At 43.6% G+C, this 72,089-nt stretch overlaps 3 protein-coding genes, 1 non-coding gene and 1 pseudogene across 5 annotated transcripts; 3 read left to right on the forward strand and 2 right to left on the reverse strand.

The window, feature by feature from the left end:
• The first annotated feature begins 5,747 nt into the window (after positions 1-5,747).
• LOC124694333 lies at positions 5,748-6,300 on the forward strand (annotated as a pseudogene).
• Positions 6,301-8,155: 1,855 nt separating this feature from the next.
• On the forward strand, positions 8,156-9,332 carry LOC124703945 (peroxidase 57-like). The gene is made up of 2 exons (XM_047236177.1): positions 8,156-8,374; positions 8,571-9,332. Exons 1-2 carry the CDS (start codon positions 8,156-8,158, stop codon positions 9,330-9,332), a joined length of 981 nt encoding a protein of 326 aa, XP_047092133.1.
• A 6,024-nt stretch (positions 9,333-15,356) lies between these two features.
• Positions 15,357-17,521, reverse strand: LOC124694334 (GDSL esterase/lipase APG-like). Its single transcript, XM_047227330.1, has 4 exons — positions 17,299-17,521; positions 16,702-16,838; positions 15,880-16,113; positions 15,357-15,794 (listed from the first exon to the last, which is right to left on the reverse strand). The coding sequence occupies exons 1-4, from the start codon at positions 17,519-17,521 to the stop codon at positions 15,357-15,359; spliced, it is 1,032 nt and encodes a 343-aa protein (XP_047083286.1).
• Positions 17,522-26,884: 9,363 nt separating this feature from the next.
• Positions 26,885-39,860, reverse strand: LOC124694631 (probable cytokinin riboside 5'-monophosphate phosphoribohydrolase LOGL3). Of its 2 annotated transcripts, XM_047227597.1 has the most exons (8): positions 39,840-39,860; positions 30,296-30,394; positions 29,318-29,415; positions 29,067-29,097; positions 27,788-27,887; positions 27,592-27,662; positions 27,059-27,202; positions 26,885-26,953 (listed from the first exon to the last, which is right to left on the reverse strand). In XM_047227597.1, the coding sequence occupies exons 1-8, from the start codon at positions 39,858-39,860 to the stop codon at positions 26,885-26,887; spliced, it is 633 nt and encodes a 210-aa protein (XP_047083553.1). The 2 variants fall into 2 exon arrangements, with proteins under 2 accessions (XP_047083553.1, XP_047083552.1); XM_047227596.1 differs by lacking the exon at positions 39,840-39,860 and having other exon boundaries at positions 30,296-30,464.
• Positions 39,861-52,662: 12,802 nt separating this feature from the next.
• On the forward strand, positions 52,663-52,736 carry TRNAN-GUU. The gene has a single exon. It is a non-coding gene; the product is annotated as a tRNA-Asn (tRNA).
• The last annotated feature ends 19,353 nt before the right edge of the window (positions 52,737-72,089 follow it).

Here is a 72,089-nt window from a genome sequence, read left to right on the forward strand (position 1 = left end):
CTCAGGTTTTTTCGGTTTTTACTGGTTCTTTTTATTTTTGCTGCATTGGTTTGCTGATTTCGAAATTTGTTCAGATTTGTTTTTTCTCTGATTTAAAAATGTTTATATTATAAATTTGTTCAGATTCAAAATTTGTTTAAATTTGAAATTTGTTCAAATATGAAATTTGTTCAGATATGAAATTTGTTCAAATATAAATTTTGTTCCAATATGAAATTTGTTCAAATATGAATTTTGTTCGATTTAAAATTCTTTGTTTTTTTAACTAAACAATTGTCAAATTTGAACATTTTTCAATTTTAAACAATTTTTATGTTTGAACAATTTTTATGTTTGAACAATTTTCAAATTTTGAGCATTCTTAAATTTTGAAATTTTTGAGATTCGAACTTTTTTAGATTTTTAGTTCGAACTTTTTTTATTTTTAAACTTTTTTAGATTTGAACATTTTTTAAATTTAAACATCTTTAAAGATCTAAACTGAAAGGAAAGAAAAGGGAGAAGCAATACCTTTTGTTGGGCCCAGGTTTGGAGCGGCCCATGGGGAACCTCTTCAGGCGGAGCGAACGCTGCCTCCCGCTTAACGCGGAGAGTAGGCGCTCCCCAAATTGCTAGATGCCATCGTTATGGTTTTCTGGTGGTTTTTTTTTTGAAAAATATTCAAATTTGTGAGGGTTGTTGGGCCAGCCAACTTTTCCCTTGCACCATGGTTGGACATGAAGAAGATAAATCTCACCGCTGACGGGGACAAGGCGGCTGGCAGCGGCGTCGCCGGCTAAGCGAGGAATGTACCTCACCGGAGACGGGGACGATGCGGCTGGCCACGGCGTCGCCGGCGGAGGTGAGGAAATAAAATTTGGTTTAGGGTAGGGTAGGGTAGGGTGCAGGTGGAGATCTCGTACAAGTGTGGGGAGCTTGCCGGCGGTCTAATCTTAGGGTTTGGTTCGGGGTGGTGGGTGTGGAGAGTTGGCCGGAGATGAGGGAGTTTAGAGGGAGGGCGTGACATGGGTATGCCATATCGGATCCTCAACATTATTGTCCCTGGTACAAAGCCCAGGAAGGAGTAGAAGAAAGCCCATAAATAAAAATCAAGATGAAGCCGAAGATATCACGTTAGGAAAGTTAAGCCCATATCGGGTAAACCGACTTGTAATGTAACTCGACCTCGAGGTGGACTCTGAGACCTAGCTCGTTATATAAGGGCTGGGAGGAGCCACCGAGAGGGGACATATTCAATCAGACGAGACACAATGTAACCCTAGTTCGACATAATAAAATCTTGGCAATTCGCCCTTGTTTCTAATATTCGTCGGCTGCCTAGTTTGGCTTACCTGTTTGATTCGCTAGTGTCCTCCTTCCTAGAAACCCAAATCCATCATCATGAGCATTGACAAGGTTAACCCTTTGTTAGGGCGGTAGCAGACCGGTGGATGTCAAGGATCGAGAAGTGGGGCGCCATGACGACACGGTAGTGGCGCTGGGCACGGGCGGCGGAGGAAGGTGATTTTCGGTCGGTGGTGGTGACGGGGGTCGACGGTGAAGACCGAATGCAGAGGGGATTCAGAGGTAGAAGACGATGGTGCTAGGCAGGCCAACCCATCTGTCCTTTTCTCCAGGCGTCGCGTCGATGGGTATTTTACGCTTCACCCGTTCGCGAGATGCGCGCGTCTAAAAATCTTGGGTGGCAGAGCGCTCGCCTTCTTCATTTCTATGGTCTCCGCGTTCTTTCCCCCGATGTAGCTACCGACCAGGCCGCCTTCTACCTCCACGAGCGGTGGCCATCACTCCTGTGGTTCCATGCCGCCCCATCCTCTTCAACTGCCTCCCTTTAACCCCCACCCCCAGCCTAGCTCTGGCGAACCCCATCTACATCGCACCCCAAAACCTTTAGTTTCTTTCGTCACCTTCGCTGACGACTCTGGGGTCAGCCGCCCCTTCACCGGCTTCGAGGTGGGTGGCGCGTGGTCGTCGCCTCCCTCCATGATCGTCGTCTTCCACTCCGATCGACAAGCATCGCGTGATGGGTTGAAGCCCACATCGCTCCCGCACTATGCATTGGGAGGATAACCGACACATTAGGCGTCAAATAGGATTAGCCACGCACATGCTCCTCTATGGCAGAAGCTAGAGTCGCCGGTCACCTATTGGGCCAGTACGATTCATCCTTGCTCAATATAGACCCGTGTGCATATCCAGGCCGGCCCAAATTCCAGAATGGAATGGGCCCCTAAATTAGGGTCTAGGCCTCTAAGGTTTTGCCGGGTGGGTTTTCTCTTACAGTTCCGGCGATTCCCGACAGCCCCGTCGTCGCTCCCGCCTGCGCGACAACTTACGTCCGCCGCGCGGCTCTCGAAAAGCAGCCAGGCAAGTGAAATAACCCAAATAGACGAGACGATGGCCGCGGGGAGCAGAGTCGGCGGTAACGGAGACGGAGGCGAGCCAGCGGGAGGTTGTCGGGCGGAGGAGGCCGTCGCCGGGTACCGCATGGCCCTTCAAGCTCTCCGGGAGCTCGTCGTGTATCCTTCCCTCTACGCCCGCGAGGCCCGCCTGCTCGGGCTCAAGGTAATACAACTTGTCTGCGTGAAAGTTTGACCAATTTCAGCACCCATGTGGAAAAAACTATGTTATCGCATTATGGACACATTTGAATGGTAGTAATGATGTTTCAATGACGATTTTTCATGTGAACATGCTAAAACATGCTTAACATGGATTGAGTATATTATCATATAGGCCTTTAAGTTTTAACCGTGCTGCCAACACACATCTTATTCCTAAAGACCTAAACAACTGTCACTGTCCCACACTCTTGAACTGCTCCTGTTGCCATGCCACTGTGCTTCATGCACTATGACACTGTTATATTCCTGCACATATCATTCCACTATGTTGCTCCTGTGCTATTGCATTCACCCCCAGGTTCATGGTATCAATGGGGGCTGATTTGTCTCTTTTTTTTGCGAATCAGGAGCATTTAATTCAGTAGAAACAGTAGAGTTACAATTAAGCTGAAGGCAACTAGGAAGGAAACTTAAAATCATGTTCACCCTAGTACCTTTGCCTATCAGCTGAAGCATTTTTCGCACACAGATGAGCAGCAGCATTAACCGATCTATGAACAAAGTTGAAATGAAAACTAGAGAAACCTCTACACAGCTCCTTGACATCCTTGAAGATGGTGGCCACCTCCGACCTGTCCTCTCCATGTTTGGCCCAAAGATTGACAAACATCTGGGCATTGCTTTCTACTAGGATCTTGGTCTTCCGCATATGAGCACTTGAGCAGCCATCCTAACACCATCCCTTAGAGCATTAGCCTCCATGACAGAGCATTGGGAGCAGCATGGTAAAATCATGATATTGCCTGTAAGAGTGCACCAGTGCAGTCCCGCATTAGGCAGCCAGTCACCCCTTGCAAGCCATTTTGTTAGAACCCAGTATCAACATTGATCTTACCAAAATCCCCATCAAGCTGTTTCCATAACTCAACACTTTTCGGCTTATCACCCATTGCAAAGGTCACATCAACAGGCCATTGAACACATGTTTTCACTGGCTTCTCTTTGGCATCATGAGTGAGAGAATTCCTGGCATTCCAGACTGCTCAAAGGCCACACATGATCAAGCAAGATTCCAGATCAGAATTAGCTCTACAAGTGACGAGATCCCCCGCCCACAAATCAGGATGCAAGGAGGGCAGTTTGACCCCAGTGAGATTACGCAAGGTGTTCCAGAAAACCTTTGCCCAAGTGCATCTAATAAGAGCACAGAAAATTGTCTATTCTTCCGCACCACAGATCTCACAAGTAGGACGTTCCATGTGTCTTTTCTTCATGATAACACGACATGGGATGTATTCTTTGATGATTCTCCAGTAGAAACATTTAACTTTCGGGGGAAGAGATCCTCACCATTAGAGCCAGAAGCTTGCTGGTCATCCCTAGTACCAACCAGGAGCATGCAAGCAGACCTGACCCTAAAACAGCCATGCTTTTCATAAGCCCAAGCCTAGAAATCATTTGAAGATTTGCCCAAAGGAATACTGCAGATTGTTTTCAAATCAGAACCGCAGAAGTTGGCAGTAACCTTTTGCACATCCCGCTCAACATTGCCCTCTACCAACAGACCATTGACCACCATAGCCGTAGCAGAAGTAGGCTGATATAGTGATATGTAGGTTTATGGCCAAAGTTGCCTGGGATCCAGGGGTCATCGCACACATTGTCTAGGCACCATCTCCAATTCTTTTAATAAGACCTTTTTTTCAGAGCTTCTCTTCCATGAAAGATAGCACGTCAAACATGAGAGTTCTTTTTTTTTTTTCTGCTTGAAGGAAGCTTCTATTGCGGTAGTACTTGCCACTCGACACCTTCGCGCACAAATAGTCCAGGTTCATGATGTTGGCACAAATAGTCGAGTAGTTCATACTTAGCTTGTAACGATTTTGATCGATCTCAAGATAGTTTTAAGCTACCAAAAATAATAAGTTTTTAAATATTGTTTGCCTATAAAAGAAAAGGAAAATCGTTTAAACCGCTAGAAGGAATAGTTAACCCTGCATATTTTCTTAATTAAATGCGATCATAGTAGACTTAATCGGATCCACCCCATGTAAGGTACTACAATGGCTAGAAGGAATAATTAACCCTGCATATTTGCTTAATTAAATGCCATAACAGTGTAGGACTTAATCGTATCCACCCCATGTAAGGTAATTACATTAGTACTATCTTATTTCCATTAATATACAACGTAATTATTACACAACTTTACTTTGAGGAGCTATCGAGCCGGTATGCGTTGGCTCAAAATCAACTTATTTTTCAATCGAGCTATATGAGACACTCATAACTGGCTCGTTTATTTTCGAGTCCATCTCGATCCAAGTTTTCGTTTGAAGCTCTACAAACCTGACGAGTCCTAAATAATTTCTGTCCCCATGAATGTATCGTTTCAGAGGACGGGATCCACGTAGAACTTTCTTGTTTTTCTTTTAAAAATCGACATTTTGAAGTTTTAAAAAGTTAGTACGAAAAAGATCTTAGATACTCCCTCCATCCCAAAATATAAGGCGTCTAAGGACTGGTCAAAAGTCAAACTTTACTAACTTTGACCAAATATTTAGGAAAATATATTTACATCTACAATATTGAATGAACATATTAAGAAAATATATTTTATGGTGAATCTATTCACGTTGATTTAGTACTGTAAATGTTTATATTTTTGTGTATAAACTTGATCAAACTTAAAAAAAGTTGACTTTTGACTAATCCTTAGACACCTTATATTTTGGGACGGAGGGGGTACTAGATAATGATGGCTTATACCTGTGTGCACAAAATCAATACGAAATATTATGTGTTTTCGGCAGCGTAAAAATGACAAATTTCTAGATATGAGGTAGTGAACATTGCAAAATTCAAAATCCTCTTCAGATTTGTCGGTATTCAAATTATTTTTGTGTAGGCTACAATACAAGGAGTATTTGGCGTTGAGGTTGAGCTTTTGCACGACCGTAAAACGTATCGTTGTCAACATCTAGGACAATTTTCGGAATTTGTTGAAACCTCAAAATGTCAATTTCAAAATAAAATAAAAAGGGCTCTGGGGAGCCGGTCCTCCAAAATGACTTTTCGCTGCCTCCGTCCCATAAACATCACTCTAGAGACTACTATAATGCACTACAATAATTGCTTTAGTGACTTGGTTGCTGTATGTTTGACATGGATAGATGCACTCAGACGATGCTGGCGATGACTGAAGTGAGCAAGCAGATCCTGCTAGGCAACCCAGACTTCTTTCCGATCAAGCCGGCAGACTACGGCAAGTTCATGGTGTTGTCACTGGGCACTGGTTCCGCCAAAGTGGAAGAGAAATTCGACGCCGCCACGAGCGGCAACTGGGGCATCCTCGGCTGGCTCTACAACCAGGGTGCCACGCCGCTCATCGACAGCTTCAGCCAGGCCAGCTCCGATCTCGTCGACATCCAGGCGTCCGTGCTCTTCCAGGCGCTGCGCTGCGAGAAGCGGTACCTACGCATCCAGGATGACGAGCTCAAGGGCAACACCTCCTCTGTTGACGTGTCCACTCCAGTGAACCTCAATGGCCTCGTCGATGTCGGCAAGGCGCTGCTCAAGAGGACAGTGTGCAGGGTGGACGTCGAGACCGGCAAGAGCGCGCGTTCCTGATGTGAACAGAGGCACCAATGAGGAGGAACTCGTCCGTTTCGCCAGCATGCTCTCACAGGAGCGCAAGGCTAGGTTCCAGAAGAAAGGCATAACTACCGTCACACAGTAAATCAACATGGATGCATCGGATATATAGATGCTCATTGTCAAAGTCTCAACTGTTTGTAATAAGTGCGAGCCCAAAACATGTAACGCTCATCTGCAAGGGCTGCAAGCCTTCCTATGGCCACCACATATGTGTCTTTCCGTTTTCTCTTACTGCTGGGTTCCCTATCTCTTTTACACCATGTTCTGTTGTTTCATGTGGGTTTTCACATGTATAGATTCGTTGTGTTTTTTTGCCATGTTTCATATTTCAGATGAATTTCATTGTGATTTCAAAATATATGCTTTTGTACATATATTTTTATTGTGATTTCAAAATTATAAGACTTAAAGATGAAAATGATCTTGACAACAGAAAGACAACAATACAAACAATTCATAAATCCAAGCTTTGTGCTTTGGGTGGATGGAGAGACCGATAGGATACATGTCTTAAAATGCATGGTAAATGGGTGGACGGAGAGGGAACAACCAATAGGTTTCGCAAAAAAAAAAAAAAGAGCAGAACCAATAGGATGGCCAGTCTGTCTTTGTGTGACTTTGTTGTGTGCATGGATCTCAAATAACAAATCAATAATGGAATAGCGTTGTGCAGATGAGAGAGGTGCCAAATGATCTATTTTCCATTACTACCGCTTATTTTCTATGTATTCTTACCCTATTAGTTTCATAATTTTGGTACGTTTCTCCTTGCACTTTTCTAAGGAAAATGCATGAATCTTTTTTTGTATGTACATTAACATTTTCTGCTAAAATGAAGTTTGATCCAAAATACTTCATATGATAACTTTTTTCTAAAATAAGCAAGCAAATGTTTCATAGGATTAACATGACAACATTTATTTTGGTGTGAAAATTTTGTCTAAATTTCCCGAACATTGTTTTTGAAAAAGCAATCATGAATTTTTTATTACTTATTTATTTTTCAATTTAGTTGCTATGTTGCTTCTTATTGATTATATTATTATATTAATTTTCTATTTTAAGTTATCTAAGATAATTTGCTCTCTTATTGTATGTTGTAATTTTCAATGCAACTTGAATTGGTTGTTCACATATCTAAGTAGTACTAATAAATGTAACACTAGTTTATCCCATTTTTGTCATCCCATTTTTCTCTAGAATATTGTCTAAATCACAATGGAGGGAGTGAGTATTTTTAGATAAATGACATGAGTTGAGACCAAGTAAAAATATACGATATAAAAAATAGAACTTCTGATATTAAAAAACAAATCAAAAAAATTGTTCAAAGTTGTAATCATAATATGAAAATTGTTCAAAGTTGTACTCATAATAATTTCCATGATGTGGATTGACATGCATGCTGCATTTTATGAAAGACATGTATATTACTTCTAGTACATAACAGAATAGAAGTTAATTAGATGCAGAACCATTTTTGTTTTTTGCGGGGAATGCAGAAGAACCAATCTAGCAGAGAGACTGTACGGGGCGTACGGCCATAAAAAATGAAGGGGCATCATCTATCTGCTGGCTATACGGCCACAGAAAATTCAGAAATCGAAGCAACAAAGCCTGTTCGTAATTATTTGATTTTGCGAACTCTTGTGAGAGAACAAACTGTATACATCATGCCCACAGTATAGCGCTGGTCAAGAAAACGATTCGGCCCGACCGCATATGCCGATATACGTGCTCTCCATTACCAAAAAAGAAATCAACGGCGCGCAAGCAATATATTTCACAAGCTGGCCAGTGGCCAGCTAGCGTGAGTGCGCGGCCATGCATGCATGTCACCTCGTAACCCAGCTATAAGTACGCTAGGCACACGCCATGTGTCTCTCACCTCCATTTGCTCAAGCACAGCAGCCATTCCAAAATCTTGCTAGCGATCAATGGCGCACAGGAGGGCAGCGTTTCTTCTAGCAGTGGCGCTAACTGTGCTGGGCCTCGCCACCACTCAGGCGCAGCTACAGAATGGGTTCTACAAGGGCAAGTGTGGCGCCAACGACGTGGAGGCGATCGTGCAGGGCGTCGTCAAGGCTCGCTTCTCCCGCGAACCCGCCGTCGTCGCCCACCTGCTGCGCTTGCAGTTCCACGAGTGCGGCGTCAATGTATGTACTCCCTCCATCACATGTAAATCGTCTGAAAATTTTCAAATTTTTTGATGTGTCTACATACTCAATAGTGTATAGATATATCTAGATTTTGACAAATTTCATGAGACGGAGGAAGGATTTGTATACTCAGTAGAGTTCATGCATTGCTTGCATCCATGGATTGATCTGATTTTGATTCTCGTATCTGTAGGGCTGTGACGGCGGGCTTCTGATCGATGGTCCGGGGACGGAGAAGACGGCGCCGCCGAACCTGAGCGTGAAGGGGTACGACCTGATCGCGGACGTGAAGACGGAGCTCGAGAAGCGGTGCCCGGGCGTGGTCTCCTGCTCCGACATCGAGATCCTCGCCACCAGGGACGCGGTCCGTCTGGCCGGCGGGAACGCGTACGCGGTGCGCACCGGGCGGAGGGACAGGCGGCAGTCCAAGGCGGGCGACGTGAACCTGCCGGGGCCGGAGAGCACGGTGGCGCAGGCCACCGCCTTCTTCGGCAAGCTCGGGCTGGGCCAGATGGACATGGTGCTGCTGCTGGGAGCGCACACGGTGGGCGTGACGCACTGCAGCGCCATCAAGAGCAGCCGCCTCTACAGCTACGGTGGCAAGGCCGGCGCCACGGACCCGAACCTGGACCCCTACTATGCGTTCGTGTACAAGAACTACGTGTGCCCCAACAAGCCGTCAACCGACAACACCGTCGTGTTCCTGGACGACCAGTGGAGCGCGCTCAAGGTGGACAAGAGTTTCTACAAGATGCTGCAGAAACGCCGCGGCGTGCTCTCCGTCGACCAGAACCTCTACGGCCACGGCGCCCCCACCAGGTGGATGGTCGACATGCTCGCCAACACCGAAAACTTCAGCTGGCTCTTCCCCCAGGCGCTCGTTAAGCTCAGCGAGGTCAACGTCCTTACCGGCGCACAGGGAGAGATCCGCAGGGTCTGCAACAAGTTCAACTGATCCGCCATGCCCATCCTTCGTGCAGAGCTTAATGCATTTCGCGTTATTTTCTGGATAGGGTCATGGATCTGGTGGCAATTTTGACCCCATACGTGTTCCATTCATTCGATTTTGATTTGCTATACTCATTGCACATGTCATGCATTGGTACGGTTGGTTTCTGGTTCAATTGTCTAGGATATTTTCGTGTTGAATTCATATATAAGACAATCAGAGTGAACGTTTGAGCTTGTCAGATCTGTGTGGCTTCGTAAGTATACATCTTGTACTTGTCCATCCAGCCTTTCAAATTTGTCTCAAATTTGACATCTAAATAACAACGTCCCAACAATTACTTCAGTGGGAGCTTGGATTGATCTTCGGATACATTTTGTAGATGGTTATATCCAGAAAATGTTACATCACTACGGGAGAATTGCCGTACGCCGACGGCTAGGCGATGTGCCGACGGCCAAATGTCGGGGCCGTCGGCACAGGAGCCTCCGGAGCGCGGCGACAAGGATGGCCGTCGGCGTTAAATTGGCCGTCGGTACAGGCTGGAGGTGCCGACGGTCACCGTCGGTACAGTTCTGGCCGTCGGCACAAGACCAGTCTAGCCGTCGGCACAACATTTTTTTTATTTTTTTTCTACTACAGACCTGTGCCGACGGTTATACCGTCGGCATAGCTTTTTTCCTATTTCTCCACGCTAGTCTTCAAAAAAGCATAACTAAATCATTCTAACTGAGAAAAATAAGTATAATATATCAAATTTTGCAGAAAACCAAGATCTATCATAGAAAAATATCAAAAATGGAATATTTAAAATACTTAAATAATTTTCTTAGAAATGAGCTATAATGTTCGAGGTCTCATGGCTTTCACACACGCCAAAAATGAAAAAATGGTCGCTCGTGGGTCGGATTAGAAATCCGTGTCCGGGGTATTGCTTACCATCCTAGGGCCCACACACGTGCCAAATATGACCTCGTTTCGGCAAACTATGCCATGCCGAGACCGTTTCCCACCTCATTTCCCCTGAAATCCATAGAACTCCGGACGTGATAGCTCTTTTCGTGAAGGGTTTTTCAAAATAATTGCCATATCGTAGTTTTGACAAACGGAATAGTTACTATGACATAAAAAATGACGCCACGCGGCTCCGTGGGATTTTTTGACTTCGTTCATATTACCATCTGGCCAAAACAGCCCCCCCGGGACATGCGGTATCGCCGTATCGGGCGTGCGGGTGCACCCATTCGCGAACAAACTAAACGGACAAAAATTAGCACATATAATGATGTGTTGTAGAACTAAAAACATTTTTTCCGGAATTTCTGGAGCGACGGATAGTTGAGCCCTAGTTCAAATCCGGTCAGTTTCCAGCGGATTCGGCGGGACACCGCCGAAAGCCGCATGGTTTCCCAAAAGCTAACGCATGCACATGACATTTGATAGGTGGTGCATAGATGGTCTACTATCATCGCACGGAGGTTTCTCGTCATACTAAAATGCGCCCCATGTAGCTGCTTCACAAATAAAAACCGTTTGGGCACGCTAAAAATGAAAAGATGGTCGCCCGTGGGTCGGATTAGAAATCCGCACCCGTGGTCTTGCTTACCATCCTAGGGCCCACTCACGTGCCAAATATGACCTCGTTTCGGCAAACTATGCCATGCCGAGGCCGTTTCCCACCTCATTTCCCCTAAAATCCATAGAACTCCGGAGGTGATAGCCCTTTTCGTGAAGGGTTTTTCAAAATAATTGCCATATCCTAGTTTTGAAAAACGGAATAGTTACTATAACATATAAAATGACGCCACGTGGCTCGATGGGATTTTTTGACTTCGTTCAAACCGCCATCCGGCCAAAACAGGCCCCCGGGACATGCGGTATCGCCGTACTCGTGCGTGCGGGTGCACCCATTCGCGAACAAACTAAACGGACAAAAATTAGCACATATAATGATGCGTTGTAGAACTAAAAACATTTTTTCCGGAATTTCCGGAGCGACGGATAGTTGAGCCCTAGTTCAAATCCGGTCGGTTCCAGCGGATTCGGCGGGACACCGCCGTAAGCCGCATGGTTTCCCAAAAGCTAACGCATGCACATGACATTTGATAGGTGGTGCATAGGTGGTCTACTATCATCGCACGGAGGTTTCTCGTCATACTAAAATGCGCCCCATATAGCTGCTTCACAAATAAAAACCGTTTGGGCACGCTAAAAATGAAAAGATGGTCGCCCGTGGGTCGGATTAGAAATCCGCACCCGTGGTCTTGCTTCCCATCCTAGGGCTCACTCACGTGCCAAATATGACCTCGTTTCGGCAAACTATGCCATGCCGAGGCCGTTTCCCACCTCATTTCCCCTAAAATCCATAGAACTCCAGAGGTGATAGCCCTTTTCGTGAAGGGTTTTCAAAATAATTGCCATATCCTAGTTTTGACAAACGGAATAGTTACTATAACATATAAAATGACGCCACGTGGCTCGCTGGGATTTTTTGACTTCGTTCAAACCGCCATCTGGCCAAAACAGGCCCTCGGGACATGCGGTATCGCCGTACCGGGCGTGCAGGTGCACCCATTCACGAACAAATTGAACGGACAAAAACTAGCACATATAATGATGTGTTGTAGAGCTAAAAACATTTTTTCTGAAATTTCTGGAGCGACGGATAGTTGACCCCTACTTCAAATCCGGTCAGTTTCCACCGGATTCGGCGGGACACCGCCAGAAGCCGCATGGTTTCCCAAAAAGCTAACGCATGGACATGACATTTGATAGGTGGTGCATAGGTGGTCTACTATCATCGCACGAAGGTTTCTCGTCATACTAAAATGCGCCCCATGTAGCTGCTTCACAAATAAAAACCGTTTGGGCACGCTAAAAATGAAAAGATGGTCGCCCGTGGGTCGGATTAGAAATCCGCACCCGGGGTCTTGCTTCCCATCCTAGGGCCCACACACGTGCCAAATATGACCTCATTTCAGCAAACTATGCCATGCCGAGGCCGTTTCCCACCTCATTTTCAATGAAGTCAACTAGATTTAAACTAGAGGTACTTGATCAAATGCTTATGATTTTTGGGTAAATTAACTTTGTAGATTCAAAATATGACATGGATGTCATATTTGTATTCCTCTCATTTTTCTGATCAATTTAGACATATTATTTGCCAAATTCACATTTACCGATATTAATTATTTCATATTAAATAAAAAGACAAAAAAATTATTTAATTGTTTTTTCAAATTCTACATTATTATATATATATATATATTCATTGTTGTTTACTTAAGTAATTGATTAGAATTCAAAAATATAGAGGTGTGGCATCACGGCCAAAGGTTAATATGATTGATATGGTAGTATTAACAACAAGGTGTCATTTCTTTCATGGAAGCTCATCCGAAGAGAACCAAGAAGTTAAGCGTGCTAGGGTGGGAGTAGTGTGAGGATGGGTGACCAAGTGGGAAGTTTGACTACAAGTGTAATTTGACCTAAGGTTAGGTGTACTAAGTGTGATTGTGAAAGATTAACAAGTTAAAAATAATAAGAAGAAAATTGAAAAAAAAAATAAAAAAAATATTTTTTGTTCAAAAAACATAATTTGAATATTTTTTCATCAAATAATTTGAAAATTTTGAAATACTATGCCGACGGTTATACCGTCGGCACAATAATCTACGCCGACGGCCAGTCTGTGCCGACGGTGATCGGGCAGTCCCCGACCAGAACTATGCCGACGATGCTATGCCGACGGTCACCGTCGGCACAGCCTGTGCCGACGGCCATCTGTGCTGTGCCGACGGCTGGCAGCCGTCGGGACACTGGAGCTCTCCCGTAGTGCATCCCTACAACGTATACATATGCAAGTCGTTGACTTCATTCAGAGATCACATTCCACAAAACTTAACGTTTGTTCTAGTGGTGGCGACTTCATGCAGAGCATATTGCATTTCTCTTTTGTTTCTGTATAGGGTCATCGATCTGGTGCCAATTTGACCCCATACCAGTTCCATTCATTCGATTTTGATTTGCTATACTCATTACACATGTCATGCATTGGTACGGGTGGTTTCCGGTTTCTTGTTTACATATTTTCATATTGAATCCATATATCATATCAGAGTCAACATTGTTGAGCCTGTCAGATCTGTGTGTCTCAAATTTGACATCTAAATAACAACGGTCACAACAGTCACTTCAGTGGGAGATTGGATTGATCTTCGGATACATTTTGTAGATGGACATATCCAGAAAATGTTACATCCCTTCAACGTATACATATGCAAGTCATTGTCAAGCCTTGGCTCGGGCCTTGAACCTCATGGTCCGAGACAAACCGGTAGGGATGCAAACTCGGTGAAATTCCTACATTGCGGAAATCAGCATGCACTCAGCTGTGCGTGCATACGGCCGGAGTTGCTATACTCATTGCACACGTCATGCATTGGTACGCGTGGTTTCTGGTTCAACCGTTTAAGATTTTTTCGTGTTGAATTCATATATCAGACAATCAGAGTCAACATTGTTGAGCTTGTCAGATCTGTGTGGCTTCATAAGTATACATCTTGTCCTTGTCCATCCAGCCTTTCAAATTTGTCTCAAATTTGACATCTAAATAACAACATCACAACAGTCACTTAAGTGGGAATTTAGATTGATCTTCGGATACATTTTGTAGATGGATATATCCAGAAAATGTTACATCCCTACAACGTATATATATGCAAGTCGTTGACTTCATTCAGAGATCACATGCCACAAAACTTAAAGGACAAAACAATAGTCACCTACATGCTGCTCATCAGTCAACCTTTTAAATTTGAGATATGAGAGGAATATGGTAGATAAATAACGCCACAGCAGTCACTTATGTGGGCAATTGGATTACATGCAAATCTTTAGATGATTGCTGGGCAAGTTTGGTACGGAAAAAATGTCAAATGGAAAAAATAGGGGTAGTACACAATTTTTTCGATAAAGGATTTTTTTATCACACCAAGAACGTCGCTTAAAGGATATGCAGGAATATACGCCCGAGCTTCATATATTCGTAGACAGTCCTAGTTAGACATGTCATGCATTCGTATCCCTAGTTTCTGGTTTCTTGTTTAGATTTTTTTTCGTGTTGAATTCATCATATCAGACTATCAGAGTCAACATTGTTGAGCATGTGAGATCTGTGGCTTTGTAAGTAGACATCTTGTAATTGTCCATTCAGCCTATCAAATTTGTCACAAATCTGACATCTAAATAGCGCCAAAACAGTCACTTAAGTGCAAACTTGGATTATTACATGCAAATGTTTGGATGCATTTTGCAGATGGATATATCCAGAAAATGTTAGATCCCTACAACTTAGACGTATGGAAGTCCTTGACTTCAGAGATCACATGCCACGAAACTACAAGGACAAAACCAGTCACCTGCCTGTTGCTCATAACAGCCGTAAAGAGCGTCAAATAGAATTTATCAAATCTTTAAATACATTAAAATGATGCCCTCTCATTTGCTAGAGCTACCATTCTAGTTTTATAGAAAGATAATATATGTCCTCATATAAAACTTATTCCAGGGTGAAAACCCAAGGTCTGTCCTTAACTTGTTGTGCCTGGCAATGACCTTGTTGGAGGCATTGTTTTGAGAGTGAGGACTATTTTTAGGGTGAAAACCTAAGACCTTTGGTCGGGCGACAACGGCGCTGGTGCACTGTTCCTTTCTTGAAAGCGTTGCTTTTGAAGAGTCTGTATTTCAGGTGTTGTCACCGTGGTGGTTGTATTGTTGTTGCTAGGTCTAGAATGTTGTAGCGGAACTTTTATTTCTTAGTTTTCTTTACTCTTTTTTGGCTGTGTGCATCCGTGCTGCCACTAGGGTGAAACGTTGTTGCAGAGGCTGGGTGTAATTGATATCTTTTGATATTAATATATTCTCTTTACCGAAAAAATATAAAACTTATTCACGAAGCACGGAAGGAGGTTGACTACGAGCACAGTTGAGTGAATATCATGTCAAAAGGAGGACTTGCTACACGTTTCATGAAACCACTAGGTCGTTGATGCCGTGTGCGAGGAGATAGTCTGCGATCACTTGGTTGGCCGCCTCTGTTGGATGGGCACCATCCCAGAAGACGTACGTGGTGGCGTTCCGGCAGATCCCGACGCCACGGGCGTTGCAGAAAATTAATGAGCAGCATGCCCTCCTGGCCTCCGTGAAGCCATGCGACCAAGGAGAGGCGACAAGCCCGTATATGGGCGTGTAGATGTCCAGATGGGAGATCTTGAGATCATGATATCGCCCCGACATCGAGTTCACGGCAGCGCCAATCTTCCCGTTGAACCTCTGGGCAATGGTGTTGAGCCACGGCATGCACCGGTCGTTCCCGAGGCCGGCAACTGTGATCGCCACAGGGTAGCAGCCCATGGGCGGCAACGACATCACACCGATGCGACGCGCTCCAGCACCGTAGAGCTCCTGCGACAGTTAGATGCATATACATTAGGTCAAGGGTTTAGGAACCGTGAGCGTGCGTGCCATTTGAACTCAATGGTTATGGTACCGCGATGGTATTGCGGAAGATGGCGAGGAGGCGGTCGCAGTATTGGTCCAAGTTCAGGGTGCTCAAGAGCAAGGGATTGATGAAGTAGTTGAGGTGGAAGTCATTTGAACCGATGCAGATGATGTACAGTGCGTCAGAGATGATTGACTGAGCCTTACTGTTCCCGGCCACCACCGCCAGCTTAGATCGGTACTCTTGGAAGTACCCCAGTTGTTGGGACAATGTAATGTATTGCTGCATTCATGCATCACCATCACACAATCTAGAAAAGTATGTTATGTATAGAAGTTCTGTAATAACCGAGCAACTAGAGCATCCCCGGCCAGGATCCTGAATATGGACATTGGCCCGCTGCTCGTTCTCCTCCCTAAACCCTATCACACAATCTAGGATCTATCAATTTCTGTTCTATTATTACTACATATATAGTAACTAGTCTGACCTGCATAGACGAGTTAACAAGCATTGTATTAAAGTTCTCAATTGAAATCTATTTTTTCTTGCACAGCCAAATTTCTTTGATTTGTATTGAATTAATGAAGTTGCATCTTGCTCCTCTATGTGTCTTTTATATAGCTGAAAACAAACCAAATCGAAACTTTATTTTAGGTGTATGTATAAATCTCCTTTAAAATTGGCATTTCGTAAAAATCTTGCAAACCCTTTTAAGAAACCACTTATCAATTTCAAAATTAATCATGAGAAATGTTGCTAAAAATGACAAATCCATATTTTTATGTTTTTCTTTAGTTCTGTAAAAGTAGAACCTATTCAATAGAAACTACTTGAGGAAAAGTATCTGCAGTTCTCACTCATACTTACAGACTTGAATGGCGCATCATCGTAAAAGCCTGATCCACCAGATGCAAAGTTTGCACCGATCAGAAGGTTCTGCCCTGATGCCTGTGGGCTGAGATATGCAGCGGGGTAGCTAGTGAACCCCAACCTTTCAGCTGTAAGACAACATAATATACTTTGTAATCTGCTGCGCCTACCAGGCTAATGAGAGAGAAATCCGGCAAAGTAGGATCCAACCTTTTTTTTTTTCGAAATAGGGAAACTCCCCTGCCTCTGCATCAATTGATGCATGCGGCATTTTATTGCGAACGTCTCAAACGAGTAGCATTATTACAACCTTATTACAACTCAAGGATCACTCAAGGTCTCCACGTGGATAAGCCACCTAAAAAAACTCAGAAAACTACTGGAGAACATATCTATGTGAGACGCCGCTCAGAACGCCAACCGCACCGGCTGTAAAAATCTCGTGCTACCGTCGCCAAACGGTTGCACCCAGAATCCATGTCCGGACGGTCCATGGAAGGCTGGAGAAAGGACCACATATGGATCCAATGCGTAACCAGAGGGATAACCTGCAAAAATGTTGGAAAACTCTTTTGATTAAAGATAAAATCATGATGTCGATAGCCAGCTTGCCGTTGCAAAACCTCCCGGTGGCCACATGGTCCTTGAAGTCTCTGCCATAGGGAGGCATGTCTACCTTGCCGATGGTGTCCAAGTAGTCATTGTTACCTACATCGACCATCGAGTCACCGAATATCACCATCGCAGGCACCAGTGGCCGCGATTCACCGCTGGCATCCAAAAGCAGGATGGCAGCCAGGAGCAGCAACACTTCCATCATATTTGTTAAGCAATTGGAGCCGTCCGTCTCTAGAATGCAGTGGATCGTTTCTGAGCTAGCGAGATAAGCAACTGGAGTTGTCCGTCCTTAATGCAATGGATCGTTTGTGATATAGTATAAAATTTATACTAACACAAATGAATGGTCACTTGAGAACCAACCTGAGGTTGGGTGGTTAGGAGGATGGTTGTATCCCCAGCCCACCAGAGTTCAAACCCCAGGTTTGACATCTGTGTGTCTCATAAAAGGCGGTATATTCATTCAGTGGGAGGCGACGTTCCCGTCGACAGCGAGGCGCCTGTGGTGACTTCGTCAATTTCAAGATCCAATCCGCCGGCTCAGTCTTCCGGAGGTGCTCATAGGGGTAGGGTGTGCGGGTGTGCGTTCATAGGGGTGAGTGTATGCGCGTGTATGTGAGCGTCTACGTTTGTACTGTGTTTCTCAAAAAAAAAAAACAAATGAATGGTCACTTGTACTAGTCAAATTTATTATGACTGCTGGCATGCATAACTACATTCACGTACGCAGCAGGGGTGTACAGCCTGTCCAGAGTCCGGACCTCATGTTATTGTGCAAATAATCTAGGGCTGATAGTCAAATTTACCATGAATGTGGCTGGCGGAATAGTCGACTGATAGTGAGAGAAATTCTCCCGTGCTTGGGAGGTACTATCAGGTACCAGTACCTCACGGCCGAAAATTGGAACATACTACAAAGATTTTCCTGAGGTAAGTATGGTCATCTCTTCGGCTAGCCATCGTTACAAAGTAAAACCTCCCTCCAAGCTATCCAATAATGTGTTTTTTTATCAGTATAAGCCAACTCACAAATGTCACATTTCGTGGTAACCCGATGGTTTTGAAAATATAATTGTATCAAATACTCACAAGAGTTTAAATTTTTAAAGATGTTTCCGACACCTCTCGGTGTGTGACAAGATTTCCCAATTGATCAGAATTAATATGAAAGGAAATTAACTGTGCTTCATGAGTTTCTGTATCTTTCACAAGCGGAAATCTAACACACTTGATAACGGTCTATGGCAGTGAGAGTATAATTAAGACGACTAGATTGAAGAGTGACCGTTGGCGACTCTGGCGACGGGGCCGACGATCTCGCCTGTACCTCCCCGGAGTTGACCGGACTGGCCACCGATCCTTCATCGGAAATTAGGAGTAGGTTCTGGGGAGCCTCTGTCTCCTCTGATGATGGCTCTGACGTGGATCTCGACGAGGCAGCTCCGATGGAGTCTTTGTCCTCCTCGCGGTACCTATGTAGATCGCCCACTCCGGTAAGTGGCAGGGATCTTCAATGGAGCAGCGGGGAGTCGCAGCGGGCGGCACGAAGGCTTCATCCCCAGAGAATACAGAGGGAAGCGGCGTGGGTCCTGACCTCGCCGACGGAAGATCTGACGGAGGTATGTGATGATGTTTCTGTTGTTTTGATGAATCAGAAAAAGTGCAAACAAGTGGTTCATCCGGTTTTTGAACCGTCAGTGTTTCCGGATGACGGTAAGGGTGGATGGACGCTGGTGTGCCGGAGGCATCGAGCTCCGGTGATCACCGGACCTGAGGATGCTCAGGTGCCGTGTGGATCATGGAATTCAAACCAACGGGCTAGCGGGCCTGGTATGCACTCAAGTGGGCCGGTGATGGCTGGACCTGTGAAATAATTTTGTGATCGTATGCGTGTCCATCGAGGGGCAGCAAATCTTCAGCCACCGATTCCCAATCTCGTCGCTGGGCGAGCCTTTAGACACCTTTTGGGATACACTTGGCGACGCAAAACCCTAATAGACACCACAAAAATGACACGGCCATTGGCGGTGATGAATCGCGGAGGTAGTCGAGTGCCTGGCAGAGGCGGAGATGGAAGGGGTCGTCAAGCGCCGATGGGTGGCAATGGCAGGGCGGAGGACGGTACCAGGGTGCCAATCCTTTTGCCCAGCGGCGGCGCAACTTTGTCCAAGGTGAGTCCAGCGGATCAGATGCTTGGAAAGAATCTGGGAACGATCATTTTCACGAGGCTCATGGAGAAGGCGGTTTCGGTAATGGTGGCTTTGGCAACTTTAACCGTGGTTCTGGTTATGACAATCATGTTCGTCGTAATCATCCATCACAATATCCACGCACATGTGGGTATCAGAATCGGTTTTCAGGGGGAGGTGGATACGGCGGAGGGAATCGGACTTCCAATGTCCAAAGTACTAGCGGCGTACGTCGTGATAGAGGAGTGGACAAAGATTTTTTACAACAGACTGTGCAGGCTGTGGTTGCGGCGATCACTGCAGCGACACGGAAAACTAACCTACCTGCTGATGCTCCAGTGCCATCTACAGTGCAACCAACACCAGGTCCGACTGTGAACAGTGTCGTGGATGAGTTGGCTAATAATGTTAAGAAGAAGAAGACGGATAGCTGCTTTAGGTGCAAGCAACCGGGTCACTATATCGACGACTGTACGGTGGCTATGTGTGATATCTGTGAATCTGTAAATCATATCTCAACTGCATGTCACCTCTTACATGCTCCCAAACCCACGGTGGCAATGTATGGTTATGAAAATGAGGCGTTGATGTTTTTTGAAACTCCCCTGAGAGGCACATATAGGCCCAAGGTGGAAAATGCAAAGCTTGCCAAGTTGACTATACAGGGTAATGCAATGACTATACCCGAGATAGTGGAACAATTGAAGTGTATTGTGCCATCAGATAATTTCCTGGGAAGTGACTTACTTTCACAATAATGTGTTTAAGGTAAAATTTCCTAGCAAGAATGAGGTACAAAGAATTAAGAGGTTCAAGAATTTTCCAGTGCCTAACCGTGCAACAGACATGGAGTTTGATGAATGGTCAGCGATGGAAGAGCCTACCTTTATGTTGCCAGAGGTATGGGTGAGAGTATCTGGGATTCCATCTGATGTGAGAAATAATTATCTGGCACTATGGGCTTTAGGATCTCTTTTTGGAAAAACTATGGAGGTGGATATGGCATTTACAAGGAAGAATAAGATTCTAAGGATGAGAACTGGATGCATGGATGAAAGACTTATTCCGGAGACCTCTGATGTTTACATTTCTAGAGGATTTTTCGGTTGGCTTTTGAGGTAGAAAATAAGCAAGCAGATGAGGAGGTTCATATGGTTGATGGTGTGCATTTTAATGGAAACAATGATGAAGATGATGGTGGAGGGGATGAAAATAGAAAGAATGATGGTCATAGAGATGAAAACACGAATATGGAAATAGAGCACACCATTAATCCAGGGACCAACCAGGTTGTGATGGAGGATCAAAGAAACAATGCAAGTTTTAATCAAAATAATTTGATGCTTACTTTTGGTACTTTTCCTCCATCTCCCATTACGGACACAGTGAGGTTGCCATGTGTTTTTGATGGGAAGGCAGGGTCAGATGTAGATATGTTGATGTCTGAAAAAAATTGCTGCAAAAACAGTGCTCAAAATGATGCAACACTTGTTTTTCCAGTTTTGGCAGAAAAAGACAAAACAGCTGCGGTGGCCGAGGCGGATTTGGTCTTGGATCGGGTGCCAATCATTGGCAGAAGCTGCGATGGCAGCAGATCTGCCTTGGACAGTGAGCAGCAGCTCCTGGTCGCAGCAGACGCGGCGACAGCGCCTGCTCACCGGCAGACTGTCGAGCCACAGGAGGCATGCATCCACTGGGAGGATGCCACGCGGTGCACGCTGGCTGAGGTAGGGCAAGTGGAGGCCAGAGGCCAGTCACGGAGCTCCATACGACGACAGTGGACGGATCCCAGCGTAGATTCGCCTTGGTCCGAGACACAGCTGTTAGGATCTTCTGCATTACACAATGGTGTAGTGTCTGATGTGTCACATGTTGGTTTTAATACAAATTTAAATATAGCTTTTGATGATGAGCAAATCTTTGATTGAAATTCAAATTTTATGCACTTTCAGCCAGGGGGAGGGGCTTGATGAAGCTCTTTACCTCATACTGTTGAGGTGGCTCATAAGGGCAAGGTATTTTCGGATAATATTTTGAATAATGCATTTGCTTCTATTCAGAATGATGAAAATAGGTTGGGTGAATTAGTTCAAATTAATAACCAGGTGCTTAATGGAGTACTTAATGGTTCTCAGTCGGTGACACTTGAGGAGGTGCAAGTCCCTACAGAAGATGAAGTTATAGCCTTTTGTGGTATTGCTCCCACACTGGCTCGCTCGAGTGTGCGTCTGCAGCAAAAGGAGATTGTTGATGATGAGATCATGGGCAAGGCAATGAAGATAGCTCAGCAACGCCTTGATCCATTGGTGACAGGTACACACCAATCACCCAACCTCTCGTTTATTGCTAAGGATAATTCGGAAATAATAGGTTTAGCATCACGATTAGGGGTTTCGTTGGGAAAAGATGATCAAGAAGCTTTGGATACGGTGGAAAATATTAAAAATAGAAGAAATCTGAAATGTTGTTTACTTACAGAAAAGTATTGAGAAAGGGATGATGGTCCCTCAAATTTAGTCATGTCAAATGTTTCAGCTCTTTGTGAAGATCTTGTTGATGATGAAAGGGAGAATAGTGATATTGATGATCTTATAGGAGATCCTCTACCACCTATAAAATAAAAGAAGACAAGACAAAGAAAAGTTTATGATCCTGCTAATATCCGTAGAAGTAATAGAAAGAGAATTAAGAAAAATTATTAAAAATGCATAATTTAAAAGGTATGATATGGAATGGAGGTGGTTTTGGGGATACGGCTAAACACTTATTTGTCAAAGAATCTATTAGAGAATACACACTTGATTTCATTGCCTTGATGGAGACATGGAGATCAAATTTTGCAACACCCTTTTTAAATCAATTGGCCGGCCACTTTAATTTTTCATGGTTCTGCCTTCCACCTCAAGGGAGGTCTGGAGGTATGTTAATAGGAGTTAATTCTGATACGCTTGATGTCCTAAAAGTTACAACTGGGGACTTTTCGGTACGGATGCACATGAAATGCAAAAGAGGCGGATTTGAGTGAAGTTTTGTGCCAGTTTATGGGGCTACCCAGGACGCACACCAACCAGACTTTCTAGCTGAGTTAGTAAGAATGTGTGAGCATCAAGATATCCCTATGATGGTAGGTGGTGATTTTAATATTATTAGGAAAAAGGAAGAAAATAATAAGGATAATTTCAATGCAAGATGGCCTTTGTTTTTAATACAATAATCCAAACACTCAACTTAAGGGAAATTACCCTTTCGGGGAGACAATATACATGGGCTAGTCGACGAGATAATCTCACGTATGAAAAGTTGGATATAATTTTTGCTACGGTGGATTGGGAACAAAAAATTCCATTAATCTCTGTGAGAGCCTTATCAAGGATAGGTTCTGGTTCTGATCATACACCTCTCCTTATCGATTCGGGCATTAAATCACATAATGGAAACCATCCAAGATTCTGTTTTGAATTATTTTGGTTCAGACAAGAGGGTTTCTATGAGATGGTAGCAAAAGAATGGAATTCTGTTAATACAGGTCGAAATCCTATTGAGCGATGGCAAAATAAGATTCGACTTTTAAGACGATTTTTAAAAGGATGGGCTAAAATTATGAGCGGCAACTACAAAAAAGAAAAACAGAGATTAATAGCTATTATTGATGAACTAGATCTAAAAGCAGAGAATATACCTCTGAATCAGGCTGAAAGGCTATCTCTAAAAGAAGCTAATGAGAAAATATCTAAGTTGAGGAGGGATGAAGAGACCAAATGGGCTCAACGAGCTAAAGTAAAAAATATTCAAGAAGGGGGGAGTAATACTAGATACTTTCATTTGGTTGCTAATGGGAAAAAAAGGAAAAAGAAAATTTACCAACTTGAGCAAGAGGAAGGAACAATTGATGGTGATGTAAATTTAAAGGTGTATATTTTGGAATTTTATAAAAAAAACTATTTGGTGATCCTATTCAATCTAATGTTCATCTAAATGAGAATGAAAATCAAGACATTCTGCAGTTATCAGTTGAGGAAAATACTCTTCTTACTTCTCCTTTCACTGAGAAGGAGGTGCATGAAGCTATTTCTCAAATGGAGCATAACTAGGCCCCTGGTCCCGATGGGTTTCCATCGGAATTTTATCAAAAAAATTGGGAAGTAATTAAGAAGTATCTAATGGTGCTTTTCAATGAGTTACATAATGGGAATTTGTCTCTATATAAACTAAACTATGGCATCATTACTTTACTACCCAAAAAAAGATAATGCGGTTCAAATTCAGCAATATAGGCCGATTTGTTTGCTAAATGTGAGTTTTAAAGTGTTTACTAAAGTGGGAACTAATAGAGTCACGGAGATTGCTTCCAAGGTGATTAAACAGAACTCAAATGGCTTTTATGCCAGGTAGACATATTTTGGAAGGGGTGGTGATTTTGCATGAGAGTATTCATGAGATTCATTCAAAGAAAATGGATGGGGTGCTTTTTAAAATTGATTTCGAAAAGGCTTATGATAAGGTTAAATCGTCATTTCTACAAAAAACTTTGAGAATGAAAGGTTTTGCGCCTGAATGGTATCGTTTCATTAAAGATTTTGTCCAAGACGGAAGCGTCGCGGTCAAGGTAAATGATGATATCGGACACTATTTTCAAACTAGGAAGGGTTTGAGACAGGGTGATCCTCTTTCACCCATCCTTTTTAACATTATTGTAGACATGTTGGCTATTTTGATCGAGCGGGCTAAGGCGGATGGCCAAGTTGGGAGCCTAATCCCTCATCTTGTTGAGGGGGGGTATTTCAATTTTACAGTATGCGGATGATACGATCTTGTTTATGGAACACTATATACAAAAGACATTGAATATGGAATTAATTTTGTGCATCTTTGAACAGTTGTCGGGATTGAAAATTAACTTTCATAAGAGCGAATTATTTTGTTTCGGAAAAGCAAAGGAAGAGGAACAACAATATAAACAGATTTTTGGTTGTGAAGTGGGATCCTTGCCGTTTAGATATCTTGGAGTCCCTATTCATTACAAAACACGTAGATATTCAGATTGGTATCCGGTAGAAACTCGATTTGAGGGCAATTGGGATGCTGGAAAGGCAAACTATTATCTTATGGGGATATACTTGTCTTGATCAATTCTGTTTTGACAAGTTTGCCAATATTTATGTTATCTTTCCTGGAAATTTTGAAAGGGGTTCTGAAGAGACTTGATTTTTATAGATCGAGATTCTTGTGGCAAGCAGATGAAGAAAAAAAAGAAATATAAACTAACTAGGTGGAATATAATATGTAGGCCAAAAGATCAAGGAGGTCTCGGTATTGAAGTGCTTGATTTAAAAAATAAAAGCCTTAGTAAATGGCTTTTTAAATTGTTGAATGAGGAAGAGGTATGGCATGAGTTGTTACAAAATAAGTACCTATCACAAAAAAGATTATCTCAAGTTCAAGCGAAACCATCCGATTCACCTTTTTGGAAGGGGCTTATGCATGTGAAGGATGCTTTCTTTGCACGAGGCCATTTTAAGGTGGGTGATGGTTCAAATACTAGATTTTGGGAGGATGTTTGGTTGGGTGATAAGACATTAGCGCAAAAATATCCATCTTTATATCATATTGTGCAACATAGAAACGTGCTGGTTGCAGATACATTAGCTCAGGTGCCTCTAAACATACAATTTAGGCGATCATTGGCTGGAAATAAGTGGACATCATGGCTGCAATTATGTAGAAGACTCATGAATGTTAATCTTCATGATGAGTCTGATAAGTTTATTTGGAATCTTACAACCTCAGGATCATTTACGGTGAAATATATGTATGAGGACTTGATGAATGGTCATACATCTTTCTTGCGGAAGTATCTGTGGAAGTTAAAAATCCCCCTCAAGATAAATTTGTTTATGTGGTTTCTTAATAACAAAGTGTTATTAACTAAAGATAATCTGGCGAAAAGGAAGTGGAAGGGGTGTACGAAGTGTTGTTTTTGTGGTGCACAAGAATCCGTTGAACACCTCTTTATAGCTTGCCCTTTTGCAAAACTAGTTTGGCGCATGGTATATTTCGCCTTTAATCTCCCACCCCCGACTAATATTACCAATTTGTTTAGCAATTTGGTTGAATGGTGTTGACAAAAAAGTAAAACAAGGTATACCCATTGGTGTGTCGGCCTTGTGTTGGTCAATATGGAGATGTAAAAATAATATTGTGTTTAACAAATCAAATTCTTCTAATATTTTGCAGGTTATTCATATGGTTGTGCACTGGGTGCAACAATGGGCACTACTACTTCCTCAGGACCATCGAGTGTTTATGGATACTGGATGCACCCATCTCCAGACGGTCACTCAGGATATCTTGTCCCATGCTGGTTGGTGTCACACTAGTCGACTACAGGATGATTAGTTGGCTTAGTTTCCAAGAGTTGATGTTTCGATGGTTGATTTATGTTTCAACCATGAGTGATCCATGAATTTGTATTAAATATTACTACTGGATGATGAAGTTTTAATAAAGACCGTGTGCATCATCACGATGCAGTGGGGTCATATCCCTTTTTCGAAAAAAAAAGATTGAAGAGTGAGAGATAGCATGGAGTGAGAGTTCATAAATAGGTGAAAGTACTGATACTCTCATTTCCTTATAGATTGCACTCTTAAAATTTTCATATCCCAATTATATAAAATTTAACTATCGATGTATAATTGGATTATAAAAACATGAAAACGAACTATATATATATAAGTAAATTAAAGTTATTTTTTCTCCTAATTATTTATTTTATTTTATTTTCAGATCCGTACACCAAATAATTCACCAACTTGCAGTAATAGTACAGCTCCATATTTTGGATTTATCATATTCTAGAAGATTGTCATGTATTTTGAACCGATAGAGTACAGGAAGAAATTCTAGACGTGCAAATATTCTCACTGGTTAGATGATTACCTATCAAAGAAAGTAAATTGTATTCAGTTCACTCCATCAGGAAAAATAATTTTGGTATTCTAATCAGAGAAAATATGTCTTCCTTCCTCAAACAATTTCTACACACGAAAGATGATGCCATAAAACATGATTTCTGGTTTGAACATACATGTGCACTAAGACGATGCTTTCGCATTCTAGAGCGTCACAGTGCTATTTTAAAGGGTGGATAATAGCAACCATACCCAAATTTCTTACTGGAAAGACAAGGCTAGGCTAATTAGCTAATGCATCGAGAGTATGATATATCTGTCCTGGACTCTGCTAGTGATTGTCAAAGCAACAACTACTGCACTGAGAGTAGACAGCCGGGTTAGCATTTCCTTTATGCTAATGTTCAGCAGTCTCCTCTTTTTTTCTTGATCTGATACAATGTCGAATGGTTCATGGATCGGTCAGAACTCTAGGCGATCCGCCTCCCAGTCCAGGCCAGACGCGACCATGTCATAGTAAGGCACGTACTCCTGGGGAAAAGAAATGCAAACACAAGTGTTAATCGATCGGACTGTCTGTCATAACACCGAGCTGAATTACGGCAGGCTGAAATTTTGTAGTTAACTTTCTCCAACCTCTAGTTTCTCCATGAGCTCCTGCGCGGTGGGAGCGGAGACGATGATGCGGCGGGCGGCAGGGTTGATGAAGCCTTCCTCGACAGCCTGGTCGATGAAGGTGAGCAGGGAGTTGTAGTAGCCGTCCACGTTCAGAAGCCCGACCTGAATAAGAGTTAAAAAGTTTCACCGTCACTTTATCAGTGTCATATCCTATTTCTTCTAGCTATGCATAATCACTTTTGCATTGCATCCATGGAAAAAAATAGCGCGCTATTTTGGCGTTAATAGCACGCTATAGCATTTTTGGACATGCCACGCTACATCATTTCGGCGTTAAAGCGTGCTATAGCGCGCTATTAGCGCGCTATAGCACGCTAATAGCATATTTTTCGGCCGACACTATTTTGTTATAGCGCGCTATTTTTTTCCTTGATTGCATCTGAAAAACTGAAACCCCGATACGACGAAACTCACTTCACAGGGAGTTCAGTCAGATGAGAGACGGGAATTTTAGTTTAGAAAAATCGATGGAAAAGCGCTCAAATTCGTACCGGCTTATGGTGGATGCCTAGTTGAGTCCAAGTGATCACCTCGAGCAGCTCTTCCAGTGTGCCGTATCCTCCTGCAGCGCGGCAGTTTTACATCTTAGATAGTTCTTAGTATCACATACGGCATACGCATGTGCTGGCTTGTTTTTACCGCAACCCTTTGTCAGAGAAGCCTTTTACACAGCTACGAATTTCGTACCAGGCAGGGCAATGAAGGCGTCTGAGTGCCTGGCCATCTCGGCCTTCCTCTGGTGCATGTCCGCAACCGGCCTCACCTCTCCTACCATCTCTCCGATTATCTGAAAAAACAACAAACAACAATCAACACAGCTTTACTCTTACCCATTCATACCAGAAAAGTACAATGCTGATATGATCATGGCCGAGCGATGTGCATCATTGTGCATGCCGGCACACAGGAAGCGAAATTGCTGCGCCAGCCAACAAAATACACGACATGCGGATTGCCAACTCGAGACTACTGCTTATCCTGCCTCCGTTTGGGCATGATGCCCAAATTCTGACAACTACAATAAGAGCCTAAAGAAAGAGGAACATTCTATTTACCGAACGTTAGGATTTTAGTCTTCTGGAGCAAACAAATCTTTGACCCTTGGATTTTAGAGCGAATGGCGGATGCCAACTTTAAAGAAAAATGTGCCACGTGACAAAATTGTCAGGGCCCACCACTGTTTTTTTCCATGTCAATTTTGTTGAGTCACATTGGGAGAGAGGGGGCGTAGGTTCGCGCTATATGGCCGTCCAAGGAAAGATAGCAGGACCAGGCTACGACCTACCATGCTGCATTACAAATTGCACCGCAGTGCAGGGATTATTAACAAGAGGCTCACTCAACCATTGATGAGCTGCACCATGGTTAATTTTATTAGCTGACACGTCAGTCATTGACATGTGCAAACAGAGGAGTGCAGTGCAGTACAGTCATAGAGTTATTATAAACACATAGGCCCGTGCAGGTTGATCAGTTTGACAACATATGAAGGTACGGAAGCACGCCTGCCTGCGGCTAAACACGACAGAGAGATATGTCAATTAAGAACGTTCTATCGAGGACCATGTTTCAGCTGGATTCCCAGGGAAGCATGTCTGCTCTGGATGGGGAATCAGGAGGCAATTCCCTTTGTTTATCCTCGCGCGTGGGTTTGGATCTGAGATTTGTTCCCACGGATACGTTGGATTGTGTGATGTTCTAATTTTTTTTAGCGGTGCCTACTCAGATATATTATGTTCTGTTGTGTTATGCTCCCTAGGATTAGGAAATGGAACACTCGGTTTGCATACACTAGTACCTGAGAATACGCTAGTTATTAGTCCTAACAGCTAGCTACCTGAAGATTCCAAAATTTTGAGTGCTGTCTGTCATGATCGAAACTTGAACTGACCATGCATGCCATGTTTCTGTTCAGAATGAAATATACTGTAGGTAGTAGGCATAGGAGACATGGAGTGCTACATACCTCGGGGGTCATGAGAGTCTTGGGAATGACCCTGCACGCGCATAGAAGAAAACAAGATGAGACAACTTAGACTATACAACCATGTAAACCTGAAACCAGGCTTCGTACTTGACAATATTTGCAGGATATAAACCCCAGCATATGCATCGGTTGGTAATCTAATACTTGGTAGTTTTGTTGGTTCAGTAAAAGTGTAAAACTGGGAGGTAAAAGAGAAGCTTCAGTGCACTTTGTATGAATGATACGCTTACCCGAGGACGTGCCTGCCGCCGTGGTAGACGGCCTGGGAGACGAGCCCCATGAGCCCGATGCTACCGCCGCCGTACACCAGGTCTATACCTCCGGCCACCTGCCATTCAGTTCAACGCCATTACAGTTCAGTCGGTTGACAGGAGAACTCAACGCCACAGTGAATGAATTCGTTGCAGAGGCTAGCGAAGTGCATGCAGCATAGTGTGTACAATAATGTTTCACAAAAGCACAGTGTACAATAACATAGTTGTTCAAGGCAGTGGGGTTAGTAGTTAGTGCCACGTGATGATCCGACACTACGGATGCAGTACCAGCGTTGAGACGGCAGTTAGCGAAAAGTCGCTATAGCCACCTTTTTGCATTTAGCATTGCATTAGCCGTATCTTTCCGAATAGATGCAGCGAGGCTATAGCCGACTATCTAAAACTATATGCCAGATGGATACCTGAGATTAAAGGTCTCAAGCTTTACACTTACTTTAATTAACACGAGGAGAGAAGCTGGGAGCAGCGAGGGCGATACATTGAAACGATACATTGAAACACCCTACCCTACCAACAAAGCAAAATTGTACACGAGAAGAAATCGCTGTAGTGCGCAAAAAAACAGGTTTGACCACTAATAGCATCCACTTTTGTGATTAATTAACTAACGTACTGATATTGATTAATCAGCCGTCCGGAGAAGAGGAGCGTCCATCAGAAGTCGACATGTGTAGAGAGATCACTTAGTGCTGCCCCTGCAGGGTACAACAGCAGATCTGCATGTGCACTTGTGTACTTCCTGCTTACTCATGAAGAAAGAGGTTGTTTAATCATGTAGACATTATGTTCCAAATGTGCTCAAACACCAACCGGCTGGTTAATTAATCATACTGCAATTAGTGCTAAAAGTCTCCCAACGGCTTGCTCTACGGCGTGATTACGAAGAAGCTAGGAACCACAGGCGAACTGGGAATGAAGGAAGGGCACGCGTACCAGTTCCTTGGCGAGGTCGATGGCGGCGTCGCGGTAGCTGGTCTTGTTGCCCTGGCTGCTGCCGCAGAAGACGCACATCCGCTTGAACCTGCTCGCCTGCTGCCTCATCCTCAGCAATATGTGTCTTCTAAGCTAGCTGCAGTTCTCTCTCTGGTGTGTTTGTGTTGGGCGCACAATGACTCACGATTCCTCTGTGTGCGCCACCTAGGCCTTATATAAAGGTTGCTTGAGAAGAGGGGGAGGCCTGAGACGCTGTGAAATAACTAGGTTGTTGGTGTCTTTTGTAAAGTGCCACTCCTTGGTTCCTGCAGATTCATAAAAGGCAGAAATTTACAATCGATATCCCTTCGCAGTTGCATACTTGCTACAGGACACCGTTATTTCTTGGCGTTTGCCAAAACACACTGCTCGATTGTGCCTTTGGCAGGTACCATTACAATTTTGTGGCACATTTGCCAGAACACACCACCTAGCCGAAAACGAAAAGTTTTGCACTTTTACCTGGGATGACTGGTTTTGAAATGCATAACTTTCCGTTTTCGGCCAGGTGGTGTGTTCTGGCAAAGACACAATCGAGCAGTGTGTTTTGGCAAACGCCAGAAAATAACGGTATCCTGTAGCAAATTTTCCCTACTTAAATATGTGGTAAACTTCCGAGGAGGCATTTTGGCTCATAGAAGCATTTGCACCCATTATGTAAAAAAATATAAAAAAATTAAAAATGTTAAAAAAATTGACATAAAATTTATGGTGTACACTATGACATTTTATGTTTGTACACACATTTTTCCTGGAAAAACAATTTTTATGTGGCAAAAAAGACAAAAAATGTCCTATACGTAGTCGTGTTGTAGCATCAAAAATTTTCTTTTTTACATCAGGAAAAAATAAAATTTTCTGTAAACTTGTGTACGAACATAAAATGTCTAAATGTATATGCAAAATTTTATTTCGAATTTTTTTAACACTTTAAAATGTATTTTCACACAACAACTTCATATGCTCCTACGAGTCAAAGTGGATTTCCCTTAAACTTCCTACTATAGAGTATACTTGTATAAGTGTTAAGCCAATAAGGTAATAAGAGCATCTTTCACTCGACCCCTCAAAAGGGTGTCTGGAAAAACATAGCAATAAATGAGTACGAGTTATTGCGGTGTTTTTTTCAAAATGGGGCATTGCCCAGCCTCTGCATCAATATGATGCACACGGCTTTTCATTTATTTGAAAGGTCCAAAATATTCAGAAGTTTACATCACGGATCAAAGAGGGTTGAGACAAGTATCAATCATCGAAAAATGAATAAAAAAAAAGAATTATCCATTTTGTATCCTACTAGTGTGTCGCGACCCAGTGGTCTGGAAAAAGAAGTCCTGAGTAACCGATAGCAGATGGTTGCACCCAATATCCATAGTCTCCCGCTGATCCTCCGGATTTAGGAAATCCCATTGTTGAATCCAGTACGCCGCACGTCGTATAACCTGCAAAAAAAATAGTTCCCTTTTGTCTGTAAAAAATTATGTCATTCCGGTTTGTCCAAATTGACCAACATACAACAGATATACCAATCCGTATTCTATTCTTATCCAATTTATTAACCCCGTTGAGCCAATTACCAAACATATTAGTAATATTTGCAGTTGGGGATATACCAAAAGTAAAATAGATCATTCGCGAAACAATTTTAGCAAATGGACATGATAAGAATAAGTGATTTATGGTTTCTGACGCATTACAAAAACAACATTTATTGCATCCATGCCAATTACGTTTAGCCAAATTGTCTTTTGTGACCAGTACTTTATTTCTAAGGAACCACATAAAATTTTGGTCTTGAGTGGAATCTTTAATTTCCACATATACTTGCGTAAAAATGTAGTATGACCATTCAGTAAGTCAAGATACATTGATTTGACTGAAAATGTTCTGGAATTAATAAGTTTTCATACAAATTTATCCGGATTGTTTGTAAATATTACCATCACTAGCCGCTGACAAAGATTAATCCATTGATTCCATTTGTGTTCATTAAAAGCCCTCCTAAAAGCAATATTAAACGGGTTTTGTGCCAACACAGTAGCTACTAAAACATTCTTTCGCTGTACTATATTATACGAGTTATTGCGGTGTTATTTTATTTTGTTTGAAAGGAGGCAAAATATTTGCCTTATCATTGATATAGAAGAAGTGGTTGGCTAGTTTATAAGGAAACCGGCCGAAAAAGGATACAACACAGAACACAACAGGCCAGTTTCGAGATTGCGCCCCAGACGATGGCAAACATTTCCGGTTCTGTTGGGGACGGTTGCCCAGCGGCACCCCACCACCAATGGCCTTTTCAGCCATTTTTTATGCATTTTGACAATGTTTTGTAATGTGAGCTATCACCCCTGTCTCTGAGATGGTATGTTTTTCATTTTGTGCGGTGGTGTCCTCCTTGGGAAAGGCCACCAACATGGATCATCCTGGACAAAAGAGTGCTTTTCATTCTATGCACACAAAAATCAGATCCTAATAAGCCTATGATCACATACTTCGTATCTTATGATAATTGTTGCAAATGTGCACCTCCTCGGCATCGAAACGAACATGAAGCATTTCATCGAACATGTTGTTTTCATCCTCAGAGTTGGCACCATCTCATGAGGCCTAACGAATAGGTCGCGGCTAGCCTGGTAGCCTTCGACGTCAAACGCGACTGACTCCCGCTGAAGCATCAGCAAGCAAAAAGTAGGCGAGGTTGAGGTCAACGCCAACGTAGCTGGCATCCTTGTGGGCATGACCAATGCCAATCGGAGAAAAGATAGTGTTGGGACCGAAGGCGGGATCATTCTCACCAATCTCGGGGGAGGAGAAACGTAACATCGTACCGAGAATGCCCTCTTTGCCGTAGTATATATAGAAGGTGGGGAAGACATCGATGAGCCCCTTGACAAGCTGCGGTGGAGCAGGCCAGTGTGTTCTCCACCTTAGCGGTGGCGAGACGGAGCCCCTCGTTGTGGTCGCTGGAGTCCGCCTTTTTATCTTCGCCTCCCATTCCTCTAGTGTTATCCCCAACAGTGGAGATGTCTAGCACACGAGTGTTTAAACATAAGGCCCTTGGACTGGTTTTACATATAAAGCCACAAAGGGTAAAAGAGTTACTGTATCGGCAGCAGTGATCGAAATGTTTCGCTATCAGCTGGGTAGTTTGGTTTATCTCACATGGGCCAAGTTTGATCAGCATCCTATGTGGCGACGTTTTTCGAGTGTGTTGAGCACAAACAAGCCGGCCCAAATAGTTAAGGGCCAGCCTAGAGTGTTGGACAATTTATTAAGCCACCTTAACAAATATGTTGTTGCAATAAATTAGCGACATGTTAATTTAGATCGTGCATGTCAAGTGGTTCTAGAGTTCCTTTTGTGCACAGACCAACCAAAGTCCCCAATTTTGTGACTGTTAGTCACTACTGAAACCTACACAATTACCTGCTGGTATCTATGGCAGGAACATTGACATGCGGTCAATGGTAAACTTGTCCAACCTGAGAGACGATCGGCTACGGTGATCAGTTCGTTAATAGCCAACTTCAGATCAGCTTATCCTCCTAAAGCAAAACCAAAGAAAGAAAGTTGGATTAAACTTCCCATGGATTATGTTAGGGTCGACGTTGATGCTTCTTTCCACGAAGAAAATATAAGAGGGACTACTAGGGTTGTTATCCGTGATAGCAAAGGCCATTTTGTGGTGGCATGCAACGCAAAGATTGAGCATATGGTAGATGCACGGTCAGCTAAAGCGCAAACATTAACCATGATACATTAGTGGAAAACAGGCCTAATGTCGCGGGCCGTAAGACCCTTTTGTCGCGGGCGGCCAGCCGCGACAACAGGGACGCGACAAAAGACTCAACCTTTTGTCGCGGGTCGCTTACTACCCGCGACATAAGGTTCATCACGTGGCTGCCTCGGGGCGCGCAGGGGACACCTCCTTTTCTCGCGGGTGGTAATACCGCCCGCGACAAAAGGCCCTCTACGTGGCGAGCGCAGGTCGCTCCTCCCTTAGGGTTTGAGGGGTGCAGCCACCCCCCTCCCGCCACCGCCCCCTTTTATTTCATTTTTTTCATTTCAAAATAAAATTTTCATATATTTGAACGCTACTACAGAAGCTGTACACATTCATGCATCATATATAGATCGAGCAAACAAATATTCGAAGCAAAAAATCTATTCGTAGACTCCTTACATATACATGGAGCTCACGACTACCGAGACTAGTGCCCGTCGTCTATTCAAACTATTACACGGGGATCATGACCATTTGCTATTTGGTCTAAAGCTTCCTTTGTCGTCTATAATTTCTCTCATCAGAAGTTCCACTACTTCCTCCGCAATTCCTAGTAGGTGTTCGCGTGGTTAGAGCTTCTCCCGCATGAACTCGACCTATATAGGAAAATGAGATGAATATGACTATATCAATCTTGATAACGAAATATTGACGATAATAAATTAAAGTTGTGAATGTTATTAAATTAAAGTTGTGAATGTTATTGCTTACGTTGAATCTATTATCGCTCTTCTCAGTGGTTACCATGCGAATGTACTCGCAAATGTAGTATCCACATAGATTCGTCCTCTGTGGCTGCTGGTCGCACGGTACAGGAGTAAATGTTAGCTTCTCTGCGAAGTTACCCTTATTGTTCTTTTTGAAAGCTCTCCAAACCCTGCCAGGCAAAACAATGATTGAATGAGTGTATAATTAATTGATATCTCACGAAAGATATAGCGCTGCAATTAATGATTGAAATTACCTCTGGAGCAATTTCTGCAAGTCAAGGAACCCTTCGAGGCCTCTACTCAATGGGTCCCTTACTTCAACTCCTTATCAACTTGAATGTCTAGCAGAATCCAGTGAAAACTGCACATGTTTATATATATATATATATATATATATATATATATATATATATATATATATATATATATACGTCATGAATTACACTTAACATCGAGCAAGAAAAATTGAATGTGTACATCAGATCAGTAAGACTCTCACCTGTAGTTGTAAGGAAACATTATTGAATCACAGAAATGTTGCACCGTTATAAACCTTAGTAGGTCCCCCCCTCGTTTCTTGGTATTTATCCCTTACCGTGTCATGAGGTACTTTATCTGGGTCAACAAACCCAATATTTATTATATTCTTTATTCTGCATTCATCGATCTTCAGTCTGCATAAGAGAGTACATAAGATTTAGTGAGTATATGCAATGAACATGAACAACTGAATGAACATGAACTTATATGTAGTTAACAACTTACAAGAACTAGCAGCTCATGAGAGATTTGTCGAGGGAGTCTAAATTGAATAACCGCCAGAGTTCGGAAATCTCAATATGGAGAACCTCCCTTCGGAAGTAAGATGCATCTGGGATATTCGCCACTATGAATGTCGTGTTCTCCTTGCACACATCAAGGTACCACTGATGCAAATTCCAAATATGCGTTGTCAGTTGACGCCAAGGTAGTCAGAGTCGGGATTCGGAGTCGGATCGATTTTCGTCACGCAGAATCGAGTTGTAGTATCGAATCGTAGAATCTGGGATCCTACCGTACTTACTCAGAGAAGATATTTTTATCACACAGAAATTTTGTGTAATAGTATAATGGAGATAAAAATTATAACACATAAAGTTTATAGCAATATATCATTTGAGATTCGGTAGGTAAATAAATGGTAGTAAAGCAAGTGAAAAGGGCTCAGGATGTTTAAGTAGTATCCTTGTATGGTTTTGCGGATGGGAAAAATAATGAGTTAGTAGAATCGGGAAAATCCATAAAAGGGATCGAGATTCTACATTATTCTAAAGGATTCTATGATTCGGATCGGGACTCAACATGGATTCTACGCGATTGGGATTCATAGTGGGATTTGGATCGATACGGTGATGTAAGATCGTCAAATCGTAGGATTCCGGTAGTAGGATTGGGATTCTGACTACCTTGGTTGACGCAACCGCTCTCTGCTGACCAAGTCGGCCCCGTAGACAAATTTAGGGGCTATATCAGCAATGGGTAGTGCACCATCTTGAGAACCCAGCAATTCCTTCACAGTACAACCCATTTGAGCCGCTAGCATCAGAGTTTCTTCCATATCGATACCACCATGTCCCTGGTACACCGAGGGAACATCTAACACTTTGAGGGGTGGGATCGATTGTTTGGTCTGTTCTCCGAGCTGGGGAACTTTCTTTCTTTTCCTGCTTGTTGTCGTCGCTTGCTTGGCCTTGAGGGGTGCACTCAATTGCTTCCCGGCTACACTTCTAGTTGATGGTTTGCTCGCGCTAGCACTATCCTTCTCTTTGCTCTACTCAATTACCTTCTCAAGTGTGCATGTATAGTCATCCTTCTTCTCGTCTAAGTCATATTGCGATGGTGTGTTCAGAAAATCAAGAGCATATGCTTTTTGCTTCTCTGTATATGGTGATGGGGGCTTGGGTTTCTCCTTATGAAAATGCTCATGATTGTGTTTCTTTACAACGGCATCAGTTTCCTCTTCAGTAAGATCGTAGGGACGGGGAGGAGGAACCTTTGGTACTCTTGGGAGGGGCGACCGTCGGCGGACAGGACTCTTCAAACTCTTCCGCTTGGGTGCATGCCGAGTCTTAGTGGGCGCAGGCGGCGGCGCAGGAGATGGAGATGGACTAGGGATGTGGTGGTCATACTCATGGGGTGATGGTGGCATGTGACCACTCGGAGGAGGTGATGGTGACCTGTGATCACTTGGAGGAGGTGATGGTGACCTGCGATGACTAGTAGGGGGTACCCAGCCTGGAAGCCTGATGTTTTTCTTCTCCCAGAGAATGAGGTCACCCAATACGTCTTCGAGTGTAACCTGACCTTCACCTCCCGGGATTTCAAGCTGCAATGACTCAAACATCGGTACAATTGAATCCACCCCGACACGAGCATAGCCAGCTGGAATCTCACTGCCACACCATAGTGCCGGCTCACCTTCAGGTCCTAATGCAGGTAACACATAGCCGACCGCCACCTTAAGAGATATGTTCCTGAACACCTCATGGAGATCACAAGGTGTTTTCTCCTTGATTCCATCCACGGGGTAGCCAGGACCACCATCTATCATCCGTGTACATTCAGGCGGGGCCTCCGAGTCAGCCACGCTACTGCTTCGCCGCTGAGATATGCCAGTGGTATTATCTGTCTCGCGCCGTCCTTTAAGTTCGTCAATCTCCCGCTGCTGCTGCTGAATCTCCCGCTGCTGCTGGTCAAGTCGGCGTTGGAACTCGGTCATCCGGTCATTCTGCACCTCCAGCTGGCGTTGTTTTGCTCTCGCTCGGCTTCTATAAGACTCTGCATCGTCCGGAAACCCAAGCGACCACGGATAACTAGGGCCAAAGCCTCTTGTTCGTCCTCCCTTTTTAGGATTACCGAGGACAAGCGTCAGCAAGCCTTTCTCTCTATCGGGAGCAAACTTCAATTTTCCCGATTTAATATCTGCCATCACTTCAAGCCATTTTTCCCTGGGTATCTTAACCTTGCTTTCACTTTGAACAAGGTCCCTTGTCCGCATGTCATACTCACAGCCATGCGCAAGGAACCAATTTCGAGCCCTCAAGTCCCACTTTTCTCGGATGGGTTCTGGAGTGATCCCATTCCGCTGCATCTCAGCCTCTTGTGCTTCCCACTTAGGCATGGCTACTTGGTAGCCCCCTCGCCCCGTATGATGGTGATATGTCTTTTTGCTTGCATTCTTCTTGTTTTTCTTTGACAATGCCACAGCATCCTCTGAGCTCTTGTACTTCACAAATGAATCCCATTATGCTCATGCTTCGATAGATAGCCTTCAAATTTTGGAGGCTTGTTGTCCTCCTTATAATTTGCCCATAACCGGTTCTTACACGCCCCGAAAAGTTCCCCCATCTTCTAAAGAGCCCACTTCTTCACTAGCTGCATCTGCTTGTCCATCTCAGTCTGCGATCCCAATTCTGGCAAGGTGAAATGTGCCATGAGGTCGTCAAAAAGCTTGTCTTTGTACCTATCGGCAACCTCACTTTCGGGCACCTTCTTGCACTTATTCCATTCTCTAAAATCCCTAACCATAACTCCGCACTGATTTTTAAATATTGTTGCGTCTTGTGCGGGTTCCACCGGTTGGCCTTTAGGTGATATACATGTAATTGTCCAGTGGTCATCTTTACCCAACTTCTTTGCCGGGCCTCGTTTGTCCAACTTATTTTGGGAGGCCTAAGAGAATAAAAATTAAATAATTTATATACATGTACATATAGAATTCCATTAATAGATCTAGTGATCATATACCTCGCCATCACCGGAGTCTTCGGCTTCTCCATCACCGGAGCCGTCGGCTTCAGCATTGATACGTCTCCGACGTATCGATAATTTCTTATGTTCTATGCCATATTATTGATGATACCTACATGTTTTATGCACACTTTATGTCATATTCGTGCATTTTCTCGGAACTAACCTATTAACAAGATGCCGAAGTGCCAGCTGTCGTTTTCTGCTGTTTTTGGTTTCGAAATCCTAGTAACGAAATATTCTCGGAATTGGACGAAACGAAGACCCGGGGGCCTATTTCGCCACGAACCTTCCAGAAGACCGAAGAGCATACGAAGTGGGGCCACGAGGTGGCCAAACCACAAGGCGGCGCGGCCAAGGGGGCCCGCGCCGCCCGTGGTGTGGGCCCCTCGTCGCCCCCCGACTCGCCCTTCCGCCTACTTAAAGCCTCCGTCGCGAAACCCCCGAGGCGAAAAACCACGATACGGAAAACCTTACCGAGACGCCGCCGCCGCCGATCCCATCTCGGAGGATTACGGAGATCTCCTCCGGCACCCTGCCGGAGAGGGGATTCATCTCCCGGAGGACTCTACGCCGCCATGGTCGCCTCCGGAGTGATGAGTGAGTAGTTCACCCCCGGACTATGGGTCCATAGCGGTAGCTAGATGGTTGTCTTCTCCTCATTGTGCTTCATTGTTGGATCTTGTGAGCTGCCTAACATGATCAAGATCATCTATCCGTAATACTCTATGTTGTGTTTGTCGGGATCCGATGGATAGAGAATACCATGTTATGTTAATTATCAAGTTATTACATATGTGTTGTTTATGATCTTGCATGCTCTCCGTTACTAGTAGAGGCTCGGCCAAGTTTTTGCTCTTAACTCCAAGAGGGAGTATTTATGCTCGATAGTGGGTTCATGCCCGCATTGACACCGGGACAATGATGGAAAGTTCTAAGGTTGTGTCTGTGCTCGTTGCCACTAGGGATAAAACATTGGCGCTATGTCCGAGGATGTAGTTGTTGATTACATTACGCATCATACTTAATGCAATTGTCCGTTGCTTTGCAACTTAATACCGGAGGGGTTCGGACGATAACTCGAAGGTGGACTTTTTAGGCATAGATGCGGTTGGATGGCGGTCTATGTACTTTGTCGTAATGCCCAATTAAATCTCACTATACTTATCATGACATGTATGTGCATTGTTATGCCCTCTCTATTTGTCAATTGCCCGACTGTAATTTGTTCACCCAACATGCTTTTATCTTATGGGAGAGACACCTCTAGTGAACTCGTGGACCCCGGTCCATTCTTTAATACTGAAATACAAATCTGCTCGCAATACTTGTTTCTATCGTTTTCTCTGCAAACAATCATCTTCCACACAATACGGTTAATCCTTTGTTACAGCAAGCCGGTGAGATTGACAACCTCACTCGTTTCGTTGGGGCAAAGTACTTTGGTTGTGTTGTGCGGGTTCCACGTTGGCGCCGGAATCTCCGGTGTTGCGCCGCACTACATCCCGCCGCCATCAACCTTCAACGTGCTTCTTGGCTCCTCCCGGTTCGATAAACCTTGGTTTCTTTCGAGGGAAAACTTGCTGCTGTGCGCATCATACCTTCCTCTTGGGGTTGCCCAACGAACGTGTGAAATACACGCCATCAAGCATATTTTCACGGCGCCGTTGCGGGGAGATCAAGACACGCCTGCAAGGGGAGTCTCCACTTCTCAATCTCTTTACTTTGTTTTTGTCTTGCTTTATTTTATTTACTACTTTGTTTGCTGCATTATATCAAAACACAAAAAAATTAGTTGCTAGTTTTACTTTATTTACTGTCTTGTCTGCTATATCAAAAACACAAAAAATTAGTTACTTGCATTTACTTTACTTATTTCAACATGTTTCCTCTTAATTTTACCGCAAAAGATATACCTGTAGGACAAGGGTCTATAATTGGGAGGAACAATATAGAAGAATTTTTCACCCATGTTAGTACCGTTGAAGATTTTGAAGATAGACACTTGGTAGAACTTGCTCCTACTTATGAAATTGCTGCTGCTGCTTTAGTTCGCTCGTTGGAAACTAAATTTGTTAATCTCAATCCTATAATCCAACACATGTTTCTTACACTGGGTGATATGGAAGAGGGGGAAAAGAAAGATTTTGTTTTAGAAACCCTTCTTAGAGAATTTTGTGGTCTAGCAAGAGAGGCTAGAAAGGTCTTTGCTAAATTTAATATGCTTGGTTCTCATACTAATTTTGTTGGTCTCCTTGAAAAAATGGACATGGATAGAATAAGGTACACTAATAATGCTAATGATGGTGGGGAGATCAAAGCACCAATACCATGTAAGCTCCTAGCTATGAATGATGCACTAGAAAATAACTATGCTTGGCTTGTTCCTGAAAATTTGTTTGATGAGAGTAGCAAGCCCAAGACTAATGAAAAGGGAGACGCTGAAACTTATGTATCCAATATACTATGCATGGTTGAGAAAACTCCAAACCCCGCTGTAGGTGCACCACCCTTCGATAACACTTGAGTTACACTTTACGCGCCTAGCTGAAAGGCGTTAAAGAAAAGCGCTTATGGGAGACAACCCATGTTTTTACTACAGTATTTTTGTTTTATATTTGTGTCTTGGAAGTTGTTTACTACTGTAGCAACCTCTCCTTATCTTAGTTTTGAGTTTTGTTGTGCCAAGTAAAGTCTTTGATAGTAAAGTAAGTACTAGATTTGGATTACTGCGCAGTTCCAGATTTCTTTGCTGTCACGAATCTGGGTCTACCTCCCTGTAGGTAGCTCAGAAAATTAAGCCAATTTACGTGCGTGATCCACAGATATGTACGCAACTTTCATTCAATTTGAGCATTTTCATTTGAGCAAGTCTGGTGGCCTAATAAAATCCATCTTTACGGACTGTTCTGTTTTGACAGATTCTGCCTTTTATTTTGCATTGCCTCTTTTGCTATGTTGGATTTATTTCTTTGATCCATTAATGTCCAGTAGCTTTATGCAATGTACAGAAGTGTTAAGAATGATTGTGTCACCTCTGAATATGTGAATTTTTATTATGCACTAACCCTCTAATGAGTTGTTTCGAGTTTGGTGTGGAGGAAGTTTTCAAGGATCAAGAGAGGAGTATGATGCAATATGATCAAGGAGAGTGAAAGCTCTAAGCTTGGGGATGCCCCGGTGGTTCACCCCTGCATATTCTAAGAAGACTCAAGCGTCTAAGCTTGGGGATGCCCAAGGCATCCCCTTCTTCATCGACAACACTATCAGGTTCCTCCCCCGAAACTATATTTTTATTCCGTCACATCTTATGTACTTTGCTTGGAGCGTCGGTTTGTTTTTGTTTTTGTTTTGTTTGAATAAAATGGATCCTAGCATTCACTTTATGGGAGAGAGACACGCTCCGCTGTAGCATATGGACAAATATGTCCTTAGGCTCTACTCATAGTATTCATGGCGAAGTTTCTTCTTCGTTAAATTGTTATATGGTTGGAATTGAAAAATGCTACATGTAGTAACTCTAAAATGTCTTGGATAATTTGATACTTGGCAATTGTTGTGCTCATGTTTAAGCTCTTGCATCATATACTTTGCACCCATTAATGAAGAAATACTTAGAGCTTGCTAATTTGGTTTGCATATTTGGTTTCTCTAGAGTCTAGATAACATCTAGTATTGAGTTTTGAACAACAAGGAAGACGGTGTAGAGTCTTATAATGTTTACAATATGTCTTTTATGTGAGTTTTGCTGCACCGTTCATCCTTGTGTTTGTTTCAAATAACCTTGCTACCCTAAACCTTGTATCGAGAGGGAATACTTCTCATGCATCCCAAATCCTTGAGCCAACCACTATGCCATGTGTGTCCACCATACCTACCTACTACATGGTATTTATCCGCCATTCCAAAGTAAATTGCTTGAGTGCTACCTTTAAAATTCCATCATTCACCTTTGCAATATATAGCTCATGGGACAAATAGCTTAAAAACTATTGTGGTATTGAATATGTACTTATGCACTTTATCTCTTATTAAGTTGCTTGTTGTGCGATAACCATGCTTCGGGGATGCCATCAACTATTCTTTGTTGAATATCATGTGAGTTGCTATGCATGTCCGTCTTGTCTGAAGTAAGAGAGATCTACCACCTTTATGGTTGGAGCATGCATATTGTTAGAGAAGAACATTGGGCCGCTAACTAAAGCCATGATTCATGGTGGAAGTTTCAGATTTGGACATATATCCTCAATCTCATATGAGAATAATAATTGTTGCCACATGCTTATGCATTAAAGAGGAGTCCATTATCTGTTGTCCATGTTGTCCCGGTATGGATGTCTAAGTTGAGAATAATCAAAAGCGAGAAATCCAAAATGCGAGCTTTCTCCTTAGACCTTTGTACAGGCGGCATGGAGGTACCCATTGTGACACTTGGTTAAAACATGTGCATTGCAAAGATCCGGTAGTCCAAGCTAATTAGGACAAGGTGCGGGCACTATTAGTATACTATGCATGAGACTTGCAACTTGTAAGATATAATTTACATAACTCATATGCTTTATTACTACCGTTGACAAAATTGTTTCATGTTTTCAAAATAAAAGCTCTAGCACAAATATAGCAATCGATGCTTTCCTCTTTGAAGGACCATTCTTTTACCTTTTATGTTGAGTCGGTTCACCTATCTCTCTCCACCTCAAGAAGCAATCACTTGTGTGAACTCGTGCATTGATTCCTACATACTTGCATATTGCACTCGTTATATTACTCTATGTTGACAATTATCCATGAGATATACATGTTATAAGTTGAAAGCAACCGCTGAAACTTAATCTTCCTTTGTGTTGCTTCAATGCCTTTACTTTGATTTATTGCTTTATGAGTTAACTCTTATGCAAGACTTATTAATACTTGTCTTGAAGTACTATTCATGAAAAGTCTTTGCTTTATGATTCACTTGTTTACTCATGTCATTACCATTGTTTTGATCGCTGCATCCACTACATATGTTTACAAATAGTATGATCAAGGTTATGATGGCATATCACTTCAGAAATTATCTTTGTTATCGTTTTACCCGCTCGGGACGAGCGAGAACTAAGCTTGGGGATGCTTGATACGTCTCCGACGTATCGATAATTTTTTATGTTCTATGCCATATTATTGATGATACCTACATGTTTTATGCACACTTTATGTCATATTCGTGCATTTTCCGGAACTAACCTATTAACAAGATGCCGAAGTGCCGCTGTCGTTGTTCTGCTGTTTTTGGTTTCAGAAATCCTAGTAACGAAATATTCTCGGAATTGGACGAAACGAAGACCCAGGGGCCTATTTCGCCACGAACCTTCCAGAAGACCGAAGAGCATACGAAGTGGGGCCACGAGGTGGCCAAACCACAAGGCGGCGCGGCCAAGGGGGGCCCGCGCCGCCCTATGGTGTGGGACCCTCGTCAGCCCCCCGACTCTGCCCTTCCGCCTACTTAAAGCCTCCGTCGCGAAACCCCTGAGGCGAAAAAACCCACGATACGGAAAACCTTACTGAGACGCCGCCGCCGCCGATCCCATCTCGGGGGATTCTGGAGATCTCCTCCGGCACCCTGCCGGAGAGGGGATTCATCTCCCGGAGGACTCTACGCCGCCATGGTCGCCTCCGGAGTGATGAGTGAGTAGTTCACCCCTGGACTATGGGTCCATAGCAGTAGCTAGATGGTTGTCTTCTCCTCATTGTGCTTCATTGTTGGATCTTGTGAGCTGCCTAACATGATCAAGATCATCTATCCGTAATACTCTATGTTGTGTTTGCTCGGGATCCGATGGATAGAGAATACCATGTTATGTTAATTATCAAGTTATTACATATGTGTTGTTTATGATCTTGCATGCTCTCCGTTACTAGTAGAGGCTCTGGCCAAGTTTTTGCTCTTAACTCCAAGAGGGAGTATTTATGCTCGATAGTGGGTTCATGCCCGCATTGACACCGGGACAGTGGATGAAAGTTCTAAGGTTGTGCCGTGTCTGTTGCCACTAGGGATAAAACATTGGCGCTATGTCCGAGGATGTAGTTGTTGATTACATTACGCATCATACTTAATGCAATTGTCCGTTGCTTTGCAACTTAATACTCGGAGGGGGTTCGGACGATAACTCGAAGGTGGACTTTTTAGGCATAGATGCGGTTGGATGGCGGTCTATGTACTTTGTCGTAATGCCCAATTAAATCTCACTATACTTATCATGACATGTATGTGCATTGTTATGCCCTCTCTATTTGTCAATTGCCCGACTGTAATTTGTTCACCCAACATGCTTTTATCTTATGGGAGAGACACCTCTAGTGAACTGTGGACCCCGGTCCATTCTTTAATACTGAAATACAAATCTGCTGCAATACTTGTTTTACTCTTTTCTCTGCAAACAATCATCTTCCACACAATACGGTTAATCCTTTGTTACAGCAAGCCGGTGAGATTGACAACCTCACTGTTTCGTTGGGGCAAAGTACTTTGGTTGTGTTGTGCAGGTTCCACGTTGGCGCCGGAATCTCTGGTGTTACGCCGCACTACATCCCGCCGCCATCAACCTTCAACGTGCTTCTTGGCTCCTCCTGGTTCGATAAACCTTGGTTTCTTTCTGAGGGAAAACTTGCTGCTGTGCACATCATACCTTCCTCTTGGGGTTGCCCAACGAACGTGTGAAATACACGCCATCATGAATCACCGGAGCCGTGGTCTTCTCCATCACCGGAGAATTCATCTTGTCCATCACCAGAGCCGTCGGCTTCTCGGTCGCCTTCTAGATCAGCTTCATGGATTATGTCCTCGACTATGTCTTCCTGTTCGAAGCCTCGATGGAATAATGGATCCATTATTTATGCAAAATATTAAATCGATAAGTACATGTTCTAACCCTAACCAAACACTAACAAAACCCTAACCCTAACCAAACCCTAACCCTAAGCAAACACTAACCGAAACTAGATCGTCTCCGAGGGGTTTACATCGATGGTGCATGGCCTAGTTCGCGCAGCGTGAGGTTGATGATCTCGGCAATGCGTGCTCACGTGAGGAAGAGTGTGTTCGCGAGAGGGAGAGGGCCTCGGAGTCGGGTGTTTGTGAGAGGGAGAGGGCATCAACATCGGGTGTTTGCAAGAGGGAGAGGGCGTCGGGTGTTCGCGAGAGGGAGAGGGCTTCGACGTCGGGTGTTTGCGAGAGGGATAGGGCGTCGGCGTCGGTTATTTGCGAGAGGGAGAGGGTTTTTGCAACGGGAGTTTTGCGAGAGGGAGAGGGCCGGTGTCGGCGTCGGGTATCTATCTTATCGGAATCGAATTACTAAAACATAAACTTAATTAATAAAACTTAAACTTAAACTTAAACTAATTAACTATACAAAAAAACAAAAAAATCAATTACTAAACTATACTAACTAAATATACTAATTACTAAAACTAAACTAAAATAAAACTAAACTAATTAAATATACTAATTACTAAAACTAAACTAAAATAAAACTAATTACTAAATATACTAATTAACTATACAAAAAAACTATAAAAAAACCGAGCTCAGCTAGAGGAGCCAGCGCCGGTGCCGGCGCGTGCTACCTGCAGCGGCCGAGGCGGCGGCCCGAGGTGCGGTGGCGCGAGTCCGCGTGCAGCATAGGAGGCAGCTGGCGGCGGCGGCGTCGGAGCCGAGGCAGAGGGTCCCGAGGCGCGACGGCGCGAGCCCGCGCGTGCAGAGGAGGCAGCAGGTGGCCCGAGCCGAGCAGAGGGCGTCGGCGGTGATGGCCTGAGGTGGAGGAGCGCGCGCAGCTGAGGGCGTCGGTGGCGGCGGCGGCGATGAAATCCGGCAGCCTGGCGGCGCTTAAACTAGGGTTTGCCTCCGGTCGTCGCGGGTTGTGGCTCGGCCCTCGACGCCCGGCGGCTTTTATAGGCCACCCCCTTATGTTGCGGGTGGTGGCCGTGCCACCATCCGCGACAAAAGGGGGGCCTTTTGTCGCGGATCGTGCCACCACCCGTGATAAAAGGGGTGGGGGCTGATCTGTGGCCTGTGCATCCAACGGCTCCGGCCGTTTGAATCCAACGGCCTGGAGCCGTTGGACGAAAAGGCCACGGATCAGCCCCCTTTTTTGATCCGTGGCCTGTGCATCCAACGGCTCCGGCCGTTTGAATCCAACGGCCTGGATCCGTTGGATGAAAAGGTCACGTGTCGCTGCCGCTTCCACGTGCCTCGCCCCGCCGCCGCCGGCGTGCGACGTGTAGCCCCCGTTTACACATGCCTCACCCCGCCGCCGCCGTCGGCGTGCGACGTGTAGCCCCCATTTACACATGTCTCGTCCCGCCGCCGCCGGCGTGCGACGTGTAGCCCCCGCTTACACGTGCTTACCAAGACATGTGTGATGTAATATATCTATTTTAGTTTCCGTTTTAGACTATATCTATTTTAGTACTGTATTTCTGTAGAGTACTTTGGATTCTACATGTGTGATGTAATATATTTCCATGTTTGCCACATGTTGAGATTAATTACTTCTGTTATTTGCAATTGAGATTTTAATTTCTTGCAAATAAGGCAATCAATTCATCTTAATTGAGCTAGTTTTGGTTCAATACGAGCAAGAACTGATACGCGAAATTCAAAGTGATTTCTTCAAATTGATGTTTGGGATCACAAGGTGGTGTGTAGATCTACTGCATTGCAGATTATCTACCACTACTAATTAAGCCTACATTTTTTCTTGATTGACATTTTGATTGCTTAAAGTGCTCTTCCATACATTTTATTAAGTTATGACACAAGGTACTAGAAATATGAGTATCTACTGATTTTATCAGATTATACTCTCTAGTGCTGAGAGAGGGACCCCGAATTTTTTTTGGGAAGTATCTACAATGTGCCATATTTAACAATTTGAAGTTCACACTAATGGTTTCAAGCCCACTTCTTAAAATCATCATTAATTTTGCAACATTCATTACAACATAACCATGATGGTTTTTGGTTTACCAAATGTAAATTAATAATCTCTGGTTTACCCATGTAGGTAACCGATGGCTCGAGAATTTGAGGCACTCGACCTCAATGGCCACAACTACCCTACTTGGGCCATGGACACGAAGATCGCCCTTGCATCTCGTGGGATAGTGCATGCAATCCAGGCTGAGCAGGATCCTCTGCCGGCCGGAGTCACGCCACTGACAGAACAACAGAAGTATACCGCCTTATACATTATAAGGCACCATATCCACCCAGATCTCAAGTCTGAGTACTTGGAGGAGGAATCCCCTAGTACCCCGTTTCAGGCCCTCAAAACGAGGTATGAACAGCAGAAGGCATTTGTCCCGCCAGAAGCACTCCACGATTGGACTCATCTCCGTCTTCAGGACTTCAAGTCTATCGGAGAGTACAATCACGAGGTTCATAAGATCAGCTCCAAGTTGCGCTTTTGCGAGAAGGAACCTACTGATGCGGAGAAGATAGAGAAAACTCTGTCGACTATGCTCCCATCTGACAGAATCCTCCAGCAACAGTACCGTGCTCGCGACTACCAAGTCTATTCCGATCTTATTCATATCTTATTTCAGGTTGAAAAGCATGATGAGCTACTCGCTGAGAATGGCTCTCAGCGCCCGGTTGGTTCTCAACCTCTACCTGAAGTTCATATGAATGTCGCGAACGGACGAAAGTTTGATGGTGGCTTCAAAGGAAAGCCCTCAAACTTCAATGGTAAGTGAAAGCGCAACCGGAACAGGAAGCCCAGAAACTCAGACCGTGGGAAAGGCACCGCAAAGTCCAAGTTTGACAAATCTAAGCTTTGCGACAAGTGTGGATGCTACACGCACCCCACTGACAAGTGCAAGACCCCAAAGCATCTGGCCATTCTGTACCAGCAATCCCATGGACGCAACGCACCTCGAGGGAAAAGGTTTGAAGCCAACTTCAACCTTCATCCAGATGGCACCGATGGAGCTGGCTGTTCGCAAGACGTTCCCTCGGGACCGAGCAACGCCGTTACTCTCCTTCCGTCAGAGGACCCTACCCTCAACCGACGTGTTTGGAGACTTCGACTAGTCCCGCTACCTCCTTAGTGACTAATATATTCATGTCCATTTGTAATGTTGTAATAGAACATAAGTCGGGCGCCGATGCATCTATCCAACTTTAACTGCTCGATCCATGGTGCGAACCCAGTGGACAGACCAATCGATGGGGCTCGCAGGTACGCATGTTCTCCTACGGGAACCACATGAACACGCGACACGATCAGTCAAGCCTGACGTGACAGAACTCCATGATCCTGCCTCCTTCTCGCTTCCTACCCACACGCACCAACCAACTAACCATCCATCGTGTAACTAAGCAACACGTACGAGTTGCATATATACCCATCGACACGCTCCTCCACTTACAGTGGGTCAAACGGCTGCGGTTCCGTCTTATCTTAATTTACATCCTAGTGCTCAAACGCACGTTTGTTCTCAGTAAAAGTTTCATTGATTTTACTGAAGACGAGTACCCTTTTGCATGAACGTGTTTGTGGCAATGCGCGCGTCTGCGTTCTGCAAGTGTGTGTTTATCCTGCAATTGCACGAGGATATTAGTATATTAAGGTGACCAGATCATGCGTCTTTATACGACGTCAAGGAAGCTAATGGCCTTTTCAACCTTGGTTTCTTCCAAGTAATGCATCAAACAAGCAATGCCATTTTTCTTCCGGAGGGACATGGTTGGGACAGCGGCCAACGGATAGGGAGAGTGTGGATGCCGGCGGCCATTCATGTTGAGCTTTTGCTCCCACTGGCTCACTGGATCAGTGCTCAGTCAGTGGCAGCCTCAATCGTCCATCATTTTTAGCGTCCATTTCGGAAGGCTTTCGGTTCAGCGACTTGTCAATCCTTAGGTTGCAACCGGCATTCCATGTAGGTCCACGAAAGCATTATCTAGTTTTTAAAAATATTTATTTTCTAAAGAAAAATTAAAGTAATCTTACCGGTTTTTACTAGGACGCGGTGCCGCTTTCCATTCCTACACTTATCTCAATCAGAACTTTTTTCTAGGAGTATTGTGCTATGCTTGTTAATCTTCGGATGGATGGACGAGAGAATTACCTTTTTTTTTTGCATAGAAAGAATCGACGGGACAGATATGCTAGCTGTGCTAGCACCGTGCATGCATGTATCCATTCATGCACCTTCGTATTTGGTACAATTTCTGTACTTCCTCCATTCACAATTTAACTAAAAATAGGCAACATTCATAATATCAAATGGATATGATTTTAAAACATGATGATTCTAACATTATAAAATTTTATATTATAGATGTTGATTTTTTTTTCTAAATATATGATCAAACTTGTTTAACTTCAACTAAACTCAGAACGCGAGATAATTGCAAAGGGAGAGACTAGCATTATGATGCACATACAAAGCGCCGGAAATCCTTTCAGGCTCATGGGTGCGCGTGAACCGATTGTCTGAAAACACATGTTAAAGTCTCATAAAATATGAAATAAGGTCTCCTACATACACAAGTTTTCGCTGAAAACATATTTTTATGTCCCCTGTAAAAAGACAAATTTTATTGCTCCACCACACATGACCATTCAGGTTACTTTTTTCTGTCTTTTTTACACAGGCAACTTAAAATATTTTTCTTCCATGGAAATTTTTGTGCGAACATAGTATGTTCCGTTATTTTTTCGATAAAGAGCATGCTTCAATATACATCAAGTTTTATGCATTTTACACAATAAAATGATATGCGTCCATGAGCCAAAACACCACACCTGTCACCTGAAGCAACACGCTAGGTGTAACCGACCAGCAAAACCAGCCACTCGAGTGACACCCGATCGAGCCGAGCGCACGCGCGCGAAAGCAAAGCGGATAAGAAGAGATTTGATTGATAAGAGTGGCACTGAGTGCGGGCATATGCGTTTGCTGTTGGGCCGTACCTGCAGGAGATCGATCGAGAACGTAGGCGGAAAGATTGAGCGCGCGCCGGCAGGGACGGGACAGAAAGGGCGCGCGGCGGCGAGGCTGCCGCGCGCTGCCGGCAATCCGGTCGGCGACGGCGGTTGGGCGGCAGCTAGCTCGATCGAGTAGGGAGGCGATGGAGTGGCCGTCCGAATCACCACCCACCGCTGCACGAGCGCGCGTGCATGGGCTATGGAGTAGCTCCTGCAGCTAAGGTTCCATCGTTCTAGCGGCCGGCCTCACATCTTGCAGTTGCACGCACACCGCCGGCGACAGGTCTAATCGTCGTCGCGTCGACGAGCAGCTCGCGGTCATTTGGCAGTGGCAAAAAATGGTTTCCACGTACTTACTTAGGAGTGCCAGGCTGCGAGCCGCTAGGATTTGACTGACAACTGAAAACAAGTCTTCTTTGCCGCATATGCGCGACAGGTGTCGAGACTCGAGACTGGGGAGATGTGTCTTACAGAGAGCCATGGAGGTCATTTGTAAGGAACAAAGTGACGAAACAGAAGAGCAAAAGAAGAGAGGAAGGGCCGGTGTACGGGACGAAAATAGTACACTCTACTACCTCCATCTTACAAAATTTGTCTTGATTTTGTTAAAATTTAGATATAACTATAGATATTATTTACCATCTACATACATATTTAATTTTTAACAAAGTTAAGATAAATTTTACGAGACGAAAGAAGTACTTGAAATGATCCTCTGTCGCGGATAACGCGAGTGTTCCCGATGTTTCTTTTACATTCTTGTCCCGAAGTGCTAGTTGCAAACTCTGTAAACTTTATCTGCTGCACTTTAAGACCAATGAAGTGACATATCTAGATCGAGATGCGGGTGTATCTAGACGTGTTTTAATGTGTAGATATATTTGTATGCAGACAAAACTACATAAGGAGACAGGGCCTTAGCCGCATCGCTCGTGTCCTTGTTGACCGTCTATCGATGAGTACCTGCGAATGAGCGAGAGCACCTACCTTGAATCTATGTACAAATTTTGCCAATCCGTGATTACGGTATTTGGCAAAATTTACTTGAGAGCCATCAGTTGAAGACACAGCATGGCTATTGTCCATCAACGAGGTAAGAGGCAAGAGGGTTCCCATGGATGGTCGGTAGCGTAGATTACATGCACTGGTAGTGAAAGAACTATCCGTTTACATGGCAAGGTCAATACAATGGCCATATCGAGGAATGCACTTCCATTCTTGAGGCAGTGGCATCACATGATTTGCGGGTTTGGCACTCTTTCTTTGGCACAGCTGGTTCCGACAATGATATTAATGTGCTTCACCGCTCTCCGGTGTTCGACCGGCTTCTATAAGGCACTACTCTTGTGGCGAACTATGAGATCAATGGCAATGCTTACGACAAGTCATACTATCTTGCAGGCATCTATCCTGGCTGGAACACACTTGTGAAGATAGTCTGCAAACCTAAGAAAACCAAGAGGTTTAAGCATAGGCAAGAAGCTTGCAGAAAAGATGTAGAGTCGGCATTTGGTGTGCTCCAAATTTGATGGGTTCGTCACCCAACTAGAACATAATCTTTGAGATCATGCATGAGGTGATGACTTGCTGTGTAATCATGCACAACATAATCGTTGGGGCAGAGTGTCCGGATGGCCTCAGTGAAAGTGGATGGGAATTTTAGGGTGGCTTGGTTCAGTTGCAGCCTGAAAAGGGATATGGGAGAGTTTCTGCACATGAATGTTGAGGTCTCTGACAACCACATTTTCAAACGTTTGTACATAGATTTAATTGATCACATATGGACATTGGCATGCCACGAAGAGAATGAGGAGTAGTCACTCTCGTCTCATATTATTTCTTAATTATGAACTATGCTCTTTCATTTTTCATGTAAACTTCATTATTTGTTTGGACATAATAAAGTTTGTTAAACATTACAATGAAATATTTGTAATCCCATGATTTACAAGAAGGCGTCGGGGAGAATGGGGGCGTACCGGTTTCCCTCTTTCTTGGTGTGTTTGAAATGCCGGAACGTCATCGACTGGTGAATGGTTATCAATGTTCTATATCAAAATGCAATCACAAGCTGGAATAGCTCAGTTGGCTAGAGCGTGTGGCTGTTAACCACAAGGTCGGAGGTTCAAGCCCTCCTTCTAGCGTTTTTTTTGCTTTTGATTTAATTTTTTTTTTGTAAGTCATAACCTTAGTTTTTCAGCGCAGAATACAAAACGTCATTACTTTTGAACCTTTGCTGCGACGAGTTCGGCAAGCTTGCCGCATCGGTAGGATGATGCGCTAGTGGACGTGTGACAAGTCACGGTAACAGGGGTATCATTTCTGGTATCTAACAAGTAGTCACCCCATGTCCATGTCAAAAAAAAAAAAAATCACCTACATATATACAAGTATTGTTCTATGCTGCTACGTAAGACATCTTCTCAAGTCAGCATCTGTGAAAAATTATTCCAAATTGTAACTCATGTAAAAATAGACAATACTTGTATATGTAGGTACTGTATATGTAGCATCTGTGGCCACATTCCGGTACAATTTCTGTGCTTACACAAACCACCACATTCCGGTACTGTAATTTATCGGGTAGTAAAATTGACAAGGATATTCCCGTCTTCAGTTTTGAGAGACTGAATTAAAAATAGATCAAAAATATATTTAAAAAAAAGACAGAATTTTTAGTCACGACTGAACGCACACAGCTACCGTTGACAAACGCGGATTAACACGATCTCACTTTTCACACTGCGTGTAATGGAGAATCCTTCCTCTCATGGGTATAGGAGCAAATCTATCCACCTCAGGCACGCCATGGTAGTATGGTACCAATACGGCTGGGGCACCGGCCATCTGCCATCCAATTTTGTCTCCAATGTAAGTTGACTGTTGAACAATCAATCACAAACAACAAACTAGAGAGAGATAGAAATAATCGATCGTACCTGTTTTGGTTGTTCATCTCTTCTGGTCCGTCCAGTCTGCGCATGGTATCACTCTATTTTCTTCTGTCATCCAACAAGGTTTTCCAGTGTAAGCTAGTGAATAAATAAATAAATACCTCTGTATCCAGGGTAGCAGAGAGAAAACATACCTTTGCAACTCGAGCCTGAACAGATGCAAGACTTGCAGATTTGCTTATAAGGCAGGAAAGGAGTTCTACCGATTCTTCCATCGTAGAAGTTCATGCCAACAAGACACCCATCAGCAATGTTAATCAGGGGGCCTCCAATCCCAACCTAGAACAGGATAATCACTCACAAAGTACATATAGCAGGCTGGTAGCTGTATTGATATGGTAAAGTGATAACTAAGAGTCTGATGCAGATATCTATATACTGACGTGTAAGAAGGCATACCGTCTTAATTTTACAGGTGGACAGCTTAAGGTCTCTGCAACCAAATGTGGTGGGTTTGTCCAGATCTTTGCCAGGTAGTACAGGGTCGCCCATTGAGGCGCATAACATGTTGGATTATTAGGCAATTTTCGTGTGAGTTTAATTACCGAAAGCAACATTACAGATGCACAAGCATACTTAACCATACACATCAGACTAAGCACATGCATCAGATCTGAACATGGAACAAGTAGCAGTGCAAGGTAAGAGAGGAAAAGCACGTACATCGCGACCGGGAAGGTCGCACCAGCAGCAGCACCACCACCACCATGGGAGTTGTTGATGTCGCCCATGGTGTAGTCGGATCTGTCGATGAAGCAGCCGAACCGTCGATGAAGAAGACGAACAGCAGCGAGCAGTCGCGCCGAGACGCTCCCCAAAAACCTTATCGCCCGTCTCCCGGTGCAGGATCTCAACGGACGGGGTTTCGGAGGCCTGCTCTCCCGGACGGCTGTGCACGCAGTGCCGGGATGGGAAAGACTAGAGAGTAGCGCAGCAAAAGGAACTTCGCGAGAGAGAGAGAGATCTAAGAGCACTGTTCTCCAGATCTGATCGGTCTCCTTGTATAGCCTGGGAGGAGAGCCGCCCCGAACCGCGTTGCCACGCGTAGGAAGCCAGGGACACGCGGCGAGCATGCACATGCAGGCCAACACGTACCCAACACAGTTGGTGCACCAAGCAAAAATTTAGGCTTCCTTGAGTGTGTCTGATGTCTACGAGAGCTTCTATTCTTGTAGACAGTGTTGGGCCTCCAAGAGCAGAGGTTTGTAGAACAGCAGCAAGTTTCCCTTAAGTGGATACCCAAGGTTTATCGAACTCAGGGAGGAAGAGGTCAAAGATATCCCTCTCATGCAACCCTGTAACCACAAAGCAAGAAGTCTCTTGTGTCCCCAACACACCTAATAGGTGCACTAGTTCGGCGAAGAGATAGTGAAATACAGGTGGTATGAATAAGTAGTAGCAACGGCACCGAGAAAAGTGCTTTGCCCGGGACAAGTAAACAAGCAGTAGTAATGCAGCGAGTAGTAACGCGATGAAAACAGTAAACAAGCAGCGATAGCAGTATCTAGGAACAAGGCCTAGGGAATAGACTTTCACTAGTGGACACTCTCAACTTTGATCACATAACAGAATAGATAAATGCATACTCTACACTTTTGTTGGATGATGAACACATTGCGTAGGATTACACGAACCCTCAATGCCGGAGTTAACAAGCTCCACAATAATGCTCATATTTTAGTAACCTTTAGTGTAAGATAGATCAAAAGACTAAACCAAGTACTAGCATAGCATGCACACTCGTCACCTTCATGCATATGTAGGAGGAATAGATCACATCAATATTATCATAGCAATAGTTAACTTCGCAATCTACAAGAGATCATGATCATAGCATAAACCAAGTACTAACACGGTGCACACACTGTCACCTTTGCACACATGCAGGAGGAATAAAACTACTTTAATAACATTGCTAGAGTAGCACATAGATAAATTGTGATACAAACACATTGCAATCATAAAGAGATATAAATAAGCACCTCACTATGCCATTCAACAGTGAATAAGTATTCTGCGAAATATAGCCTAAGAGACCCACACGGTGCACACACTCGTCACCTTTACACACGTGGGACAAGGAGTCTCCGGAGATCACATAAGTAAAACTCACTTGACTAGCATAATGACATCTAGATTACAAGCATCATCATATGAATCTCAATCATGTAAGGCAGCTCATGAGATTATTGTATTGAAGCACATAGGAGAGAGATTAACCACATAGCTACCGGTACAGCCCCGAGCCTCGATGGAGAACTACTCCCTCCTCATGGGAGCGGCAGCGGTGATGAAGATGGCGGTGGAGATGGCAGCGGTGTCGATGGAGAAGCCTTCCGGGGGTACTTCCCCGCTCCGGCAGGGTGCCGGAACAGAGACTCCTGTCCCCCAGATCTTGGCTTCGCGATGGCGGTGGCTCTGGAAGGTTTTCCGTATCGTGGTTCTTCGCATCAGGGTTTTCGCGACAGAGGCTTTATATAGGCGAAGAGGCGGCGCAGGAGGGTCGAAGGGGTGGCCACACCATAGGGCGGCGCGGCCAGGGCCTGGGCCGCGCCGGCCTATGGTCCGGGTGGCCTGTGGCCCCCTCCGGTCCTTCTCGGGTGTTCCGGATGCTTCCGGTGAAAATAGGAACCCGGGTCTTGATTTCGTCCGATTCCGAGAATATTTTGTTACTAGGATTTCGAAACCAAAAACAGCGAAAACAACGAATCGGCACTTCGGCATCTTGTTAATAGGTTAGTTCCGAGAAAATGCACGAATATGACATAAAGTGTGCATAAAACATGTAGGTATCATCAATAATGTGGCATGGAACATAAGAAATTATCGATACGTCGGAGACGTATCAGCATCCCCAAGCTTAGTTATGCTCGTCCCGAGCAGGTAAAACGATAACAAAGATAATTTCGAAGTGACATGCCATCATAAACTTGATCATATTGTAAACATATGTAATGAATGCAGCGATCAAAACAATGGTAATGACATGAGTAAACAAGTGAATCATCAAGCAAAGACTTTTCATGAATAGTACTTTCAAGACAAGCATCAATAAGTCTTGCATAAGAGTTAACTCATAAAGCAATAAATCAAAGTAAAGGCATTGACGCAACACAAAGGAAGATTAAGTTTCAGCGGTTGCTTTCAACTTATAACATGTATATCTCAATGATAGTTTGTCAATGCAAAGCAATATAACAAATGCAATAAGCAAGTATGTAAGAATCAATGCATAGTTCACACAAATGTTTGCTTATTGAGGTGGAGAGAGATAGGTGAACTGACTCAACATAAAAGTAAAAAGAATGGTCCTTCAAAGAGGAAAGCATCGATTGCTATATTTGTGCTAGAGCTTTGATTTTGAAAACATAAAGAGAGCATAAAAATAAAGTTTTGAGAGGTGTATGTTGTTGTCAACGAATGGTAGCGGGTACTCTAACCCCCTTGCCGGACAAACCTTCAAAGAGCGGCTCCCATTTTATTTTATTTTTGGATGGCACTCCTTCCAACCTTTCTTTCACAAACCATGGCTAACCGAACCCTCGGGTGCACTGCCAACAATCTCATACCATGAAGGAGTGCCTTTTTATTTTAGTTTTATTATGATGACACTCCTCCCAACCTTTGCTTACACAAGCCATGGCTAACCGAATCCTTCGGGTGCCGTCCAACAATCACATACCATGGAGGAGTGTCTATTTTTGTTAATTAATTTGGGACTGGGAATCCCATTGCCAGCTCTTTTTGCAAAATTATTGGATAAGCGGATGAAGCCACTAGTCCATTGGTGAAAGTTGCCCAACAAGATTGAAAGATAAACACCACATACTTCCTCATGAGCTATAAAACATTGACACAAATCAGAGGTGATAAATTTTGAATTGTTTAAAGGTAGCACTCAAGCAATTTACTTTGGAATGGCAGGAAATACCAAGTAGTAGGTAGGTATGGTGGACACAAATGGCATAGTGGTTGGCTCAAGTATTTGGATGCATGAGAAGTATTCCCTCTCGATACAAGGTTTAGGCTAGCAAGATTATTTGAAACAAACACAAGTATGAACTAGTACAGCAAAACTCACATAAAAGACATATTACAAGGATTATAAGACTATACATCGTCTTCCTTGTTGTTCAAACACCTTACTAGAAATTATCTAGACCTTAGAGAGACCAATTATGCAAACCAAATTTTAGCATGCTCTATGTATTTCTTCATTAATGGGTGCAAAGTATATGATGCAAGAGCTTAAACATGAGCACAACAATTGCCAAGTATCACATTACCCAAGACATTATAGCAAATTACTACATGTATCATTTTCCAATTCCAACCATATAACAATTTAACGAAGAGGAAACTTCGCCATGAATATTATGAGCTAAGAACACATGTGTTCATATGAACCAGCGGAGCGTGTCTCTCTCCCACACAAGCATGATGTAATCCAATTTATTCAAACACAAACAAAAATAGAAACAAACAAACAGACGCTCCAAGTAAAGTACATAAGATGTGACGGAATAAAAATATAGTTTCAGGGGAGGAACCTGATAATGTTGTCGATGAAGAAGGGGATGCCTTGGGCATCCCCAAGCTTAGACGCTTGAGTCTTCTTGAAATATGCAGGGGTGAACCACCGGGGCATCCCCAAGCTTAGAGCTTTCACTCTCCTTGATCATAGTATATCATCCTCCTCTCTTGACCCTTGAAACCACACCAAACTTTAAGCAAACTCATTAGAGGGTTAGTGCATAATCAAAAACTCACATGTTCAGAGGTGACACAATCATTCTTAACACTTCTGGACATTGCTCAAAGCTACTGGAAGGTAATGGAACAAAGAAATCCACCCAACACAGCGAAAGAAGCAATGCGAAATAAAAGGCAGAATCTGTCAAAAACAGAACAGTCCGTAAAGACGAATTTTAAAATGGCACCAGACTTGCTCAAATGGAAAAACTCAAAACTAATGAAAGTTGCGTACATATCTGAGGATCACTCACGTAAATTGGCATAATTTTCTGAGTTACCTACAGAGAATTAGACCCAGATTCGTGACAGACAGCAATGCTGTTTCTGCGCAGCAATCCAAATCTAGCATCAACTTTACCATAGAGACTTTACTTGGCACAAAAACATGATAAGGAGAGGTTGCTACAGTAGTAAACAACTTCCAAGACACAAATATAAAACAAAGTACTGTATCAAAATAACACATGGGTTATCTCCCAAGAAGTTCTTTCTTTATAGCCGTTAAGATGGGCTCGACGAGTTTTAATGATGCTCACATGAAAAATAGAGTATGAAGCAAAAGAGAGCATCAAGAAGCAAATTCAAAACAAATTTAAGTCTAACATGCTTCCTATGCATAAGAATCTTGTAAATAAACAAGTTGATGAAGAGCAAAGTAACAAGCATAGGAAGATAAAACAAGTGTAGCTTCAAAAATTTCAGCACATAGAGAGGCATTTTAGTAACATGAAAATTTCTACAACCATATTTTCCTCTCTCATAATAACTTTCAGTAGCATCATGAGCAAACTCAACAATATAACTATCACATAAAGCATTCTTATCATGAGTCTCATGCATAAAATTATTACTCTCCACATAAGCATAATCAATTTTATTAGTTGTAGTTGGAGCAAATTCAATAAAGTAGCTATCATTATTATTCTCATCAAGTGTAGGAGGCATAGTATAATCACAACAAAATTTACTCTCCATAGTAGGTTGTACCAAAAGACCACTATTATAATCATCATAAATAGGAGGCAAAGTATCATCAAAGAAAATTTTCTCCTCAATGCTTGGGGGACTAAAAAGATCATGAAAACCAGCTTCCCCAAGCTTAGAACTTTCTATATCTTTATCAACAATGGTGTTCAAAGCGTTCATACTAATATTACTACCGAGCATGCAAATAAGATTTCATAGGTTTTTTAATTTTCGCATCAAACAATCCATGTTTTAAATCAGGAAACAGAATAAGAAGCTCATTGTTGTCCATTATGCCAAACTAGTGTAAACAAGAAACAAAAAGATGCAATTGCAGGATCTAAAGGAAATATCTTCGAGCACACACACAACGGCGCCAGAAAAGTACTTTACCTGGAACCGGAGTATGAGTGCCTTTTTACCTTTCCTCCCCGGCAACGGCGCCAGAAAAGTGCTTGATGTCTACGGGAGCTTCTATTCTTGTAGACAGTGTTGGGCCTCCAAGAGCAGAGGTTTGTAGAATAGCGAGCAAGTTTCCCTTAAGTGGATACCCAAGGTTTATCGAACTCGGGGAGGAAGAGGTCAAAGATATCCCTCTCATGCAACCCTACAACCACAAAGCAAGAAGTCTCTTGTGTCCCCAACACACCTAATAGGTGCACTAGTTCGGCGAAGAGATAGTGAAATACAGGTGGTATGAATAAGTAGTAGCAACGGCACCGGAAAAGTGCTTTGCCCGGGACAGTAAACAAGCAGTAGTAATGCAGCAGTAGTAACGCAGTAAAACAGTAAACAAGCAGCGATAGCAGTATCTAGGAACAAGGCCTAGGGAATAGACTTTCACTAGTGGACACTCTCAACTTTGATCACATAACAGAATCGATAAATGCATACTCTACACTTTTGTTGGATGATGAACACATTGCGTAGGATTACACGAACCCTCAATGTCGGAGTTAACAAGCTCCACAATAATGCTCATATTTTAGTAACCTTTAGTGTAAGATAGATCAAAAGACTAAACCAAGTACTAGCATAGCATGCACACTGTCACATTCATGCATATGTAGGAGGAATAGATCACATCAATATTATCATAGCAATAGTTAACTTCGCAATCTACAAGAGATCATGATCATAGCATAAACCAAGTACTAACACGGTGCACACACTGTCACCTTTGCACACATGCAGGAGGAATAAAACTACTTTAATAACATTGCTAGAGTAGCACATAGATAAATTGTGATACAAACACATTGCAATCATAAAGAGATATAAATAAGCACCTCACTATGCCATTCAACGAGTGAATAAGTATTACGTGAAATATAGCCTAAGAGACCCACACGGTGCACACACTCGTCACCTTTACACACGTGGGACAAGGAGTCTCCGGAGATCACATAAGTAAAACTCACTTGACTAGCATAATGACATCTAGATTACAAGCATCATCATATGAATCTCAATCATGTAAGGCAGCTCATGAGATTATTGTATTGAAGCACATAGGAGAGAGATTAACCACATAGCTACCGGTACAGCCCCGAGCCTCGATGGAGAACTACTCCCTCCTCATGGGAGCAGCGGCGGTGATGAAGATGGCGGTGGAGATGGCAGCGGTGTCGATGGAGAAGCCTTCCGGGGGCACTTCCCCGCTCCGGCAGGGTGCCGGAACGGAGACTCCTGTCCCCCGGATCTTGGCTTCGCGATGGCGGCGGCTCCGGAAGGTTTTCCGTATCGTGGTTCTTCGCATCGGGGTTTTCGCGACGGAGGCTTTATATAGGCGAAGAGGCGGCGCGGGAGGGTCGAAGGGGTGGCCACACCATAGGGCGGCGCGGCCGGGGCCTGGGCCGCGCCGGCCTATGGTGCAGGTGGCCTGTGGCCCCCTCCGGTCCTTCTCGGGTGTTCCGGATGCTTCCGGTGAAAATAGGAACACTGGGTCTTGATTTCGTCCGATTCCGAGAATATTTCGTTACTAGGATTTCTGAAACCAAAAACAGCGAGAAAACAGAAGCGGCACTTCGGCATCTTGTTAATAGGTTAGTTCCAGAAAATGCACGAATATGACATAAAGTGTGCATAAAACATGTAGGTATCATCAATAATGTGGCATGGAATATAAGAAATTATCGATACGTCGGAGACGTATCAGTGTCTCGAACTCGAACTCGAGTCACGAAACGCGACGTGCGTGCGTGCGTGACGAGGCGAGGCGGGGCGGGCGGAGGAGGAGGAGTGCGCGAGGGCTCTCTCTATTCTCACTCACTCGGAAGGAGTAGAACAGCAGCCCTTATATACCACTCCAACTCACTCCCAACTAGCAATGTGGGACTAAACTTTGTCCCCAAGGCTGTCCCAAGCTGCCAACGTGATGGGCCTTGAGATTTCAGGAATTGTAGACTACATGGGCTGCCTTACTGGGCTGCAGCCCATCTACATTCAACAACCCCCCACCAGATCTCATATGCACATCAGATGACACATTAGTTCCATTTACTGTTTAATATACCTGCACTTCAGTGGAGACTGTAAAGTTGAACTTCCACCTAGACAAGGTGCTACGCTTGACTACAACTGAACAATGGACTATGCCTTGAATTGTCAGTCTTTGTGCAGCAAGTTTCGCTCAATGTCGGCACGGTACTAGGCTACCATAGCCTTCCCCTCGGGTGGAGCTTATAAGTCATACTCCTCGGCCCTTCATGAGCTTACTAGAGATTCACCCAAATCTCCCACACTATGACCAGTAGTGTCACTCATATAGGTGTGTTCTTCAAAAGATCGCCACTGTAGGACGGCGTCTTCGCTCATCAAGAGCCGCTCGTAACACATTAAGACATTGTCAACTCTGCCTTACGGTAGCTATGAGAGAATTTGCATCTGCAGCGGAGTGGGAGTATTAAATTTTCTCTCAACTCGGTTGCTCCGGTTTGTTTTCCCGGAGTCCTACTTCACGGAATTTCCGATCACATAGGTTGGGTTACCCCCTCGGCAACTCAAGTGGGTCTCAAACCCATCTCCCTCGATGCAAGGTCTATCATGTTTCTTGATAGTCCTTTTGTGAAAGGATCTGCCAGATTTTTAGCACTTTAGACATAATCCAATGCTATCACTCCGGAGTTCTTCAGTTTTCTGACAGACTTCACTCTCCTCTTGATATGTTTGGAACTTTTCATATTATCCTTAGAACTTTTCACTTTGATAATCACAGTTTGATTATCACGGTTCATGAGGATGGCCGGTATTGGTTTTTCAACCATAGGCAAGTCCATCAAGAGCTCACGAAGCCATTCCGCTTCGACAGTAGGCTCGTATCTAATGCTTGTGAGTTCTGCTTCCATAGTTGACCTCGTTAAGATGGTCTGCTTGCAAGACTTCCAGAAAACAGCGCCACCACCAAGAGTGAAAACATATCCACTTGTGGCTTTCATTTTAGCATCAGAAATCCAATTGGAATCACTATACCCTTCAAGTCCTCTTGGATACCCGGTATAACGAATTCCATAATTCATGGTTCCCTTTAGATAGCGCATCACTCTCTCAAGAGCAAGCCAATGATCATCTCCCGGGTTGGCCACGAACCGGCTAAGTTTGCACACAGCAAACGAGATATCAGGCCTCGTAGCGCAGGCTAAATACATGAGTGAACCAATGATTTGAGAGTATCTTAATTGATCTCTAGTTGCCTTTTCATTCTTTCGAAGCAAGACACTAGGATCATAAGGTGTGAGAGTAGATTTGCAATCAGCATAGCCAAATCTGCTTAACACCTTCTCAACATAATGAGATTGCACAAGTGTAATCCCATTATTCTCATCTCTCAATAGCTTGATGTTCAATATAACATCAGCTTCTCCAAGATCTTTCATCTCGAAACATTGAGATAAGAAGGTTTTTACCTCCTCAATCACTTTGAGACTTGTCCCCAAAATTAGTATGTCATCCACATACAAGCATAGGACAACTCCCTCACCCCCACCATGGCGGTAGTACACACATTTGTCAGCTTCATTGACAACAAAGCCCACAGATGTCAGAGTTCTTTCGAACTTCTCATGCCATTGTTTGGGTGCTTGTTTAAGACCATACAAAGATTTCTTTAATTTACACACCTTTCTTTCTTGACCTTCTAGTACAAAACCATCGAGTCTGTTCCATGTAAATTTCCTCGTCCAACTCTCCATTTGGGAAAGCCGTCTTAACGTCCATTTGATGAACGAGAAGACCGTGTGAGGCAGCCAATGACAGTAGTACTCGAATGGTGGTCAATCTCGCCACGGTGAGTAAGTATCGAAGAAATCTTCGCCTTCCTTTTGGGTATAGCCTTTGGCTACAAGCCGAGCTTTATACTTCTCAATAGTACCATCAGCTCGAAGCTTCTTCTTAAATACCCATTTGCATCCTACAGGTTTGCACCCATAAGGACGCTCGATTAACTCCCACGTTCCATTAGCCAAGATGGAATCCATCTCGCTTTGAACCGCTTCCTTCCAGTGAGTCCGCATCGGGAGATGCGAGAGCTTCCGAAATTGTAGTGGGAGTATCATCCACAAGATACACAATGAAATCATTACCAAAAGACTTTGCAGTCCTTTGTCTCTTACTCCTTGTGGGAGCTTCATTGTCATCTTCATCAGAATCTGAACTCTCATCATCAGATTCTCCATCAGACTCCATAGGAGTTTCATGTATTGGATCAGATTCCCAACTAGACATGACATGCATATCTCTCATAGGGAATATATCCTCAAAGAATGTAGCATCTCTTGATTCAAAGATGGTGCCAACATTCATGTCGTCCACTCCAGATTTCACCACAAGAAATCTATAAGCAATGCTATGGGCAGCATAGCCAAGAAAGACACAATCCATGGTTTTTGGTCCAAGCTTTCGCTTTTTGGTGATTAGCAAATTCACTTTTGCCAAACAGCCCCAAGTTCGTAGGTAGGAGAGTATTGGTCTTTTATTTTCCCATTCCTCATAAGGGGTAATCTCTTTATTCTTGGTTGGAACACGGTTTAGGACATGACACGAAGTCAATATAGCCTCCCCCACCATTCCTTGGATAAACCCGAAACATCTAACATGGCGTTAACCAAATCCGTTAGAGTACGGTTTTTCCTTTCCGCAATCCCATTGGATTGTGGGGAATTGGGAGGCGTCCTCTCATGAATTATACCATGTTCCGCACAGAATAAATTGAACTCATTAGAAAAGTACTCTCCACCACGATCGGACCGAACCCTTTTTATCTTTCTTTCAAGTTGATTTTCAACTTCAGCCTTATAGATTTTAAAGAAATCAAGAGCCTCATCTTTACTTTTCAGTAGATACACATAACAGTACCTAGTGGAATCATCAATCAAGGTCATGAAATATTTCTTTCCACCTTTTGTCAACTCACCATTCATCTCACATAGATCTGAATGTACGAGCTCTAGTGGTGCCAAGTTTCTTTCCTTCGCAGGCTTGTGAGGTTTGCGAGGCTGCTTTGCTTGCACACAAGCATGACACTTAGAGCCTTTGACAAAGGTGAATTTCGGAATTAAACTCATATCAGCAAGCCGCATCATACAACCGAAATTAACATGACAAAGTCGTGAATGCCAAACATTAGTTTCATTAACACTAGTGCTTACATGGTTCACAACATTATCACAGAAGTCTTCTAGAGAGAAGCGAAACATTCCCTCACAATCATATCCCTTTCCAACAAAAGTTCCATACTTAGACAATACAACTTTATTGGACTCAAATACCAACTTAAACCCATCTTTCATAAGACGGGAGCCACTAACGAGATTCTTCTTGATAGAAGGGACATGCAGCACGTTCTTCAGTTGCACGATCTTTCCCGAAGTAAACTTCAGATCTACCGTGCCAACACCACGAACAGTAGCATGTAACCCATTCCCCATCATTACTCGAGGAACCTCGGGCCCGATAAGAGGTAAACATGGAGATGTCGGCACACACATGAACATTGGCACTCGTATCAACCCACCATTCCGTGGGCTGAAACACCAAAAGAACGAGTAGGTAACATATTACCATACCCCGTAGTTCCTTCCTCTCGTGTTGCCAATGACCATGCCGACAGAATTTGAGTTCTGTCCAGACTGACATTTCTTTCCTTCGCGTTGTGGACAACGATTAGCCCAATTGCCGGTCTCGCCACACACCCAGGCAAGGATCTTTCTTCTCCGTTTTCCCCTTCTTCTTGAAGTTGGTAGTCCGGGAGACTCCCTTGTTCTTTCACTTGGACTTGTGGGCATTTTTCCGTACCATATTGGCAGCAGAACGTCCCTCGGTTCCTCCAAGTGTGTTTGTCTTTTGCCCTCGCCTTCTCCTCGACATCCGGAGAGCCCATGATATTCTCAGCGAGAAAACTCATGCCTCCGATGTTTCGAGGAAGTGGCAAAGTTCCTCCATGAAGGGGGAAGCTTAGCGACAATGCATCCCGCGACAAACTTGTCCGGTAGCACACACTTGAGGAGCTCAAGTTCCTTTGCCATGATCTGTATCTCATGAGCCTGTTCTACTACAGATCGGTTCTCAACCATTCCGTAGTCATTGAACTGCTCCATAGCATACAGTTCACCTCCGGCATCGGCAGCACCAAACTTAGCGTCCAGTGCATCCCACAGTTCCTTCCCATTTCGGATGTGCAGATAAGCATCAACCAACTTGTCTCCAAGCACACTTAGGACATCACCCACAAAGATTACGGTGGCATCCCCGAACGCTTTATCCTCCTCAGGAGTAGGCGGACCTCTGGGAGTACCTTCCGCAACTCGGTGCACGCCCATAGAAGTGAGCCACAAGAGGGTTTTATTCTGCCATCTCTTGAAATGAGAACCCGTAAAAGGGCTCGGTTTGAGCGCGACGACAGAAACCAGACGGTGAAAATTGCCTATGCATATAAGGTTTTTGGATTGTTGGATTATTAGGCAATTTCCGTGTGAGTTTAATTACCAAAAGCAACATTACAGATGCACAAGCATACTTAACCATACACATCAGACTAAGCACATGCATCAGATCTGAACATGGAACAAGTAGCAGTGCAAGGTAGGAAAGGAAAAGCACGTACATCGCGACCGGGAAGGTCGCACCAGCAGCAGCACCACCATCACCATGGGAGTTGTTGATGTCGCCCATGGTGTAGTCGGATCTGTCGATGAAGCAGCCGAACCGTCGATGAAGAAGACGAACAGCAGCGAGCGGTCGCGCCGAGACGCTCCCCAAAAACCTTATCGCCCGTCTCCCGGTGCAGGATCTCAACGGACGGGGTTTCGGAGGCCTGCTCTCCCGGACGGCTGTGCACGCAGTCGCCGGAATGGGGAAGACTAGAGAGTAGCGCAGCAAAAGGAACTTCGCGAGAGAGAGAGAGAGAGAGGGAGAGAGAGATCTAAGAGCACTGTTCTCCAGATCTGATCGGTCTCCTTGTATAGCCTGGGAGGAGAGCCGCCCCGAACCGCGTTGCCACGCGGCGAGCATGCACATGCAGGCCAACACGTACCCAACACAGTTGGTGCACCAAGCAAAAATTTAGGCTTCCTTGAGTGTGTCTCGAACTCGAACTCGAGTCACGAAACGCGACTTGCGTGACGAGGCGGGGCGGGCGGAGGAGGAGGAGTGCGCGAGGGCTCTCTCTATTCTCACTCACTCGGAAGGAGTAGAACAGCAGCCCTTATATACCACTCCAACTCACTCCCAACTAGCAATGTGGGACTAAACTTTGTCCCCAAGGCTGTCCCAAGCTGCCAACGTGATGGGCCTTGAGATTTCAGGAATTGTAGACTACATGGGCTGCCTTACTGGGCTGCAGCCCATCTACATTCAACATAACACCCCCTCAGGATCACGCCCTATAGCTACCACCGTTCTGAGTGAAGTCTGTATGTAGCTGGATAAATATCTAAACCATGTCCATTTTAATTAAACCCCACAACATATCACTCCAATCAAAAAATTCAATGTTTATTTAAACAACAAAATAATACAGTAAGCATTATTATCAATTTATGTTGATATTCAAATAGTTTAGAACCTGCAAAACAAAATAGAAATCAGATTTGAATTCAAATAACAAAATTCAAAACAGAAAATAAAAACAGAAAATGAAAAAGGAAATAGAAGAGAGAAGGACTTACCCTGGTGGACCTCAGCACCGCAGCAGCCCAACAACCATCTCCACACCAAGCCCACTAGTAGCCCGGCCCACGAACGAACTCAGCCCAGACCACGAAACGGTATCGAATAGAAGAAAAGGGGCGTCGTCTCCTTCTCCGGTGGCGACAGCGCGCGGAGAAGCTTCGCCACGTCCTCGCCGACGATAAGATCAAACCGGACGTTGTCAGTCACTCCAGAATCTCGCCCAATCTATCTCACGTCCGAGTCTATCTCTTGGCGCCAAGATTCACGCCCAATCCACCTCAGTTGTCATCGAGACATCCCGGCCACTGCCGCCGGCGAGGTGACGAACTAGACCTCGTCGTGGCCTATAAATACGCCCAGAGCTCCGCACTGAAACCCTAATGCCTCGCTGCCTCGCCATTCCCTCTCTAACCTACCCAGACGACCACAATCGTCCGTAGCACCCCGCCGGAGTCGAGGACGAAGAGCAAGATTGGAGCCACCCTGGAGCTCAAGAGGTGGTCAAGGAGGTGCGCCTCGACGTCGTCGTTCTATAGGCCAAGCCGAGCATCCGGGGAGGTCCGAGTGCGGCCAATTTCGAGATCTTCTCCCGCGAGTACATCGCCGGAATCGGCGAAGTTGAGCTCGATTCCTTCTCCAATCGACATCGGCGACTACCTGGGAGGCACCAGGGTGAGCTTGCGCATCTCTGGACCCCTCTATTACTTCCTAGCATCAGCCGTAGCCGTAGTTCGTGTGCTCGCCGGAGTAAACCACCGCGGGGCATGGTCGCCGGCATAGCTCCGGTGATCCCCTCGCCAAACCAACCCCACCATCAGCTTCAGCGAGTCGAGGAGAGCCAGAAAACCCTAGTCGCGCGTCCTGGGAGGCCCTGTAGCGTAGCGCCGCCATGAATTGGTCGCCGGCGTTTAACCGCCGGCAACGCCAGCGTGGCGGTGGGGCCTCGAGCACTGGTTGACTGGTCGTTGCCATCGTGGCAACTGACCTAGTCAACAGCCCCACTCGTCAGTCACAGTGGCTAGGTATGAACCGGTACATTTAGTGTTTTCGTTTTAATTTCAAATTCCAGTAAATTGCTGAGACTTTGCAAAATTCTAGAAAATCCATATCAACTCAGAAAATTATGAATAATATATCAAAATGCTCACAAAAATAAAATCTATCCAAATAAAATATAAAACAAAAATGTTAGGATTAATTTTATTTATCATATTTACATTAACTTAATTATTAGTGGTAATTCATAAACCCTAATTTGCAAATTACTATTTTCTATTTTCTCTAAATAGTAATAACTCAAGAAAATATTATAAGTCAATATTATTTTGGTAATTCAAAACTTGTTTATTTAAACATCTTTAGTTACCAAGTTAAGTATTTTAAAAACCTAATAACAATTGTTAAACCCTAGTTTTTAATTAAACCCTAAATAGTGATTATCCGAATTAGTGAATCTTTAAAATTAATAAAATTCTAATATCATTATTAATTGTGTTTAAAAGTAATTAGTGATCACACCTCCATTGTTAATTATTAGTTCAAGAGTTGTACCATAATTTAGAAACCCTAGTTTCAAATTGAGTAAGACCTGGATCCCATTATTTCATGTGATCATTCCACCTTAGAACCAACTCTAAAACCCTAGATATGTGTCACATATGATCATGGGAGATTTACTTGACATATAGAACCCTAATTAGCAACAATTGAATGCATGCTTAGAATCCACTAGCATAAAACCAAGTCACATGAGATTATCATTTCATGTTCCTATTCTTAATTAAAACCTATATGATCCACTAATGTCACCTAGGTATAAACCCTAACTTGTTAATTAAATTAGTACCATTGATCACCACACCTATATACCATACCATTAAGATCAACCTCAATCATCAAACCCTAGTAGCACCATAATGATAAACCCTAATACCAATCTTGTGTAGTAATGCACATCACATGCTCTTATCCCACTAAACCCTACTTAGAAACCACTTAGCTTAGAAACCATTAGTGATTACTTAGTGAAGAAAATGTGAAGTCATAGTAAACCCTAATTCATAGCAACACCTTAACCATCATTCTTTGATATGATACCCATAATCAACCATAGTAATACACCTGCTAATACTTGCTACATATAGACCAATTCTATTTAAGAACCCAACTAGTTCCTATTAGAGAACTAAAGGAATCCAATGGTAAACCCTAGAAAGCCATAGCTCCTATGTATAGTAGTTCATATTCTTATTTAACTCTGTTCTTCAAAAGTTATTCTTTTGAAGTACAAATGTCAATCAAACCATAGAAGCCATAGTTCTTATTTGAAATACTTCTTATTTCTTAAACAACATGTTCTTCAAAAGTTATTCTTTTGAAGTATAGTATACGTAATCATCAACCATGTTCTGTAGAACTTAAAATTGACAACTGTTCTTTATATATTATTCCATCACTATTCTTTATGTATATGATTGTTATGATGTCTTATATCACTTGGTTATGATGCTAATATAACCAAACCCTAATAAGAACCTTGTTTGAGAACCATCCTAAAAGTGCAACACACCCGAAATAAATCTTTACAACCCATCCATCCTAAGTCATCAAGGTTAGGTTACGCTCGGGACGATCTCATACTATGCATTATAGCATTTTTGCCAGTTCTTTAAACATTGTCCTTACCGGACGATGATGGTATTTCAGCATTTGGAGTTATCACGTATCGAAGCTTTTGCCTGCATAATCTTGCAGTCAAGAAAGGCAAGTTCATCGCTTGCTCATGTCATTTGATTATTTGTATCAAACTATATGCAAAGTACTATACTTATCACTCATGCATTGAAAAGCAAAGTATTATTTTACAATTATGAATATGACTATGTGGTGGGCAATGGAACCATGGTATGTGTTGATATGGTGGAGGTTCCATTGCATGGGTACTACTCATCTAGGACTAAGTACCAATGCCGTCCCGGTGATTCTAGCGCTGTACATATCGCGTTATCCATAAGATCTATAATGGCTCCGGGGAAGTCAGTCGTATCTTTTCCCTTCGCACGCCAACGGATCGGAGAGCCGGTGGGGTGCTTGGAGGCACTGCCGCAATAGGTTGGGAAATCCTTTTAAATCCCCATCCATTAGTGATGATAAGCTCTTCGATCTATGAGGGATTGTCCGGAGTACACCATGAGTAAAGCCGTATTATCGGGGAAGTCTACTGGAGGTGTACGGTTGGACAAAAGGGTGGGTTTGCGGGGTCGCGGAGAAGGCGGTGATTGGCTTGGATCTTATACTCGGGCCTCACACCAAAGGAAGTGTGGACGGGGACATACTCTCGGCCGGCAACATGGTTAAGATCTCTTGTGGGGTAAAGTAACGCACCTCTGCAGAGGGTATCAAGAATTGTGACTGTCACTCCCTATTCCGGGAAGGGAACTGCGAACGCGGCAGAAAGGAACTCCACGAAGTTCTAGTCAACTCTGTGAAGGCCGACGGGCATAGTTTTCAGAATAAAATAAACCTTTTGAAGAAATGTTTATGAAAACTTGCATTGGCCTATGACTTTCTGGTCTATGGCTGTAGCTAGTGCATGATACACCTATTTCCTAATATGAACTTGCTGAGTACGCTCGTACTCATTCTATCTCATTTGAACCCCCTTCTTAGATCAAGGCACCGAAGGAGAAACTACCGTGGAACTCGAAGACAAAGGAGTCAACTGCAACAAGATGAAGAATCCAGTCAAGAAGTCAATGGAGTCAACTTCGCATCGGCTATGATGGAAACCTAGACTAGTAATAAAAGGGAACCTTTCCCTAATCCTAGCACCTAAGTAGCTAGATTTCTATAGAAAGCCAAGTAGCTCTTAAACTTGAGTTAGCAATAAGATAGACTACGAGTCGTTCTTCTGGAGCTTTATTTGAAGTTTTACCTCAATGTAAAATAGGAGGTTGTGTTGATCTTATGTAAACAGCTCGTGTGTACTTCTATAGACATACCTTGGACTCGCATATGTTTCTGTTGTACCACTCGAGAGATGTAATATGAGTGGAACGGTGTTTCACTTGTGTTATGTCAACGACTTGTGTACTACACCATGCGAGTGGTACTGTTGGGTCACCACAACTGGTATCAGAGCAAATGCTTTGACCCTAGGATTAAAACCCTTTAAAGGAGACCTATATGTTTGGTAGTGTCTATAGGAAGTGTATTAGCTAATTCAACTATGTTAAACCAATTATTCTTTTGACTTGAGATGGGTATTCACTTGAGAATAACCCTGACACACTTGAGTCAATCTTTCTTATCTATTTTCTTAAGTAAAGTTAGTTAGTTATCTGGCTTCATTCCAAATAATTAGAACACCATTGAAGCTTAAGATAATGGGTGGTAGTAGACCACAGTTGGTATACAATATATGGTAGTCCAAAGAGAGGATACAACCATAAGGAAGATATCCTATTGGAAGAAGTATACCAATGCAAGTTATAGTTAAGTAAGAGTCATTTAAAATGTCAAATGACTGATGTTAAGTAATGTAGATAAGTAATATGTGGGAGTATATACCTATGATGAGTCAATCATAGGAGGTAAGGAAGAGTGATAGGATTTATACAACTCTACTTTTCATGGTAAAGTTGGTAATCATATATG

This window comes from Lolium rigidum, chromosome 3 (genome assembly GCF_022539505.1).
Source record: "Lolium rigidum isolate FL_2022 chromosome 3, APGP_CSIRO_Lrig_0.1, whole genome shotgun sequence".
Lineage (NCBI taxonomy): Eukaryota > Viridiplantae > Streptophyta > Magnoliopsida > Poales > Poaceae > Lolium > Lolium rigidum.

Bases quoted from the DNA above. Each gene is read 5' to 3' on its own strand.
- LOC124694631 (XM_047227597.1), bottom strand. From the start codon at position 39,860: ATGTTGGGTGAACAAATTACA. The intron at 30,395-39,839 runs GTCGGGCAATTG...AGGATGAGGCAG, and splicing joins TGTTGGGTGAACAAATTACA to CAGGCGAGCAGGTTCAAGCG. The intron at 29,416-30,295 runs GTACGCGTGCCC...ACTGAATGGCAG, and splicing joins TCGACCTCGCCAAGGAACTG to GTGGCCGGAGGTATAGACCT.
- LOC124703945 (XM_047236177.1), top strand. From the start codon at position 8,156: ATGGCGCACAGGAGGGCAGCGTTTCTTCTAGCAGTGGCGCTAACTGTG. The intron at 8,375-8,570 runs GTATGTACTCCC...TCGTATCTGTAG, and splicing joins TCCACGAGTGCGGCGTCAAT to GGCTGTGACGGCGGGCTTCT.
- LOC124694334 (XM_047227330.1), bottom strand. From the start codon at position 17,521: ATGGAAGTGTTGCTGCTCCTGGCTGCCATCCTGCTTTTGGATGCCAGC. The intron at 16,114-16,701 runs GTAAGTATGAGT...GCATGAATGCAG, and splicing joins ATGATGCGCCATTCAAGTCT to CAATACATTACATTGTCCCA. The intron at 15,795-15,879 runs GTACCATAACCA...TAACTGTCGCAG, and splicing joins TCTTCCGCAATACCATCGCG to GAGCTCTACGGTGCTGGAGC.